The sequence below is a fragment of the Elephas maximus genome, chromosome 10 (assembly GCF_024166365.1).
Source record: "Elephas maximus indicus isolate mEleMax1 chromosome 10, mEleMax1 primary haplotype, whole genome shotgun sequence".
Classification (NCBI taxonomy): Eukaryota; Metazoa; Chordata; class Mammalia; order Proboscidea; family Elephantidae; genus Elephas; species Elephas maximus.
Window position 1 is genome coordinate 31,307,158 of NC_064828.1, and position 69,460 is coordinate 31,376,617.

At 45.4% G+C, this 69,460-nt stretch overlaps 5 protein-coding genes and 1 pseudogene across 10 annotated transcripts; 3 read left to right on the forward strand and 3 right to left on the reverse strand.

The window, feature by feature from the left end:
* Positions 1 to 6,426: 6,426 nt before the first annotated feature.
* Positions 6,427 to 7,922, reverse strand: LOC126084236 (60S ribosomal protein L5-like; annotated as a pseudogene).
* Positions 7,923 to 17,907: 9,985 nt separating this feature from the next.
* Positions 17,908 to 25,570, forward strand: METTL17 (methyltransferase like 17). Of its 2 annotated transcripts, none has more exons than XM_049898471.1 (15): positions 17,908 to 18,013; positions 18,157 to 18,310; positions 18,396 to 18,530; positions 19,737 to 19,818; positions 20,081 to 20,162; positions 20,500 to 20,573; positions 21,018 to 21,112; positions 21,487 to 21,557; positions 21,761 to 21,868; positions 22,127 to 22,195; positions 22,873 to 22,923; positions 23,152 to 23,247; positions 23,466 to 23,650; positions 23,725 to 24,379; positions 25,481 to 25,570. In XM_049898471.1, the coding sequence occupies exons 1-14, from the start codon at positions 17,933 to 17,935 to the stop codon at positions 23,828 to 23,830; spliced, it is 1,389 nt and encodes a 462-aa protein (XP_049754428.1). In that variant the 5' UTR covers positions 17,908 to 17,932; the 3' UTR covers positions 23,831 to 24,379; positions 25,481 to 25,570. The 2 variants fall into 2 exon arrangements, with proteins under 2 accessions (XP_049754428.1, XP_049754429.1); XM_049898472.1 differs by having other exon boundaries at positions 23,725 to 24,373; positions 25,481 to 25,568.
* SLC39A2 (solute carrier family 39 member 2) lies at positions 24,386 to 27,279 on the forward strand. 2 transcript variants are annotated; one of them, XM_049898473.1, is made up of 4 exons: positions 24,386 to 25,307; positions 25,481 to 25,611; positions 25,855 to 25,905; positions 26,348 to 27,279. In XM_049898473.1, exons 1-4 carry the CDS (start codon positions 25,193 to 25,195, stop codon positions 26,978 to 26,980), a joined length of 930 nt encoding a protein of 309 aa, XP_049754430.1. In that variant the 5' UTR covers positions 24,386 to 25,192; the 3' UTR covers positions 26,981 to 27,279. The 2 variants fall into 2 exon arrangements, with proteins under 2 accessions (XP_049754430.1, XP_049754431.1); XM_049898474.1 differs by having other exon boundaries at positions 25,860 to 25,905; positions 26,348 to 26,435.
* Positions 27,280 to 37,750: 10,471 nt separating this feature from the next.
* On the reverse strand, positions 37,751 to 46,645 carry NDRG2 (NDRG family member 2). Of its 4 annotated transcripts, none has more exons than XM_049898635.1 (16): positions 46,607 to 46,645; positions 44,988 to 45,043; positions 44,264 to 44,344; positions 43,044 to 43,149; positions 42,684 to 42,804; positions 42,437 to 42,499; positions 41,485 to 41,545; positions 41,208 to 41,294; positions 40,914 to 40,970; positions 40,635 to 40,738; positions 40,132 to 40,176; positions 39,784 to 39,835; positions 39,476 to 39,523; positions 39,193 to 39,228; positions 38,963 to 39,014; positions 37,751 to 38,720 (listed from the first exon to the last, which is right to left on the reverse strand). In XM_049898635.1, exons 3-16 carry the CDS (start codon positions 44,336 to 44,338, stop codon positions 38,554 to 38,556), a joined length of 1,074 nt encoding a protein of 357 aa, XP_049754592.1. In that variant the 5' UTR covers positions 44,339 to 44,344; positions 44,988 to 45,043; positions 46,607 to 46,645; the 3' UTR covers positions 37,751 to 38,553. The 4 variants fall into 4 exon arrangements, with proteins under 4 accessions (XP_049754592.1, XP_049754593.1, XP_049754590.1 ...); XM_049898636.1 differs by lacking the exon at positions 46,607 to 46,645 and adding an exon at positions 46,408 to 46,596; XM_049898633.1 differs by lacking the exon at positions 46,607 to 46,645 and adding an exon at positions 45,975 to 46,047.
* Positions 46,646 to 48,402: 1,757 nt separating this feature from the next.
* TPPP2 (tubulin polymerization promoting protein family member 2) lies at positions 48,403 to 52,693 on the forward strand. Its single transcript, XM_049897502.1, is given in 6 exon segments — positions 48,403 to 49,120; positions 50,479 to 50,613; positions 51,041 to 51,281; positions 51,563 to 51,590; positions 51,592 to 51,717; positions 52,493 to 52,693. Coding segments are annotated over 4 exon segments (528 nt in total). The 5' UTR covers positions 48,403 to 49,120; positions 50,479 to 50,613; positions 51,041 to 51,108.
* A 2,128-nt stretch (positions 52,694 to 54,821) lies between these two features.
* RNASE13 (ribonuclease A family member 13 (inactive)) lies at positions 54,822 to 57,962 on the reverse strand. Its single transcript, XM_049899229.1, has 2 exons — positions 57,927 to 57,962; positions 54,822 to 55,288 (listed from the first exon to the last, which is right to left on the reverse strand). Exon 2 carries the CDS (start codon positions 55,281 to 55,283, stop codon positions 54,822 to 54,824), a length of 462 nt encoding a protein of 153 aa, XP_049755186.1. The 5' UTR covers positions 55,284 to 55,288; positions 57,927 to 57,962.
* Between the last annotated feature and the right edge of the window lie 11,498 nt (positions 57,963 to 69,460).

Consider the following 69,460-nt stretch of genomic DNA (forward strand, 5'->3'; position numbering starts at 1 on the left):
CCAGTCCAATTAGGCTGACCTTCCTTGTATTGAGTGTTGTCTTTCCCCTCGCCCAAAGCAGTTCTTATCTACTGATTGATCAATAAAAAACCCTCTCCCTCCCTCCCTCCCTCCCCCCAGGGGGTTTTATTATGTCTGATGCTCATAGTACCTTCAGAGTTTGGATACAGCCATCTCTGCTGAGTTCAAAATTTAAATTCAGAATAATATTTGTACAAGAAAAAGAAGATGCTGCCTCCCACAACACATTTCATTTGTCTCCTGGTTTCAGCCATTACCACAGAGCTGAGCACATCTAATACATGAATTAAATAAAGAATTCCACTAATTCAGGAATGAAAAGTATTTCCATATCATAGATAAATGTCTTGTTAATTCCCATTATAAGCCTTTCTGTCCTCTCTCTTTTCTGTCTCTTTCTCTATCCTTTTCTCCTCACAATTCTTCTTTACTTTCCAGACAATATCCTAGGCAGTGGTTGTGCTACCATTCCCAGTGATCCTTAAAAACATGGACAGATCCTTCCAGAAAGTTCTTTCTTGAATCAGTCCCTGGTGCAATACATTAGAAATGGTGTTTCTGTAAGTCATGGAGAAGTTGATGATGAACATGAGTTTTTTCTTGGATTTTCTACAGCTCTCCTGAGTCTGGACTGGAAGCCACAGAACTACTTGTCAGATGTGGAGGCCCCTGACCCAGAACCACTATAAAGGGACAATTTAAAGACTTTTCTTTTCAGGGAGTCCCCATTCTTGTCCCCATGTCAATGTCCTGGACCCTCAGGAAAGATATGTGTATCCAATCCTTGCCTGATCTTCTAAGACATTGCCTATGCGTGTGAGTCCACACTGTGCCTCACCTCTAAAGATGCTCCTTTGTGAACATGACCATCCCATGCCAACATTCATACCTGCTCTGTGGTGTTATGTGGCCTGGAGGTCTCTGGCTCTACCCTGTCTAATATCTGTGGAAAGCTCTGAATGGTCCTGCCCCATCCAGAGTTTTAAAAAATCTGTGACCTTTCCACAGCCAACTTGCTCTCTTCAACATAGGTTTTGCCAAAGGAGACCAGATCCAATAAGTAAATCTCTGCCCTGTAGTAAGATGCTTTGTAATTGGCTTGATTACAATAGCAGCAGCAGTAGCAGTACTGGCCTTGGGTATAAATTAATTGGTCAGATCACAAAATAAGGAGACCTGTTGTGCTAGAGGACCACGTGACAATCCTTGGGCTTCTTCATGACCAAGACTTCTATGTATCATGATATAGCACTGACTTGAGCCTCTCTCCCTGCCTTAGGCCAAGAAACTGAGGCTTCTCACCTAGTATCTGACTCTTACCCACCTAAAATGTAAGTGGGCCCCCAGGGAATAAGGAGAAAATAAATGTGGTTGATTCTGTCTGATTTGCTTCTCAGTCTTCTTTCAAAAATTATTTATAAAATTTATATTAGAAAGTATCTTGCATTGTAAAAAGAAAGAAAAAAGAAAAGAAAGCAGTAAGAGACATGAAACCAAGAAAAAAAAGGGAAACCTTCTACACCAGCTGTCCTCCTAGTGGCCCAAATGGAAGAAAGGGAATGTACGTTGAGTCTCCCAGACAGCCATAGACCAGACATGGTCACTTCAGCAAACTCTCAGCACCTACTCCAGCCCAAAAGTGGAGCGAGGCCCTAGGAATACAGAGATAAAGTCAAGATGGCTCCAACTCCTGCAGGGGACCTAAGAATGATAGGATTCCAGACAGATCATTTCCCCACTTATGGACACTCAAAACAGAGTCTATTCTCTGCCTTTCCTATTCCAGAGCACAGACATTGTGCAAAGTCCCCACATAGGCCTGTGGATGGTCAGCCATGATGAAAGTTCATGAGATCTGATGATTTCCTTGGTCAAATTGTTTACCAGCAATCCTTTCACAAAACAGAGTGCATGCCCTTAATTTGGATTGTGGTATTTGGGGTCATGACATGATCTCAGCTGTATGAATAGAGTTCTCGAGATAAGGAGCTTTGGGATTTAGTCCAGATATTCAACAGCTGGCTGAGGAATCTTGGCAGACCATCCGAACATTCCTCTCTTCATCTGCAAAATTCATGACTTCAACTAAATGACCTTCTGACTTAAACACCCCACCATTCTCTCTGAGGAGTGATTTTGTGTGTGTGTGTGTGTGTGTAAATTTGCTTCACATTTATCTTAGTTATCTAGTGCTTCTATAACAGAAATACCACAAGTGGATAACTTTAATAAACAGAAGTTTATTTGCTCACAGTTTTGGAGGCTAGAAGTCTGAATTCAGAGCACCAACTCGAGGGGAAGTCTTTCTCTCTTTGTAGGCTCTGGAGGAAGGTCCTTGTCTCTTCAGCCTTTACTTCCTGGTTCCTTGAAGATCTCCATGTGTCTAGGCATCTATCTTACCCCATCTCTCTCTGCTCACTTGTTTAATCTCTTTTATATCTCAAAGAGAGTGATACAAGATACATCCTACACTAATCCTGCCTTGTTAGCAAAGACAACCCATTCCCAAACAGGCTTATAACCACAGGCATAGAGGTTAGGATTTACATCACCTATTTTCAATCCATAACAACATTTATGATTAAATGAAATAAAATAACTTCATATGCATAGTGCATTATTGGAAACGCTGGTGGTGTAGTGGTCAAGTGCTATAGCTGCTAACCAAGAGGTTGGCAGCTCGAATCCACCAGGCGCTCCTTGGAAACTCTATGGGGCAGTTCTATTCTGTCCTATAGGGTTGATATGAGTTGAAATCGACTCAACTGACAACAGGTTTTGGGCATTATTAATTTGTGTCCACATACGAAACTTAAATATATAAAGAGGGAGAGAGGAAGAGAGAGCAAGCACTATTGCACCCTAATCTTCAGGACTATCTTCGCATTTGGGCAAGATAAATGATTAGCACAAAAGGTTGAGGGGTGGGGCCCCCATGTGGTGCAAATGGTTAAGCACTCAACTACTAGCCCTAGCCGAAAGGTTGCTGGTTTGAACCCACCCAGAGGCTTCTCCAAAGAAAGGCCTGGCAACCTGCTTCCAAAAGGGTCACAGCCTTGTAAACCCTGTGGAGCAGATCTACTCTGCACTCATAGGGTCACCATGAATTAGAATCGACTCAATGACATCTAACAACAGAAGGTGGGAGTCACTTAAAAAAAAAAAAAGGATTGAGGGGTACTTTCAGGAGTAATAAGAGCTTCTGAGACCATCCGGGTTAGAGGACTCGTTAATAGCCTGGAGAGATCAGTCTGTCAGCAAGCATTAATTTAATAGTTTCACTCCTCAGATATCTGTAGAGAAGAAAGGCTTTTTCTTCCTGCTGTCGACTTCCTCTAGCCTAATAGAAAGCAAGGGGGCAAATCTCTTTAACTCTTAAGAAGACATAATAGGTGAGCAATGCTGAACCTCCTCACAGTCATTCTCCATTTACCTGACCTGTGGTTTTCCAAGAAGGCACAGAAATAAAGAAGGAAACCACTAACAATTTTAAACACTTATATCGTATCAGGCTTTTTTGTTTTTTAATTTAAGCTTCACAGCTATGCAGGCTCATAAGTACTATAATGCCTGTGCTCACAGGAATGACATAAGACCTCCCACGTGCTCGAGATTCAGGGTGACTAGCCATCATGTGTATTGTTTCTCTGTCTCTGGTATTTGCTAAACATACGTACTGCTGGTTCCTCCAAGAGGTATGGTCCCTTGTCTGACTTTCCATGTTAGTAAGTTACAGAGTTCTGATTTCAACCAAATCAGTTGTTTCACAAACCCACCCTAACAACATGAAGGCTAAGTTGACAGTTGTTCATAGCAAGATCTTGACATCTCATAGGTACAGTGTTGCATATAGCATTTATTCTGTTGGTGCTCTCAGGAGCGAAGATGTCGATGGGCTGGCAGACACTGATACCGTCATGTTGCGGTACTGGTGGGACCATTGGGCATTCTGGACTTGGGGTAATCAAGATGACATCTGTAGAAGTTCTGTGGCTGGAAGAAAACAGTCTGATCCTGATCTGACAGCAGAAGCAGCGGGAGGGTCCAAGTCAGAATCTTGTGGGGATCAGTCCCTTCCCCTCAGATACAATGTCTCCCTCCCTTCCTACTTCAGAAAGGTAGAGGTGCAATTTCTCTCCACTCTCCACTCACCTTCGTCTTACACCATCCCTGAAATTCCCTTGGTCACACCCTCTTCTGCCTGGCCCACCCCCTTCCTTTTCTTCTCTATGACTTCTCCTTCCTTTACTCTCCTCCCTCTGCCCTGGCCCGGCACATTCTTAATCATTTTCCTTGGGTCTAGATTTGTTAAAAGGAGCCCTGGTGACTCAGTGGTTAAGCACTCAGCTGCTAAATCAAAAGGTTGGCAGTTTGAACCCCCAAGAGAAAGACTTGGTGATCTGCATCTGTAAGAATTACAGCCTAGAAAACCCTCTGAGGCAGTTCTAGTCTGTCACATGGGGTCACTAGGAGTTGGAATCGACTCGTGGGCACCTAACTATAACAGATGTGTAAAAGGAAAAGGAACAGAGGTGGAGGGAGAGTCACTCAAGGGAAGGGCCACACCCACCTCCTTTTAGACATGGTATAAGAGACCCCTTCTTATCCCAAGGGACCTGTGATTCTCCTCTAACTGCTCCTCGGTAGTTGCCGTAACATACTTTTATAATGCGCTTTAGGAATTATAAAGCTTTTTTTTTTTCCTGATTCTCATTACAATCTTGAAAGTATTGAGGGCATTTTTGCAATCTCATTTTATAATCCCAACTGACTCTCAGGAATTTCCAAAGTCAGACAACTAACAAGTGAGAAGCAGCACAGAATAATGTGACCCCTCCAAATTGCCCGTAAAAATAAAGGGCCCCCGCAACACACATACCATGAGGACCTGCTTTAGGCTGCAGAGTAAGAAAGCATCTCGCCTCTCCTCTTCTCCCACCCACTCCACCTAATCTGTAATCACCCCACTCAGCCTTTGCTCACTCCGACCTTTCAGCTCTTCTTCCCAGGACCACAGAAGGATCACCACAGCTACCTCCACCCCTCCAGTGAGGGCCCTCACACACACAGACTTGATCCCATACTCCTCCCTTTACCTGAGTCAGGATGCTGCAGAGTTACAGTAGGGAATTCTGCAGCTGGAGAGGTGTCTGGTCTCTCCTTCCAGCCCTTCTGTGTTGTTCTAGTGCCCAGTTGTAGGGAGGGGCTGGGCGGGGTGGGGCTGAGGTCCTGCCTGACCTTTGGCATTTCTGTTGTGGAAATTGATTGCACATATAGGATCCCTATGAGTCGGAATGAACTCAATGGCAATGGTTTTGGTTTTTATGTTTTTTATTGTTTGACTTAAAGATGACTTTCAGAAGACCAGTTCTGGCTCCAAGTTTAAGGTTCAAAGATTATCTCAGGGTGGTAGTTTGGGAGGGTCATTTGTCCACTTAAATGAATTCAGAAAATCTGAATTCAACGAGAATTAAAAATACCGTTCCTCAAAAGGATGAGTATGTACCTCTAGGCAGAAAAGGAAAACCAGAGTCAAGGGAAAGAAACTGAATGTGTGAAAACTATTCTCTAAAGTTAGCTTCTGGAGAACGGCTGAATAACTTACTGAAATCCCTCCCAGAACTACCCTCTAGCCATACTGAACTATGGACAGCCACCTCTAGGCCTTGTCCTGACCCTGCTTGCAGCATACTTCCCCATTTGATCTTCTAGGAAACTTCTTTATTTATCCTTCCAGCTTTGGTTTGGTGTCATAACAAACCAAAACCAAACCGTTGCCACTGAGTCAATTCCGACTCATAGCAACCCTGTAGGACAAAGTAGACCTGTACTGTGAGGTTTCCAAGGCTGTAAACCTTTACGGAAGGAGACTGCCACATCTTTCTTCCGAGGAGCAGCTGGTGGTTCGAATTGCAGACTCTTCAGTTAGCAGCCAACCACTTTAACCACTGTGCCACCAGGGCTCTTTCATATCCTGCAGGAAACACCTGTCCTTTGCTATCCACACCCCAGATCTGCAATTAGGCCCCATCTTCCCTTTGTATTGTAATTATCTGATTATAAGTATGTTTCACTCCAGTAGATTGTCAGTCCCTCGAGTGCAGTATCTCCAGTATCCATATGTGTTGTCTCTGTCTAGAATGTTATCTGTGGAAGAGACTCTATTGACGTTCATAAAACAACAAAATTGGAATCAATGGAGCAAAGGGCGTGAACTGCCCTCTAAAACATTGGCACCACTTTACAATGCCATCTGCTTTGCATAGAGTATAAGTCTCACCGCAACATTGCTACTTTATTAGGAGAAATAGTGTCCTAATTTTTTTTTTTTTTTTTTTTTAGCTGCTTGGTCATTAAGTTTATTGTCTTTATCTGAAAAATCTTCGTTGAAAATTGTGGTTTGGTTTAGCTCTCAGCAGTCTGCTCCTGAGCTCTGGGATACTTGCCTTCTTCTGAGCTGCCTGATCTTTCTTCTGGGCAAGAGACATTTTGGGACAATTCCAGCCCTTCTTTTTAATATCTTTCTTAGGCTTCTTCTCATAAACTGGATTCTCTCATATAGCAGCATGTGCTTTCTTGTACATCTTCTCCATCATGTCTGGAGTTAAATTATTCGTTATGTATTGGCAGAACCCTTGTAAGCATCTTCACCTTCTTCCATTAGGTAATGCATATAATCTGCAATGTTCTGATCCATGATGTGTTTCCAATGTACTTCTGCACTGAATTCCTTGCTTTCTAAATAACTAGGGAATAGTTTGGCACTGTGAAGAATAGACAAGCCTCCATCCATGCTTCCTTCAGTGCCCAAAAAACTTTATTTCCAGTGGTAGTTCTGGCAAGGTCTACATCCAAATAGCTCCTGAAGACACCAGGTTGACCATCAATGCTTTCCACATTGTATTCATCTCCAGACACCTGCGCTTGGCCTTCATAGATCTTGTCCATGCCAAACCTATGGAGAAGCCTGAGTGCCAGCAGCAGGCCGATACAATATGTTGCAGCATAATTTGTCAGGCCAACCTTCACACCATGCTTTGGAAGTTTGTGAGCATAAACTCCGCAGGCTATCGTATTCCCTTCAATACAGGCATAAGCACAATCTGGCAAATGATGTCTCTGTTGGTTACACGAAGCATCATCCTGTATTGGGGTGTAACTGGACTGTTCCTGGTCTGCTTGGTGAGGCCATAGAGACATGAAATGGGTGAAAGCAAAACAAGAAGCTTTATTTTGTTGGCCAAGCAAAGGAGCACACCGGGACTTGTGTCGCCAAGATGGCTCCCTGAACAATGACCGAAACAGTATTTATTAGGGAAAGGGTCCTGGTGGAAAGGAGGAAGGTCGTTGATTGGTCTGGCCAGAAAAAGACATTTCTGGGGCGGTTCCCTCATGTGTGCTTGCTCAGTCCAAAATGGGAATTCGGGGGTCTCTCAAACCAGATCTTAGGTTCTGACCCCTCGCTCTGAAAGTTTTCCCCCAGTCTTGGGCTGCTAAAGTTTGGTTTCCTCCAGTGAGAAAAAAGTTCTGGGGTCACTCAGAGGACAGGGCTGATGGTTCTATGAATGTCAGGTGGGCCAAATTTGGTCTTAACTTATTCTTGGTCTGCAGACCCCAGTCTTTTACCTTTTTTATCTTGGGCAGGAAGTTGGCTGATAGCCTTAAAAACATCTGGAGAAACCAGTTAGAAGGGGAGGTGGCTCACACTACTCTACTCACAAGTTGGGAGTTGGTAATGGTGCCCAGAGGCTGGGATCTCAGGTTGTATTGTGCTTATTTTTATCCTGAACTACCAAGCATTTCCAAGCATAGTAGGCAGTTTTACCCTCTCACCTTGTTCTGAATTTAGCTTGGTATCTCTTGAAGTAGCCCTTGTTCTTGACAACTTTATCAAACCCCATCCTTTGGAACAAGGACAGGCCTTCATGGTTCACCACAGGCCCAGCAGCTCTACGGGGGAGAGAAGCTGTATCCTGATGTTATAACATGTATTTCTTTACTAGTTAAGTTGAAGTTTTCCAAAAGTTCATTTCACTAATTATAATCTTCCACTGTGAATTGTCTTACTAATTATTTTCTCACACCTCGCGAAGCTTACAGCCAGATTTCTTTCCCACCCTAAGCAAGGAGCCACAGGCCCAGCCTGTGCATATAGGACTTTTTTCCTAAACTATGCAGATCCGTAACAGTGAAGAAAGTTTACAACCTAAGTTTACTATAGGGCCTAAGGCAGTTAAGATTTTCCACATTTTAAAAGATCTCTGCCTTTTTTTTTTTTTAGTTTCCTAGTACTGCTGTAACAGAAATACCACTAGTGGATGGCTTTAAAGAACCGAAACTGATTTTGTCACACTTCAGGAGGCTAGAAGTCCAAATTTAGGGTGCCAGCTATAGGGGAAGTCTCTCTCTGCCAGCTCTGAGGGAAGATCCTAGTCTCTTTTAGCTTCTGTAGCCCCACCATTCCTCAGTTCCTTGTCCATCTTCATGTGGCATCTATCTTCCCTCGTTTATGCTTCCTTGTCTCTGTGTCTATGCTGCTCCTTATGCCTCAAAAGTGATTAGGTTTCAAATTCTGCATCCCACATTGGTGAGTGGTGTCTGGGGTCTTAAACGCTAGCAAGTGGCCATCTAAGATGCATCAATTGGTCTCAACCCACCTGGAGCAAAGGAGAATGAAGAACACCAAAGACACAAGGCAGTTATGAGCCCAAGAGACAGAAAGGGCCACATAAATCAGAGACTACATTGGCCTAAGACCAGAAGAACCAGACGGTACCTGGCTACAACCGATGTCTGCCCTGACAGGGAACACAACAGAGAATCCACGACAGAGCAGGAGAATAGTGAGATGCAGACCTCAAATTCTCATAAAAAGACCAGACTTAATGGTCTGACTGAGGCTAGAAGGACCCCAGAGGTAATGGTCCCCAGACCTCCTGTTAGCCCAAGACTGGTACCATCCCCAAAGCCAACTCTTCAGACAGGGATTAGACTGGACTGTAAGGCAGAAAATGATATTGGTAAGGAGTGAGCTTCCTGGCTCAGATAGACACATGAGACTATGTGGGCAGCTCCTGTCTGGAGGTGAGATGAGAAGGCAGAAGGGGACAGGAGCCGGCTGAATGGACACAGGAAATACAGGTGGAGAGCAGTGTGCTGTCTCATTAGGGGGAGAGTAACTAGGAGTACATGGCAAGATGTATATAAATTTTTATATGAGAGACTGACTTGATTTGTAAACTTGTACCTACAGCACACAAAAAAAAGAATTTCTACACACACACACACAAAGTGATTATGTTTCACAGTCTACACTGCTATTGCCTTATTGGCATAACAAAGAAAACTTCTTTTTCAAACAGAATTACATCCAAAAAAAGCCGCTGGCATTGAGTCTGACTCATAGCAACCCAATAGGACAGGGTAGAACTGCCCCATAGAGTTTCCGAGGAGTACCTGATGGATTCAAACTGCCAACCTTTTGGTTAGCAGCCGTAGCTCTTAACCACTAGGCCACCAGGTTTCCAAGATTGTTGTCAGTTGCCCTGGAGTCTATTCCAACTTATAGGAACCCCATGTATGCAGAGTAGAACTGCTTCACAGGGTTTTCTAGGGCGTGAACTTTCAGAAGCAGATCACCAGGCTTGTCTTGTGAAGCAGTTTCAGTGGGCTCCAACTGCCAACCTGTAGGCTAGCAGTTGAGAACTTAAGCCATTTGTGCCACCCAGGGACTTAGATCCGTAGGTGCAGGGGTTAGGATTCCAACACATATTTTGGGGAAACACAATTCAATCTATAACAGTCTCATAAGCCACTAACAGAAATGCAAAATAATAAACTCATTAAAGAATGCAGAGGGGCCTCTGTCATTTGGAATCCAGTACAACCCATAATTCTAAACTATTGCTTTCATGACTAGCATGGCTCAGGTCCCAAGGAAGCACTACTCCATATCTCTTGCTTTAGGTCATCAAAAAGCATCTGAGTAACATGACAGCTTGTAGGTTTTGTCTCTACCTATGCAGGAGACAGACACTGCTTCCAAGTACCGGAAGAATTTGAAAAGCAGAAGCATTTGAGTAAAAGAAAAGACTAACTTGTCAAATTTTTCCTATCAGATAGTATGACTGCGACAGATTTTTGTATTATGATGTATCATTGATGTCAAACATCTATTTTTCTTGCTTCTCTTCCTGTTCCAATGCACAGTCCAAACCAAACCAAACCCAGTGCCGTCGAGTCGATTCGGACTCATAGCGACCCTATAGGACAGAGTAGAACTGCCCCATAGAGTTTCCAAGGAGCGCCTGGCGGATTCGAACTGCCAACTTTTTGGTTACCAGCCGTAGCACTTAACCACTATGACACCAGGGTTTCCTCACAGTCCAAAGGTACTCATAAATTCACACAGTATTCCCAACTGTTGTACATGGCACCTGAGGTATATTTTTGCAATATTAAAGAATTTCCTTACTCTCAAACTTGTATAAATATATGTAGGTCTAGATAATATGCTTGAATTTGATACTAATTCTTCATATTATTCTATATAGCACCTACCTTGGTGATGCAGGTAATGCACTCTCCTGCTAACAGGAAGTTTGGTAATTCAAGTCCACCCGGAGACACCTCAGAAGAAAGTCCTAACAATCTACTACTGAGAACCCAGCTATTCAAAACACTATGGAGCCAGCTGTCATTTTGATACATGCCCGAACAGGAGAAGTTTTAAAAAGTTAAATAAGGCCAGTCTACCACTATCAATCATTACCTGACCAGGGACATGACAGAAGATTCTGGATAGAACAGGAGAGAAATGTAGTACAAAACTCAAATTCCTAAAAAAAGGCCAGGCCTACTGGACCAATAGAGACTAGAGGAACACCCAAGACTATCGCCCTAAGATACCCTTTAACTTGGAGCTGAAGCTATTTCCTTTCAACCAAATAATAGATTGGCTTATAAAATAAACATTATCACCTGTCAGTAGTGTATTCCCATAAACAATTAACTATATGAGACCAAAGAGTCAATATTTACCCAAAAGCAAAGATGAGAAGGCAAGGAGGGGAAGGGAAGCTAGATCAATGGAAACAGAACAAACAGAATGAAAATAATGAGAATGTAAAAATCATAACCAATGGCATGGAACAATGTGTATAAAAATTGTTAAAACCAAACCCATTGCCATCAAGTTGATTCTGACTTATAACGACCCTAGAGGACAAAGTAGAACTGCCCCATAGAGTTTCCGAGAAGCACCTGGTGGATTCAAACTGCTGACCTTTTGGTTAGCAGCCATAGCACTTAACCACTATACCACCAGGGTTTCCAAAACATATTAAAGGGGAATCTAATTTGCTGTGTGTTATGGATGGAATTGTGTCCTCCAAAAATGTGCGTCAACATGGCTAGGCCATGATTCCCAGTATTGTATGATTGTCCCCCATTTTGTCATCTGATATGATTTTCCTACGTGTTGTAAACCCTACCTCAATGATGTTAATGAGGCAGGATTAGAGGCAGTTACATTAATGAGGCAGGACTCAATTTACAAAATGAGGTTGCATCTTGAGTCAATCTCTTTTAAGATATAAAAGAGAGAGGCGAGTAGAGAGACGGGGGACCTTGTACCACCAAGAAATAAGAGCCGGGAGTGAGTGCATTCTTTGGATCTGGGGTTCCTGTGCTGAGAAGTTCCAAGATCAGGGGAAGACTGATGACAAAGGCCTTCCCCCAGGGCTGACATAGAGAGAAAGCCTTCCCTTGGAGCTGGCACCGAATTCAGACTTTTAGCTTCCTGGACTATGAGAGAATAAATCTCCGTTTGTTAAAGCCATCCACTTGCGATATTTCTGTTATAGCAGCACTAGATAACTATCATGGATTGAATTGTGTCCCCCAGAAAATGTGTGTATCAATCTGGCTGGCCCATGATTCCCAGTATTGTGTGATTGTCCACCATTTTGTCATCTGATGTGATTTTCCTATGTGTTGTAAATCCTGCCTCTATGATGCTAATGAGGGGGGATGGATGGCAGTTGTGTTGATGTGGCAGGACTCAATCTACTGGATTGGATTTTGTCTTGAGCCAATTTCTTTTGGGATATAAAAAAAGAGGCAAGTAGAGACATAGGGGGACCTCATACCACCAAGAAAGCGGTGCCAGGAGCAGAGCACTCTGTTCGCCCTTTGGACCAGAGGTTCATGCACAGAGAAGCTCCTAGTCAAGGGAAAGATTGATGACAAGGACCTTCCTCCAGAGCCAACAGAGAGAGAAAGACTTCCCCTGGACCTGACACCCTGAATTTAGACTTTTAGCCTACTTTACTGTGAGGAAATACATTTCTCTTTGTTAAAGCCATCCACTTGTGGTATTTCTGTTCTAGCAACAATAGATAACTAAGGCAATAACCAAGACGCTGTGTAGACTTTCACCTAAAGCATAATAAAATATTACTTTTAAAAACCCTATGGAGCATAATTCTACTCTGACACACATGGGGTTATCATGAGTCAGAATCGACTTGATGGCAACTCATTGGTTGGTTATGTATCAAGAAATTACTTTAAAAAGTGGTAAAAATTGCAGTTATAGCCTTTTATATGATAAAATCAAAAGAACCCATAATATTTATTGTGGTCATGTTAATGTACCACGTGTGACCCAATGAAAATGTTAGAATATGATAGTAAAATTCATTATTCATTTTCAAATCTAAGTGTTGGTTTAAGAATTTTATTGACACTATCCATTGCTATGGCCTTGAAAAAAAAACAAACTGGTTGCCATCAAGTCAATTCTGACTCAGAGCACCCCTATAGGACAGAGTAGAACTGCCCCACAGGGTTTCCAAGCAGTGGCTGGTGGATTAGCACTGCCAACCTTTTGGTTAGCAGCCGACCGCTTAGCCACTGTGCCACCAGCAGAGCCAAATTTATGCAAATTAGAATTAATACAGAAAACTAGTAACTACAATGATTCAAGAAAAGTTGCCTAATTTGGCATTTATTACTATTAAAAGAACATAAATTATGTGAAAATCTAGGCTGTCACAACATAACGATTTTGCTGAAATGAAAGCAAGAAAATAAATAAAGCCAGAAATATGGTATAAGGACATCCATTTAAACTCTTTCCTTGAGCCTCAAAATATTAGAGGCAGGCCTACTTGCCAACAGTGATCAGTAAGAGAGAAATGGCCCCTACCTCCATGGAGCTTATAGTCTAATGAAAAAGAGAGACATTGAACAAGTAATTTCAAGTTGGCCGTATACACAGTGTTTTATTCATCTAGCGCTGCTATAACAGAAGTACCACAAGTGTATGGCTTTAACAGAGAGAAGTTTATTCTCTCACAATGCAGTAGGCTAGAAGTCCGAATTCAGGGCACTGGCTCCAGGGGAAGGCTTTCTCTCTGTGTCGACTCTGGAGCAAGGTCCTTGTCATCCATCTTCCCTTGGTCTGGGAGCATTTCAGCACAGGAACCTCAGGTCCAAAGGACGGGATCTGCTCCTAGCGCTGCTTTCTTGGTGGTATGAGGTCTCCATGTCTTTCTGCTCGCTTCTCTCTTTTATATCTCAAAAAACACTATCTAACCTTGTAGACCTCATCAATATAACTGCTGCTAATCCATCTTATTACATCATAGTGATAGGATTTACAACACATAGGGAAATCACTTCAGAAGATAAAATGGTAGACAATCACACAAGGGAATCATGACCTAGCCAAGTTGACAGATATTTTGGTGGGACACAATTCAATCCTTGACACATGGCAAGATTATTTTTCAAGATTTTATGTTCTCCTCTGTCCCCCCTCCCCCCACCTTTTTCTTCCTTCCTTCCTTCCTTCCTTCCTTCCTTCCTTCCTTCCTTCCTTCCTTCCTTCCTTCCTCCCTCCCTCCCTCCCTCCCTCCCTCCCTCCCTCCCTCCCTTACTTCTTTCCTTCCTTCCTTTGTTTCCTCTCCTTCAATCAAGTAGCAGATTCTTTGTTTCCTTTCCTCAGAGTGGTTGCACATGAACAGCAGAAGTTGCCTACAAGAAAATTCCTTTCCTGGTGCCTGGGATTACAAGAAATTCCAATGCCGCAAAAGTGTCATGGAAACCTTGAACAATAGACATCTCGGTGGTAACCATTGTTGTCAGAACTCCGATGAGTGGAGTTGCTTCTCATACCTTAGCACACCCAACTTTATGTAATGAAGTTCACATGTACTATCCATAAGCCCTGGTGGTGCAGCTGTTAATCAAAAGGTTGGCTTTTCAAATCCTCCACCCACTCCTTGGAAACCCTATGCGGAAATTCTCTTCTATCCTATACAGTCACTTTGAGTTGGAATCAACTGATGGCAACGGGTTTGGTTTGGACTTTTTTATACCCATATTATAAAATGGAAAGTTCCAGGTACTTGGGAAGATAGAGGAACTGAACCTAGTGTAGTGGTGTTTTAGGCATCTTCTCTAAAAGTGCTATGGTAAAGGCTTGTTCATTCCCTCATTCAAGGAACGTTGAGTGCCTACAATATGCATGGCCCTGTTTTAAAAGTAGAGCACAAAACAGAAAAAGGAAAAAAAAAGTATATATCCCTTATGGAAAATACATCTGGTAAGAAGAGAAAGACAAAACAAAAAGTGTATAATAGCAAAATACATATATCACATGGTGACGTGGGCTCTTGAGAATAGTAAAGCAAGGACATCATGGAAAGGAATTCAGGGATTAGGAGTGAGGATAGCCAGGGAAGGCCTCTTTTATAAGGTGTCATTTGAAGAGGCCACCTTGAATACGTGAGTGAGAGAAGCATTCTAGGCAAAGAGAAGAGCAAGCACAAAGGCCTAAAGTGGGAACGTAATTGTAATGTTTCTGAGGAACAGGAAAGAAGCCAATATGCCTGGAGCTGTGAGGACCCAGAGAAAAAGGATTGCCATCCAGTTAATTCTGACTCATGGAGACCCCATGTGTTACAGAGTAGAACTGCTCCATAGGGCTTTCTCAGCTGTATCTTTACAGAAGCAAATCACCAGTTTTTCTTCCACAGCACCACTGGGTGAGTTTGAACCGCTAACCTTTAGGTTAGTAGTCCAGCACAAACTGTACCACTCAGGAACACCTAAAGGGATGATAAATAATGTCAAAAGGACTAGATCATATATGGCCTTGGAGACCACTATAAAGACTTTAGACTTCACCCCAGGTAAAGCTATTGAAAGGTTTTTTAGGTGGAGTGGTGACATGACTTCATTTATGTAAAAAGGATTACCCAGCTGCTCTGTGTAATGATTAGACACAGGTCTTCAATCTTGCTATTTTGCTGAACTTTTCCAAGCATGGAAACAAAGAATGGTCACTTTATCAACATCGTCAACACATATTGACCAAACATTTTCATCGTACAAAGAATTGTGCACACTACTTTAGCTACCTTAAGGACATCTTTGATCTGTGAGAGTGTGGTGTGGGGTTTTTGTTTTGTTTTTGTGAACAATACTTCGAATTAAGAACAAGGACACATAAATTTAGGTCTAAGTCAGCTTTTGAGATGTTGCATTACCGAAAGAAGGGAATAATCTCAACCCCTTCCTCCTACTTTAGGCCATTGTTGGAATAAAGGAAGCCACATCTATGTTGGCAGTTTGGCAAGAAAATTATGAGGGACATTTATAGGCACTACCAGGATCTCCTGTTTATTTCTGTCCAGTGCTCAGTCCTACTTGGCCCTAAATTACCCTGTTTCAAGTCTGCCTTGGTAATAAGACACAAACTTATAATAAAAATAATACCATGATATGTCTCTTCAAATTCCTAAAAATATATAACAATAATAGATTCATAGATAGTTGCTAGAGAGTCGACTGTGACTCATGGCCAACTTATGTACAAAAGAATGAGATGTTGCCCTGTCCTGTGTCATCCTCATGATCACCAACATGTTCAAATCCATCATCGCAGCTATTATGGCCAATCTATGTCACTGAGGGTCTCCCTCATCCTTCTTGGTCCTCTCCTTCATCAAATGTGATGTCCTCCTCTAGCAATTGGTCCCTCCTGATGATGTGCCCCAAGCAAGCAAGTTGGTCAATGTTCTGTTGTGATCCATAAGGTTTTTTCCATTGGCTAATTTTCTGAAGTAGATCACCAGGTCTTTCTTCTCAGTCTGTCTTAGTCTGGCAGCTCTGCTGAAATCTGTCCACCATGGGTGACCCTGCTGGTATTTGAAATACCAGCGGCATAGCTTCCAGCATCACAGCAGTACACGAGTCATCACAGTATGACAAAGTGGCAGAAGGGTGGTGGGATAACAATAATAGCATAAACTTACTGATCATTTGCTTTACACCAGACATTACCTCATTTAATCCTCACGTCAACAGCCCTGTGAGGTAGCAAGTATTATTATCTCACTGTTCTAAAATTCAAATTCAGACTGCCAGACTTCAGAAGCCAAGCACTTTATCACGATGTCCTGCCACCTCCCTAAGATGAAAATAACATAGTCAGTCTCATACTATAGCTGACCTCTAGTGACAAGGATTTTATTTTGCCCATGCTTAAGCCAGCAATTTGAAGTAAAAGCCAAGTACCTCAAGAGATGAGGCTAAGTGTAGCAATGGAAATCAAAATGGCGCAAGGGGGAAAAATACCAAAAGGAAAGGAAGGGAGGAGAACAGTAAGTGGGGCATTTGTCCAGCTGCATTAAGCAGCCCTTTAATTTTTTTTTTTTTTTACTGGGTATGTGTACTGGAGTATCTCCTTCCAGAGCATTCAGATTATAAAGAAAAGGCCTCCTTTATTAGAATCAAAACTTAATGACCTAAACGCAAGCCAGACATTTAACTCTTCAACTGATATAATTTCTCATATTTTATCCCGTAATTATTACATATGAATTCTTGCAGTTTTTGAGAAGGCGATGCTTCTACCCACTCTGTCACCAGATTTCTAACCCAAAAGATTATGGATGTACTTGAGTTGACTACTGTGTTTACTATAGGAATCAAGGGTCCACAGCAGTGAGTTCTTCTTAATATTACATGTTAGCACTGCATTTCAAGTACCAGCAATGTGCTGTATTACCCCAGTGCTGTATTAGACTCCCTAAATTTAAATCGATTGTAAGGATGGCTCAGGACCAGGCAGTGTTTTGTTCTGTTGTGCATAGGGTCGCTATGAGTTGGAACCGACTCGACGGCACCTAACAACAACAACAAATTTAAATCTAGCTGTCATCCAGCAAGCTTTGTGACCTTTGGCATAAGCCTACCTTCTTCAACTGTAAAATGGGGCTAACAACAGAACCTACCTCACAGGGACTAAATGAGATAATAATACACAAGTGCTTGTCAAAATATCTGGCACATAAATGGTCTCAGTAAGCGTTAGCTATGTAGCTAACAGGATTGATTGAATTTGAAGAGAAGCTAACAAAAGTAATGAACATGAAATCTATTAACAATTTGTTATCTTTGGTGACTGGTATTTAGTTTTTCTTTTCTCATCTTTCTGTTAATGTATTCTCACTTTTTCACACAGGGAAAAAAACCAAGACTCAGAGCGTTCTCCAGAGAAAAAAGAAAGGAACACAGGTAGTCAAGAGACCCAGGAAAATTCTTTCCAAACAGCAGGTTTCTAGCCCCAAAATGCCCAGCCCCCGCCCGGACGAGTCCCCACGCAGCCTGCAGTCCGCTACGTTTTCTGCTACTTGCGTCTGACCCGCCTCCTAAGTCCTGTCCACGCAAGGTTTCCGCCCCAAGGTGATTTACATGTCGATCGTTTATTGGCTACCAGCAAGCACTCACTCTTCTCATTGGCTGATACTGTCTTGGGCCAAAATTCCGCCCGCCGCAGCGATTTCGGACTAAGGGTCACAGACACCTGCATTTCCGTTTCCGGTTCGTCTCCGGATCTATGGCGACTATGAGTGGGCAGCGGTACCTGCTGAGATTAGGCAGATGGCGCTGCGGCGGGGGGGTAGCTCCCCAGTCCCGGGTGAGCGTCTAGCTTCCCTGCTCCCGGAGAAGCCCTAGGACCTTTAGAGAACGGATCTCCTCCGAGGAGGAGCGTTCTCCCGTAGCAAGCGCCCGCAACCTTCCCTTCCTCCCCGCCATCAGCTCTTCTTTCCCGGCCTGCAGGCACTCGCCGTCCTCGTGCCCGGCGCGTCCCAGGTGGATAACAAGTCCGATTTTCTGGGGAAGAAGCCCCATCGCCAGCACCCCGGCATCCTGCAGCTACAGCACGTGCGGCTGCCCCAGGCACTGGCTAATGCCGCGCAGTTACTGCTGCTGGGTAAGTAACGGGAAAGGGAGTCCGGAAAAGAAACGGGGACAGGCCCTGCCTGCGAGTGATTCCGCTTTTCATCTTTGGCTCATAGAGAGCTCGGTGTCCCATGTGGAGAAGCAGGTGCAAGCACTGACCAATTACCTGTGGAGCCGACATTTACCCGTAGAGCCCGAGGACTTGCAAAGACGAGCAGTGCTTCTTGAGAAAAAATTCCTGGAAAGCCCAGGTAGGGCATAAGAGTGGTTAAAGAGTAGGCCAAATTGGAATACCCGTAGGAGGTGAGGAGCAAGAAATAATTTTACCGTTTCTCAAATAAGTACTGCAGTTTCTTATTTGACTTTCTGACCACAGCAGTTATTACATTGATGCCTTACTAAGAGAAGGTAAATTATACAAGAGATTGCTTTGGGGGCTTGGGTAAGGGGCGGAGGGTGCTTCAGTGTCCAGTCAAAATCTAGATCTTTTTTTTTTTTTTTTCCCTGCAAGTTCACCAGATTAAGACCTTCTAAGTTTTTATTCAAATGAAATAGGGCACAGTGGTTAAGAGCTGCGGGGAGCTCAAACCAAAACCAAACCCACTGCCGTCGAGTCGATTCCGACTCATAGCAACCCTATAGGACAGAGTAGAACTGCCCCATAGAGTTTCTAAGGAGCGCCTGGGGCATTTGAACTTCTGACCTCTTGGTTAGCAGCTGTAGCACTTAACCACTACACCACCAGGGTTTCCTGCTACAGCTGCTAAAATCCGCCAGTCCCTTCTTGGAAACCATATGGGGCCATTCTCCTCTGTCCTGTAGGGTGGTTATGAGTTGGAATCGACTCAATGGGAACAGTTTTGGGCTTTTTTGGTTTGTGGCCCCTTGTCTGGTATTGAAACACTCTCCAGAGATAGGAGAATACGTGTAATTCATCAAGTTATTTTCATGATTGAGAGTTCCTTTGTATTACAGGCGTACCTTTTCTTAATCTTTATTCCCTGCGTTTCCCACAGTGCCTGACTTAGAGTGGACGCTCAGATATTTGCTTAATAGAACTGAGCTAAGCATGATCCTAAAACGATTTCCCAGCCCCTTTCCTCCATATAGGAACACTGGAGATGCCCATATCTTAAATTTCAGGGAAGTGAGAAAATCCACAAAACATTATCCACATCCTATTTCTTAAATCTTTACCACACTTGCTTTAATATAGAACAAAACCTGTGGGATAGGGTTGGTTAAGTTGGATAAACTACTGTTAGAGACAGAATATTATCCAATACACTACAGTTGTTCTTACTTAAGGGTTTTCTCTAGGTTTGACTTCTCCCATGAGCCTTGGCCGTGTGTAAGGGGTGGGTTGGAGGTGGGTATAGGCAGGCAGTATATTCAACTATTGGATCTGAGCCCTGTTCTCTCTAGGTTCTCACCTCCAGTCCTTGTTCTCACCCCAGACCCAACTCAGACAGAGGAGAAACTTCATGGAGCTGTGCTCAGTGCCCTGCGCAGAACTACCTACCATTGGCAAGAACTGAGGTAAGGGGGACTGGAAGGGCTGCAGAAGAAAGAACAGATTGACTTTAGAAGGAAAGTTGAGGAAGTATAATTACACAATCAATTTAGTATTTGAAAAAAGCTACCTGGACTGTAAGGTTCCCCAAAACCTGTCTCTATCAGGGAATGAAAGGGTTGAACCGGAAGAGACCTTTCCAAAGATCTCATTTCATGAAAAATCTAGAAAGTAACTGTAGGATAGAGGTTATTTTCCCAGTGAATGTGACTCTGATTTGTCTGGCAGATACAATGAGAAATTGAGTCTGGTGTATATGGCAGCAAGACTGGATGGTGGCTTTGCAGCAGTCTCTAGGGCATTCCATGAGGTAAAAGTCCCTTAACTTCCAACCTGAACCCTTTTACCATCATTTCCTTAATTTATTATCAGCTTGTTTATTATTTGGGCTAAGGATTCTTGGGGCTTTGCATGTGCCTTTTTTTTTTTTTTTAAAAAGAGGTGGTCTTTATCCTCTGAAAGGATTCTGTGATTCAAGAGAGGTTCGGAACCACTGTTTAGGAGCTTCCTATTCTACAAAGAATTTCTGCTGAATCTCAAAACATATTCACCTCTCACCTTTTCTGTTGTGATCCCCTAATTTATATCCATAAGGCCCTAAATAAGTATATACTTGCCCACCTGTGGGGCATTGTATATTTCATCAGATCCGGGCTCGAATTCCAGAGTTCCAGCCACGAACCTTGATGGACTTTGGCTCGGGTACTGGTTCTGTCACCTGGTGAGTAACCTTCTTCAGCTCTGTCAGTTCCTACTTCCCTGTCAGTTCTAGCTCTAGAGAATAGTACTGTACCACCCCAACATGAAGTGACTGGATAGTCAGAGAGAAACTAGGAAAGTTGGGAATTAGAATGTTTCTTCCATCAGATTAGGCATTGCAGAAGAAGGTATATTGGTTGGGGCCAGAATTTAAAGAAGAGTCAAGTAGAAAAAGGCCCACGTTTAGAAAGGTAAAAAAGGAAAGGAGATTAATAAACAGTATAGGTTTTACATTTCAGTCAAAAAATCTTTGCTTACAAAGAGTTTTTTTAATCTGCCCTCCCCCCTTTGTTTAAGGAGTTCTAAAAGAAAGAAAATAATATTGTTAGTCTTTGCAACTATTTTAGTCTCTTGTAGGGATGACACTTTGTCCTGAGAATTGGTGGTTTATATTTTGCCATCTTAGGGCTGCTCATAACACTTGGGGCCAGAGTCTACGTGAATATATGTGTGTGGACAGCTCAGCTGCCATGTTGGATTTGGCAGAAAGACTACTGAAAGGTGAGGAAAAGGTATAAGGAAGGGCTCTTCCAAAGTTGAGGTAGTTAAGATAGCAAAGGCATACTAGAAAGGGTGTTTTCTTGGGGAGTAGAGGAGAGGGCAAAAGGTTAAGTTGAGTCTGGTTTCCTTCCAGTGTTACTGTCAAGCAGAGGGTGGTAGAGGCCTTTGTGGTACTGTGAATAGGTTGGATGAGATTAACAGTATGGGAAACCCAAGATTCTCCCTGCCCTTTTTAATATTTGCTTACCCTGTTGTATCTCTCACCTAACGTTTTTACTTTTCCTCAGGGCCATGTTATCTGGATACTCTTAGCTTATACCTATGGTCAGTAACTTTTATACACTCATAGTTGCCTTCTCTCCTTTCTTCCACAGGCGGTTCAGAATCTGGGGAGCCTTATGTTCCAGGTGTCTTTTTTAGACAGTTTCTACCTGTCTCACCCAAGGTAAGTGGCAGTGTTTAGGGTATCCTAAGTGTGTTGTAAGTGTGGAATGTGGTGGGTGGAGAACTGTGGCTTCCGCTTTCTGACTGACCCAGCGTTGAGTGTTAGAAAATAAAGAAGTAGAAGAAATTTAGGGGACAGACTTTTGTTGTGCTCATGGATGGGGAGACCTCTGGGTCTGTCATGCTTTTTGTCTTGGTCCTCAGGTACAGTTCGATGTGGTGGTGTCAGCCTTTTCCCTAAGTGAGCTGCCCAGCAAGGCTGACCGCACTGAAGTAGTTCAAACCTTGTGGCGCAAGACTAGTCATTTTCTGGTGAGTTGAGGTCCTTTTTTCTCTTCAGTTCTCAAAGCAGCTTCATAAATTTCATGCCTTTCCTTCTTCCCACGGGAGCTAATCATCATTCTTGACCGTTTTTTTATCCTTCTCTCAGGGACTCCATTTGCGTCTCACATGTAGTGCCCATTCCCATTTAGGGCGCTCACTCCATTCGTGAATGCTCATTCAGAGCTGCTGGCATTGATGCTTTCATGTAATTCAGGGCTTCTGCTTATTTTCCCCATTCCTGAACAGATACTGATAGAGAATGGAACCAAAGCAGGGCACCGCCTTCTCATGGATGCCAGAGACCTGGTCCTTAAGGTAAGTTCCCTTCTTCATCCTCAACCCATTAGTCACCATTTACTGGCATTCCCCTGAAAACTGAAGAAGTGCTGCCTTGTATTGGTAAGGGTGACTCAGGAAACTTGGCATCATTATGATGTAGGGCAGTGGTTGGCAAACTAGAGCCTGCAGGTCAAATCTGGCCTACCACCTGTCTTTATATGGGCCGTGTTCTTCCATTTCTCTGTTATCTGTGAATGTTTTTGTACCGCAAACAGCAGAGTTGTGTAGTTGGGACAGAGACAGATTTTACCTTGTAGCCCACAGAGCCCAAGGTATATACTGTGTGGCCCTTTTAAAAAGTTTGCCAACACTTGATCTATGGCATTGCTAAACCAAGAACCTTGTTTCTGTGGGAGAGTATGAGCCAGTGTATAATCATAAATTTTCAGTTGTCCCAGAGTAGGATTGTTTTGAGAGAGGAGGTTGCTGACAAGGGAGGGTACCATACTGTGTGCCAAGTCCCTGCCTTTCTCCTGCTACAAAGAGACAGTTCTTTGTTTGGAGTGTTAGAGTAGCAGCCAGCTTAATTCTCAGGACATGGTTGATAATGTTCAGAATTGAATGTTAATGAAGTCCTCAATTAAGTGAGTGCAGAGATTGGATTATGACAATCGCCCCCTCAGGCCCAGCTTTGTTTGTTTCTTTGATTTCAGGGCAAAGAGAAGTCACCTCTGGACACTCGACCTGGTTTTGTCTTTGCCCCAGTGAGTATTCTACCTGTCCTAGCATGCAAAGATGTGAACTCAGGAAGTGAGAGAGTAAAACTGAGCCACTCTTCCACTATTTTGTGACTTTATCCAATTTCCTCCCGGGTTCCCCTAGCTCTCCTACCCTCTTCTCCTTAACTCTATAACTCCTAAATTCGCAATTTTATGGTCCTTTGGGTTTTTTATGGATCTTTTGTTTTACTGCTTACCTTTGTGTGTTTACAGTGTCCCCATGAACTTCCTTGTCCTCAATTGACAGCCTCTAAGCCCCTGGCGTGCAGCTTTTCCCAGGCTTACCATCCCATCCCCTTCAACTGGGTGGTACGTATACTGGGAATATTGGGGCAGGGAGAGAATAGCCTGGGAAAGCAGGAAGAAAAAGAATCAGATGGGAGGAGTTGGAGAATTTAGAGAATAGCCTGGAGATTTTAGGACCCACATGTGTATGAGTCATAGAATGAGAAAAAAGACTGCAGGGATAAGGGTAAGGAAGTTTTTTCCCATGGCTTTTTCCTCTAGTCTCTATATCCTTGTCTTAGAACAAGAAGCCAAAGGAGGAAAAGTTCTCTCTGGTGATCCTTGCCCGGGGCTCTCCAGAGGAGTCTCATCGATGGCCCCGTATCACTCAGCCTGTCCTTAAACGGCCACGTCACGTGCATTGTCACCTGTGCTGTCCAGATGGGCAGATGCAGCATGCTGTGATCACTGCCCACCGGCATGGCAGGTATGGGAGGTATGATCAAAATGAGTGGGAGATGGCAGGAACATGCGGCCCATGTTGACATTTCTTTTCCATAGGGATTTGTATCGCTGTGCCCGGGTCAGCTCCTGGGGAGATCTTTTACCGGTGATCACTCCGTCTGAGCTTCCTCCATCCCCTGCTCAAGACCCCCCTGAGGGCTGACAAGGATATGTAACAAGTATTTTCTTCTATCAAGCCTGCCAAGGCTGAAGCTTCCTGGTATCCAGGATGGTAGTGCTGCTACTACCATATGTCTGTATTCGTCTGAGGTTTTAATAATAAAAATAATTTTTCTTTGAAGAATGGAAATGAATCTTGTGATTCCCTAACGGGTATAGGAGTCCGTTAACCTGGCCCGCCCTTACTGAGGAGAATCCTGAGATTTGCAGTGCTAGGCTCCCACGCAAATTTTAAGCTCGTCCTCTCCTGTAAGAAGTCTGCTGCTTCTGTCAGGGACCAGGACTTCCCAGGGAAGGCCACCTGGGATAGTGGGGATAGCCACCCCCAGCTCCCTGAGAACTGGCTCAACAGGTCTTAGGGTTGTTACGCAGGCCACCTGAACAGGAGAACCAGCAGCTGCACAGTCTCGATTTTTTTCTAATTCCCCTTCCGTCTTCCCCAGGGCCCCGCGGCTACCCTGGAGTTTACCACATACGTCTGCCTCAAGTTGATCCCGTCAGGACCGAATATCCCGTCTCCACACTTGTATGCGTACGTTTCTCAGTTTCCCCATAGGCTTTGCAGCTTCAGGGCTAGAGCAACTTCCCCTGTCTCACAGCTCTCAGTCCCTCTCCTGCAGTTCAGGATACTAGGGCACAGTGGGAAGTTGTGATAGCATCAGTGTTCTAATACTAGAAATCTTCACTGTCCATTAAACATTTCCATGCCTGGAGCTATTTTTCTGGGGTTACAGGAAAGTGGAATTCCCTCACCTAGTCAGCACAGAGTAGTGCCTGTGCCACCTCAGCCCCACCTCCTCATTACCCCTAGGTGGCCCCAAATCCCCTCTGAAAGGGTACAGTTCAAGTATCAGCGTGGCCACCTATAAGGTTTGGGATGGGGTGGAGAGGGTATGGGAGGCTTAGATCAAATGTCCTGAGTGAAGCAAGACTGGATTGTCCCCAACACAAAACAGCCTAGACTCCCATTTTGGGCTAGACCAGCCCCAGGCATGAACTAAGACTGTTCGAGCCCTTGGATTAGTCACAGCATTGAAACAGAGGAGAAAGTACACAGCACTGCGTTGTGCCTGGCAGGGCGTCTGGAGTTTCTGGTTTTGAAGCTCAGGAAGGCGTGAGACAGGGGAGGGGCCTCCATGGAGGGGAGGGCAGGAAGCCAGAGCAGGGCCCTAGTCAGCTGTCAACACTGCGTAAACAGGCCAGCCAAACAGAAAGAATACCGAGAGTCTCCTGAAGCTCAGGGCTGAGTGGACTCCAGCCTTAACCACCTGAGATAGCACTCCTGCTCCAAAGATTATAACTCCATCTGTCATCCTGGGACCTCTGCTTGTCCTGCATCCCAGGGATGGAGCTGCTACTAGGAGTGAAAATAGGCTGTCTGTTTTCCCTGCTGTTGCTCACCCTGGTCTGTGGCCTTATTCCCATCTGCTTCAAATGGTTCCAGATTCATGCAGCCACAGGTATAGCCCCGCCGCATCTTTGTATCCATAACCTAAGTCTGGCCTCAACCCTATCCTGATGCCCTGCTCTGATTGTCTCACCATCCCCATGCTTGGAATCTGCAGTGTTCCTGTTCCTCCTCGACCACCTTTGTCTCATTGCCAATTGGATTGTAACTTCTGCTTTTTATTAGGTCGTCACCGCCGGGTCCTCAGCTTCCTGGGCTGTACTTCTGCGGGTGTTTTTCTGGGAGCTGGGCTCATGCACATGACCGCTGAAGCCCTGGAGGGAATTGAATCAGAGCTCCAGAGGTTCATGGTACAGGTGAGCAACAGAGATGCTGAGCTGCAGGGCTGTGGGCCCAGAGTGATGAATGGAACCAAGAGAAGAAAGCAGGGAGGTGATGGAGCCAAATGCATAGGTGGAACTGCCGGGCAGGTGACAGCTTTTGTGTTGTGGGGAATGACAAGGGAAATCAGTTTGGGCTTTAAGGGAGGCAGCAGGGTTGAAGGGAGAGAGCAGAAAGCTGAGCTGCTCCATCCATCTAATATGTTTTTTTCTCCCTAGAACAGAACAGAAAATGGGGGAAGTTCTTCTAATGCTGCCGATTCAGCTCAGGTGAGCATTCCCCAACGGCCCCTTCCTGAAGAGTGAAATGAACCAGCCACTCCTTTCATGCCCAGACCCTTCTGAGGGGCGTATGTGAGGAATACCAGGAATCCGTTCTGTTCCCCAGCTCAGACATTCTAGCAGGGAGAAGGAGCCACCCCAATCCTTTTGGGTTTATGAACTTTGCTCTACTCTTTCATTCTTTTCATGGATCCTTTGACATGCTTCATCTCATTTTCCGTATTTCTAACCCTGTGGATATTGTATCCCTTAGGCTCTTTGGCATTCTTTTTGTTGTATGTCCATATCTACTCCTGGCTTCATTTCCTTATGCTTTTTTATGTCTTGTTACCACATTTTCCAATCCTCTTCAATCTCCCGATCGCATGTCCCTCCAGGGCACTGTCTTCCCTGTCCTCTCCCATCTCATAGCCTCTCTTTCTGTCCCTAGGAGGAGTATCCCTACGGAGAGCTCGTCATCTCCCTGGGCTTCTTCCTGGTCTTCCTTCTGGAGTCGCTGGCATTGCAGTGCTGCCCTGGGGCTACTGGACAATCAGCAATGCAGAAGGAGGAATGGCGTGGTGCTCATGGCCTTGAACTCCACAGCCATGGACATCTACCCTTACCCTCACGGGGTCCTCTTCGAGCCCTCATCCTCTTGCTGTCACTGTCTTTTCACTCTGTGTTTGAGGGTCTAGCTGTGGGACTCCAGCCAACAGTGGCAGCTACCCTGCAGCTCTGTCTTGCTGTCCTGGCTCACAAGGGGCTCGTAGTGTTTGGTGTCGGACTGCGGCTGGTACAGGTAGGCACTGGACCACGATGGACCATGTTCTCCATAATGGCATTAGCTCTCATGTCCCCCCTGGGCCTCACTCTAGGGCTGGCTGTGGCTGGAGGGGACCCTGAAAAGGGGTGGGGCTTAGCCCAGGCAGTGTTAGAGGGAGTAGCAGCTGGCACCTTCCTGTATGTCACCTTCCTAGAAATTCTGCCCCGGGAATTAGCTGCTCCTGAGGCCCCTCTGGCCAAGTGGGGCTGTGTAGCTGCTGGCTTCGCCTTCATGGCCTTTATTGCCTTGTGGGCATGAGAGATTCCTGACTTTCCTGATGGACTTATCTAGGATGATACCTCCTGAATGGCTTTGGCCCTCAGCTATTTCTCCAGTGAGACTAAGTGGCATTTACTAGGCATCATCCTAATAGACTACATCCCAGCTTTTCCTTACATGAGATCCCATTTCTCACCCAGGATTGAGAAAGGGATGTTTAGGTTGAGTGCCTATAAGTCAGAGAATATAATATATATAAAGTCTGTCACTCCAGATTTGACTCTTGTCCCATTTATGCCACTTTGGTAATAAAAGGTCCATTTTACCCTTCCCCTTCAGCCATGCTGTACTTCACTTCTCCTGGTTGCCTACAAGCTGCCAGGTCCAGAGTGGGGTGTGGGAAGGGCAAGTATTGGGTGTGGTATTTTCTTCTGGAATCAGGACCCCTAGCCATTCTACCATAGCTACAGGCCGTGCATTGTTGAAATTCCAACAACCCTCCCACCTTAGTCACAGGTGTTGAGAAACCAAGTCAGAGTTCCCAGCACTTAGAGTGAAAGTAGATTTTAAAAATAGGAAGCATGAGATTTAAATCTTTTTCCTACACTAACTATGCCCACTGCACTGTCAGTACCTATTGTCACACCCCAACACACGCCCAAAGGCCCAACAGAATCTCGAGATCAGGCTAAATGGAGGCTATTTCCATCTGGTTCCTATTTTTCACACTGAGCCCTTTGTGGCCTCAGGGACATTAGTGCTCTTCTCTGAGCCTCTGTCTCCTTCCAGCTGCCTCGTGCTGGGGGATTAAGAAGCAGTGTGTTTGGAGAGGGAGAGAGGCGCCAGATAAATAAATGCCAAGGGTGATTAGTTGCCTCAATCACAACTTTCTACCCGCCCTGCCCCAACCCTGCCACTGTGCCTCTGGCCTCTCCCCACTGCAGCACTTGTCTTTCAATGTGAGTAACCCTTAAAATGTGTTGGTTCTCTTAAGAACTGTTAAGGGTAAATATGACAGCAGATTATCTAGAATTGAGGAGTAGGATGACCGTTGCCTAGCCTCTGACCCATGAGATGGAGCAGTATCTCAGACTTGGTGGGGAGACAGGAGAAGGAGAAATTGTGCCCTGTGAACTCATTCACCCTCACCAGTTTGCCCCTTCTAATATTGTCAGTGTGGAAGCCCAAGATTCCTTAGCGTGGACAAGGTCTCCCGAGCTTCATTCTTGTCTCAGCCTACATCTCCCTTCCATCCTGTTCCCCTCCCCACAATGTAAGAGATAAAGGCCTCCTCACAAGCCCAGCCTACACAGCCAGGGATGAGTGAGAAGGTAAGTTTCAGGCCAAAAAAAAAAAAAAAGAAAAGTGTCTAACCAGGAAATAATTCCCTTGAAGGACCATCTATTCTGTTTTCCCGTCACCATTAAATGTAGTGACATGTAATACACTCAGAACAGTGCCTAGTATGTAGTAATAATATCATTTCCACATTGAATACCTGCTGTGCCAGGCACTGTGCTATTGCTTTCACATACATTATCTCACCTTCACAACTCCACTAGGTAGATATTATCCCCATAGTAAGTCTGGGGAAATTGGCATTCAGAAATGTTAAATAACTTGATCATATAGCTAGCTTGGCTTCAAACCCACATTTCTCCGATTGTAAGACAAACTGGGTATATACATTCTCTTCTTCCTTACCTTTGCCTTACCATCCCTCCCATTTTCCCATTTTATATGTTAGGGTCCTAGTAGGAAGCAGATAGCAGATAATTGAGGGACATTCAATAAAGGGAGTGTTGAGTAAGTTGTGGGCAGGGTTTGGAGAAAGCAACAAATGATGGTGCAATACTCTGTGACTGGATAATAAAAATGCTGTTACCATCCCTAGGCTGAAGAGAAGGGAGCAGTTACCAGAAACTAGATAAGGATATGGATGGATAAGAGCTGTGGCCTTTGGGAAAAAGTTTACACACAGAAACATCTTTTGATGATTACTAGGGGCGGGAGGGGGAGGGAGGGAAAAGCACTAGAGAGTAGACACGTGTTAGCTTTGGTGAAGGGAAATGCAGTACACGATAAGGGGGAGGTCAGCACAGCATGACCAAGGCAAGGGAAGGGAAGACACTGAGAGGTATGTAAGAACGAAATGCAACAATGGCAAGTATTATAACATATGCAATCCTATAACAAACAGTAATTGAGTGAATACATACGTAGATATGTATGCTGAATAGGTGTGGGAGGGCCTATGGGCATATACCCGCATACATATATAAGTTTGGCTGTAGGTATTTCTACATACATATTTCTGCTGCATGTATATTCATGTATATAATGGAGTACACAAGGGTTACAGTCATAGAAACATCCTAGACATAACCACACACCTAGAGAGAATGTGTTACTAGGATTGAAGGCTAAGTACCATAGTCTCGGGGGACATCTAAGTCAATTGGCATAACATAGTTCATAAAGACAATATTCTACATCCCACCACTGGTGTCTTAAAAGCTTGCAAACGGCCATCTAAGGTCCAATTATCGGTCTCTTTCCATCCTGAGCGAAGGAGAGTGAAGAAAACCAAAGACTCAAGGAAACAATTAGTTCAAAGGACTAATGAACCACAGGACCTCCACTAGCCTGAGATCAGAAGAATGAGATGGTGCCCGGCTACCACTACTGACCACTCTGACCAGTATCACAATAGAAGATCCCAGTTCAAGTGGGAAAACGTAGAACAAAATTCAGACCCATAAAAACGACCAGATTTACTGGTCCGAGAGAGACGGGAGGAACCCCCAAGACTATGGCCCTTAGATATACCTCTAACACGGAACTGAAGCCATTCCCAGAGATCACCTTTCAGCCAAATTTTAAATGGGCCTATAAAATAAACAACACTGGTGAGGAAAGTGCCCCTTAGAACAGTCTTCTATATGAGACCAAAAGGGCAACATCTGCCCAAAAGCAAAGATGAGAAGGTAGGAAGGGGCAGGAAAACCAGACAAATAGTAATGCGGAACTCAGGGTGGTAATGGGGAGATTACTGGCACATTTCAGGGATTGCAACCAGTGTCACGGAACAATTTGTTTATAAACTATTGAATGGGAAACTAATTTGCTCTGTAAACCTTCACCTAAAGCACTGGTTTTTTTAAAGCACAATAAAAATTTAAAACAGGTATTCAAACACATGCAAATACTTGTACACAAATGCTCATAGCAGTGCTATACATACTAGCCAAAAGGTGTAAACAACCCAACTATCCATCAACTGGTGAATGGATAAACAAAATGTGGTATATCCATATAATGGAATTCTATTCCACCATATACAGAAATGCAGTACTGATACATGTTACAACGTAGATCAACCTTGAAAACATTATGCTAAGTGAAAAGCTAATTACAAAAGACCACATAGTATATGATTGCATGTATATGGAATATACAAAACCAAACCCTCTGCCAATGAGTCAATTCTGACTCATAGCATTCTGTCCCCACAGGACAGAGTAGAATTGACCCATAGTGTTTCCAAGGAGCTGCTGGTAGATTCAAACTGTCGACCTTTTGGTTAGCCACCAAGCTCTTAACCACTGCGCCACCTGGGCTCCATGAAATGTACAGAATAGGCAAATCTATAGAGACAGTGGGTTAGTGGTTGCTTAAGGTTGGGGGAATATCTGGGGCGATAGCTAATGGGTACAGGTTTTATTTATGAAGTGATAAAAATGTTCTAAAATTGTAGTGATAGTTTCACATATCCATGAATAAAAAAACATTGAACAATTTAAATGGGTGAATTGTATGCTGTGTAAATTATATCTCAATAAAACTTCTATTTAAAAATAAAAACTGGCCTTTGGTAGAGGGAAGCAGCCAATCTGCAGGAACCTGACAAGGAGGACCCAGGAAAATAACCTCACTCTCCTACTCATGGATCTACTGCCAATGTCTCTTATTGGCCAAACCTGAACAGAAGCCAGAGAACAAAAATGTCTGCTGGTACTCGACGACACTGGGTTTTTTTTACACTGCAGACAGGTCAGCCTCACAGGGCACAGGGCAGAACAGAGAGTTGTAGAGAGGCAAACAAGACACAGTCCATCCTCTGCTGCTTTCAACTTAAGTGATCTTCTTGCTGGGACTTTGGAAGGGATGAATTGGAAAGGACATGATTATATGGAAGCTGGAGAGCTTATCTAGTACAAAGCATTTGTATGACTGTTAAAAGGAGACTTAAGAAAGAATACATGAGACTGTCAGGGCTCTTCAGTATGATTCTGGGTCACTGATTGTGTCAGCATTGGAGGTAAATGACATGGAGGTTGGGATATTTCAAACATGGATGAGTCATGCACTTTTTGCCTTCTTCTGGCCCAGGAGCCCTTGCATTTGCTTTTAGCCTTCTCTCCTTTCAACCGTAAGTACTTTCCTTCCCAGTATCATTTCCTTTTGCCTTCCCAGGATTCTTACCAACCAGGACCAGAACTACCTTTAGTTTGAACCATATTGTACCAAAAGCTGGAGTAGGCTAGAGAATGGCTTTGTGGAGATAATAAAAATGCAGAGAAACTCAGGATCAGGAAAAGGAAACGATTTTCTGATCATTTTCAAAAGATGTGACAACACAGCAAGGACACAGAGAAGGCTATAAGGGAGCAGAGGATGAATGTGATTTCTGAAGGGGATTGAAACAAGGAAGGCTGAAATAAGAACTGGCACAAAAACCAAAGGTTGAAGGGAGAGCTGAGATAGTTGGGTGTGGTGATTAGAAGCCAACTCAGGAGTGAGCCTGGACTCAGGGAGAGATAAGTTGTAAAAGAAGGCAGTTTGATGAAAGCTGAGAAAGAAAAAATAGGACAGAGGATATGCAGAATGGGAGAAAGGATAGAAAGGGAAGCTAGTTGAAATACGAGAGAATTTATGTGGAACAATTTTCAAGTCTCCTTAATCCCAGTCCCCCTTTCCCATCCCTCATTCTCTTCTCCCGCACAAACACTTTTTATATACTGAAACAGGAAAAAAATCAGACTAAGACCTCCAGCTGCCCTCCTCCCCAGTGCCAGCTTTCCATTTGTGCCACCTAGAAATTGTTCCCTCAGGCCCAAAGTCCATCGAATGAGAAAAAGACAGTCTTTTTAATAAACGGTGCTGGCAAAACTGGATGTCCATCTGCAAAAAAAAAAAAAAAGGAACGATACTTCACACCATACACAAAAACTAATTCAAAATGGATCAAAGATCTAAATATAAAACCAAAAACTATAAAGATCATAGAAGAAAAAATAGAATCAATGCTAGAGGCCCTAATACACAGCATTAACAGGATACAAATCATAACAACACACAAACTCCAGAAGATAAGCTAGATAACTGGGATCTTTTAAAAATTAAACACGCTCATCAAAAGACTTCACCAAAACAGTGAAAAGAGAACCTACAGACTGGAAGAAAATTTTTTGGCTATGACAAATCTGACAAAGGTCTAATCTCTAAAATCTACAGGAAAATCCAACAGCTCTACAAAAAAAAAAAAAAAAACCAATTAAAAAATGGGCCAAGGAAATGAACAGACACTTCACCAAAGAAGACATTCAAGTAGCTAACAGACGCATGAGGAAATGCTCATGATCACTAGCCATTAGGGAAATGCAAATCAAAACCACAATGAGATACCACCTCACCCCAGCATTACTGGCACAAATCAAAAAAATAGAAAATAACAAATGTTGGAGAAGCTGTGGGAAGATTGGAACTCTTATGTTCTGCTGATGGGAATGCAAAATGATACAACCATTTTGGAAAACAATATGACACTTCCTTGGAAAGCTTGATGTAGAAATACTGTATGATCCAGCAATCCCACTCCTAGGAATATATCCTAGAAAAAATAAGAACCGCCACATAAATAGACATATGCACACCCATGTTCCCTGCAGCATTGTTCACAATAGCAAAAAGTTGGAAACAACTTAGATGCCCATCAACAGATGAATGGATAAACAAACTATGGTACATACACACAATGGAGTACTACACGATGATAAAGAACAATAATGAATCTGTGAAGCATCTCACAACATGGATGAATCTGGAGGGCATTATGCTGAGTGAAATAAGGCAATCACAAAAGGACAAATGTTGTATGAGACCACTACTATAAAAATTCATGAAAATGTTTACACACAAAAAGAAACAATCTTTGATGGTTACTAGGGAGGTGAGGGGTAGGGATGGAAAAATACTAAATAGACAACAGATAAGTGACATCTTTGGTGAAGAGTAAGACAGTACACAATACTGGGGAAGCCAGCACAATTTGTCCGAGGCAAGGTCATGGAAGCTCCATAGACACACCCAAATTGAGGAACCAAGTTACTGGGCTGAGGGCTGTGGGGACCATGGTCTCAGGGAACATCTAGCTTAATTGGCATAACAGTTTATAAAGCAAATGTTCTACATTCTACTTTGGTGAGTAGCGTCTGAGTCTTAAAAGCTTATGAGCACACAACTAAGATATTCCACTGGTCTCAACCCATTGGGAGCAAGGGAGAATGAAGAAAACCAAAGACACAAGACCAAGATTAGTCCAAAAGGATAATGGACCACAACTATCACAGCTTTCACCAGAATGAGTCCAGCACAACTAGATGGTGCCCGGTTGCCACTGACTGCTCTGACAGGAATCACAATAGAGGGTCTTGGATAGAGCTGGAGAAAAATGTAGAACAAAATTCTCATTAAAAAAAAAAAAAAGACCAGACTTACTGGCCTGACAGAGACTGAAGAAACCCCAAGAGTATGGCCCCAGATACCATTTTAGCTCAGTAATGAAGTCGCTCCTGAGGTTCACCCTTCAGCCAAAGATTAGATAGGCCCATAAAACAAAACAAGACTAAAGGGGCACATCATTCCAGGGGCAAGAACTAGAAGGCAGGAGGGGACAGGAAAGCTGGTAATAGGGAACCCAAGGTCAAGAAGGGACAATGTTGACATGTCATGGGGCTGTTAACCAATGTTACAAAACAACGTGTGTACTAATCATTTAATGAGAAGCTAGTTCTGTAAACCTTCATCTAAAGTACAATAATCAAAAAAAGAAATTTTTCTCTGAAGTAAACCTTTCGGAATCCCTCCACCTTTCCTTTGCTTACAAGCTGAGGGTTTGATCTGGATATTGCAGTGGTAGGATGACAATTCGTGAAGAAATGGGATGGAATGGTGGAGGATAGAATCAAAGACAAACCAGAGTTTAGGGAATATCCCAGAGCACGGTGGGAAATGAGCCAGAGAGCAACACCTGAGGACAAGATAGAGGCAGGAAGAAAATCAAGGTGCTCCAGACTAACTCTTGTGAGAGAATTCCTGCCACTTCGCCCATCTCCTAAAGGGAAATTTTGGAGTGTCTTGCCGCCCTCACTGAAGGAAAAAGTCCCTTGCTCCTGGCTGAGGTCTGAGAGAGTACAAGGAAAGGCTGCCAGAATTTGAGTGGGCACGTATGTGTGAGTGTGACAACCAACCAGACACGAGCTCATTCCCCCCCTGTCTGGGTCAGGCACCCGTTGCCATTAGCAAAGCTGAAGCAAAAAGTGTACAGACAGGTAATGTGCCCTGTCATGAATTGAATTACGTCCCCCAAAAAATGTGTATATCAATTTGGTGGGCCATGATTTCCAGTATTGTGCCATTGTCCTCCACTTTGTGATTGTAACTTTATGTTAAAGAGAATTAGGGTGGGATTGTAACAACCTTACCCAAGCACATTCTTGATCCACTGTAAAGGGAGTTTCCCTGGGGTGTGGCCTACACCACCTTTTATCTTTCAGAGGTAAAAAGGAAAGGGACGCCAGCAGAAAGTTGGGGACCTCATAACACCAAAAAAGCAGCTCTGGGAGCAGAGCACATCCTTTGGAGCCAGGGTCCCTGTGCCTGAGGAGCAACTCGAGCAGGGGAATACTGAGGACAAGGACCTTCCTCCAGAGCCGACAGACAGAGAAAGCCTTCCCCTGGAGATGACACCCTGAATTTGGACTTGTAACCTGCTAGGCTGTGAGAGAATAAATTTCTCTTCATTAAGGCCATGCACTTGTGGTATTTCTGTTATAGCAGCGCTAGATGACTAAGACATACCCCCAGGCCCAGGTGTACAGATGCTTAAACATGCCAGGTGTAGAATTTTTTTTTATTTTAAGTTTGTTCTCAGTTACTAGCTTTAGATTTGTTGAATGTTAAATACAGAATGCATTCTACTTTTACTACATATGCAATTTTGAGAAAACTCTGACGTTAGTGAGGAGAGAGGCTGCAAACAAATTACATAGAGAGTTACAGCTGCTAACCAAAAGGTTGACAGTTCGAATCCGCCAACTGTTCCTTGGAAACTCTACGGGGCAGTTCTATTCCGTCCTATAGGGTCACCATGAATTGGAATTGACTTGACAGCAACAGGTTTTTTTTTGGTTTGGACACCAGGCCTCTTGTCAGAATTGACTCACTTCCCAGTTAGTTCTAAGATAGCTCTAGAAAGGTGGTGTCTCCCACTCCTGCACTTCCCCTAACCATTAGAAATAAACCAACTGCCGTGGAATCAATTCCAATTCCCGGCAACCTCGTGCATGTCAGAGTACAACTGTGCACCCTAGGGTTTCCGATGGCCTTTCTTCTGCGGTACCTCTGGATAGACTCGAATCTCCAACCTTCCTGTTAGTAGGCAAGCATGTTAACCATGTGCACCACCCAGGGACTCCTAACCATGAGAGGAGTCCTCTCTAATGTTTAACATCGATCCCTCCTGCTGCAGTTCCACTTTTTTGCATGTACCTTCAGAGAATCGCCCTTTAAAATCTCTTCACGCAATCTAGAGTTTTTGAGCTGAACCACAGATTCTTCTCACTGCATTCTTCTAGTTTAATTCTCCAACCCATTTAGTCCTCTTTAGGACTTTTGTCCCTAAAGTCTGGGAAGCACCTACATTCCTTAAGAATGAGGAGAAGAGAGAAACAGGAGTCCTAAGTCTTAAGCAGAGACAAAAAATAGTTTGTGGTTCAGCTTCTATAAAGTCAACCACAAACTCCCTCCTCGGAGCCTCTGAGCTCTGATCCTGAGAAAGGGAAGGGGCTGCTGGCCATGACATTGTGACTTCGCCATACAGCTACTGCACAGAACCACAAAAAACAGGCTGTAGAACAGGACAAACAGGGAATTAGGAACTGGAGAAAGTTCCTCCATGGCAACCACAGGGAGGCACTGTGTCCCCATGGGCTAGAGTGTCTAGGACCAACAAAGGGAGGTCAGTCAAGGACAGTAAGCCCCCTCACCCTTCCTCCCAGCAGAGGGCATCGCTCTCTCTCTGTCTTGGCTTTCTTATGCAGAGAAATCTATAGGGGAGATAGATACTAACACCACACGCACATATGTAATGCGCTCCCATTTCTGAAGATTACCTTGCTCTCTCTTTAGGCAAATGTGCAGACAAGACGTGCCTTCCCTCTCATAATGCACAACAGCTGTTATTGCCTGTAAATATTGTAGCTCTTTGCCTTTTCTAAGTTTTTCCTAGGGGCTAGTTGACCCCAATGATTCCAATTACGCCTTGTTTTCCTTACTGTGGTATTTAAGCACTCTTTGCTGTGTGCCCTGTATGTGGCCACTCTGGTTTAGGCAACCATCCAATAGCTCCACAACCCTGTGGTCACCCATCACCCTGCACCCATTATGACTCCAGCCTAAAAAAAAAAAACAAAAACAAAACCCACTGCCTTGGAGTCGATTCCGACTCTTAGTGACCCTATAGGACAGAGTACAACTGCCTCAAAGGGTTTCCAAGGAGCAGCTTTCAATTGGTGACCTTTTTGGTTAGCAGCTGAATGTTTAACCACTGCGCCACTAGGCTTCCTGGCCTATTACATTTAAAATAGTCTTGGTCCTATGGGATAGAGTGGTGAAATGCTCAAGACTCAAGAATGTATTCCATGCCCCACTTCTGTACCAGTCAGTGTGTCAGCTCTAGACATCAAGCTGCCTGTGGGGTTTCTATAAAGCAATCTGGCAAATGACCTTAGTAATATTCCATCCACAGTACCCTTGCCAATGATGCTACGAAGTGCCTTCTCATTTTTACTGTTGGGCTTCAAGAGCCCAAGGATCAGCCTGCAAAGTTGCAACATACCTGAAGTCCTCTGGATGGTAATTGTTCATATTTTTTTAAAAACTTCTCAAGAGAACCACAAAGTCTAATGTGCTCCAGATCTCTTGGATCCCCTGGGGGAGCAGGAATTCCCAAGAGGAAATCCTTTTTGCTGTGACCCTCCCTCCTGAAAGTCTTTAGCATGGAGTGAACTAGGAGCAGCCCAACCCTATAGTAACTGCATGAGCCCTGATCCATGGATTATGCTGAATCTATCTAAACAGAGTTTAGGTGACCCCTAGGAAGGATCCTGCAAGGTGGGCCGCAAGATGTTGTTTGGCACTTTAGTTGCTTGTCTATATTTCCTTCTCTAAAATCATGATGTTGGTGGCATCTCTGAAATCCTGTGGCATTTCTCAGAGATCCATAATCGATAAGGAACTCATCTAAGTGGCCCCTCTCTCCTGAGCTTGAAAATGTTGGCTATCAGACCCAAGAACAATACCTTTCTATTGGAACAGGGGTCAGTGACTTACATGATCACATTTTACAACGTGTCTATGCTACATCAGCCTTCTCTCGTGGCTTATGTCATTTTGAGAAGCGAGTGGGAGAAGTGGGCAGAGAGGGAAAGAGGCATGATGCAGGCATACCCAGACAAAGAATAACGGTGCTCAGATTCCTCTAGTTTATTGTTACAGCGGGAGTTGTGGGAGACAGGAGGGCACCCTCCACACATTTCCGTGTGGTCAGAGCCCCAGGGCAACCCTTCCCACCCCTATGCCAAGCCCCAAGCAGGCCGGCCCAAGCTTGACTCCTTCCCCCATCCCATGCTAGATGTACACTGACAGCTACCAAAGTTAGTGCAGCCAAATGGCCCCAGGCCCCCTTGTATTGCCCTAGCTCCAGTCCTTCCCCATACTCATTCTTTACCCACTACCTCCTATTCCAACTTCCTTTTCATACACTGGATGTTCCTATCACATCCTGAGGGCCACTAATCCACCAGCAAGCCTCCCCCTGAGACACATTCATTTGGGCCCATAATGAGAAGCCGTAACAGCTTTGGTGAATAGAGCCTCAGACCCAAGCTCCCTCCCCCTTGCAAATATGAGATAAGTAGGAAGAGTCTGTTGGAGGCACCATGGACAATAACAGCCTCTTATCCCTCACCTAAGGACACCTAGAACAGGGAGCGGGGATGAGTGCCCTCTCCACCCTATACCAAAATGGGGGGAGGTAGAGTAATTTAGGGGTCCGGGTCTGTAACAGATATTAGGGCATCTCTCCCAGGACCTGGAGGGAATCACAGGTTAGAGGTCAAGGTTAGGGTAGCAATCAAAGATCAAGGTTGTCTCCACATGTGATCTGCCCATCTTCCCTTGCTCACTCTGGCCCAGTGCCCTGATGCACCTCCCAGGTTAGCGCTAAGGGAGGTGAGGGCTGGGTCCCACACCAGGGCAGCAAGAGCCATTCAACAGGAGACCTCCATGGTGTGGCCCGGAAGCCCTGAAGGGAGAGTCCCAGACTCGCTGCTCTGGGACAGGGTTCGAGAACGGGAGCGGTTGCCATCAGTGGATGCTGCACTGGTCAGGGAGGCAGTGCGAGACCGGGAGAGGCGAGTCATACAGGAAGAGGCCACTGTGGAGAAAGAAGGATAACCAGGCAGTCAGAAAGGAGATGGGGAAGGAGGCTGGCAACTCAGAGTAGGGTGCATGGGTAGAGATGAGGGTTCTAACTAGGGCCAGGGGGACAATAAGCTTGACTTGGCAGATGGTGATGAGTCCAGGAATCAGTCTAAAATGGTCCAACCCCTTGGTTCCCATCCCTCCTCTTGTGCAGCAATCCCTTGTCCTCATGATGGCCTCTGACCCCATACTCACTGTAGCCCATGCCTTGCAGGAAGTACTTGAAGGCTTCAGTCAGCTTGCCTGGCTGTGGAAATATGATGAGAGGGATTCAGTGGGGTGAGGTTAGAAGCTAAGCTGGAGGCCAAGGTCATGGCACATGTGGGCATGAGGTATAAGGCAAAAGGAAGAGTTCAGTGCCACTAATATCCTATCCCACCTCCCCACTGCCCCCCCCCAATCCCATGGAAGGCAGGGATACTCACCTGAGTCAACTGGGGCTGACCTCCGGAGTCAGCCATCTGTTCAGAAGAGAGACACCCAGAAAGAATGACACACATGTAAAGAAATGAACCACACACAGGGTAGGACAAGGTCTCTCTTCCCTAGCTTCCTCACTCCAGCCCCTTGGTTTTTGATTTTTTTTTTTTTTTTTATCCCATTTGTTCCCATGCAGGGCTCTAGAAGCCTAGAAGCTGAATGTAGAAAGAATATAAGGGTGAGGACCTGGGGCAGGAGTCAAGCTGGGCACTGAGTAGGATTACTGACCTTGAGGAAAGAGGTCTGGGTGGGGTCCAGTTTTGAGTTACATTCCACCTAGAGTAAGTAGGGAGCTGAATGAACGAGGTCATACTCCCTCTGGCCCCTCCCCTCCAGTCCCTTTCCTACCAGCCCCCTACCATTCCCTGCTCCCCACTGCTCTGCACCCCCCTCCCCCCCGCCAGTAATCAAACTCTTCATTACCCAAAGTTACTCTTCTTGTTCCAAACGGAGCTTGGCCCCTGGCAAGATACCCCTCTGACCACCACACTAGGGATTCCAGCCCTCCCTCACCCACCCCAAACTTCCCTACTGACCACTGCATCTTCATGAGGTGCTTGGTCTCCTACCACCAGCATCACAGGGCACCTGAGGGCACAGTGTCGGGGAGGAGGCGGTGAACCCCTGGCACTCACTTACCTACCTCTTCCCAAAACAGCAGCTGGAAAAATGTCTGGCTCCAAAGAGGAAACAGTCTTCTGAAACCTACTGACCTCACCAAGAAGATTTAAAGGGGGGAGGCCTAGGGGTGATGATATGCTAAATAGGATTAGGTGGGAGATGACAAGGAAATTCCCTGGCAAGAGACCCTCTTTCTTGTAAGGGTATAAATACCTAGGGAAGATTCAGGGAATGGGGCATAGTTTTATCTCTTAAAGTCTTACTTGAGGGTGATATCACTTCCACGCTCAAAGTTCAGATCTCGGCGGCTAGAGAGGGGTTAAAAGAGGAGTGGAAATTTTAGGCAGGCAATGCTACGCATCGAGATGCAAACTATCTTCCCCATGAAAGTCTCTTCCTCCCAAAAATAGTGGTCCAATATTAGTGATTAAAAGTGGGAACCAAAAAAAAAAAAAGTGGGAACCAAAGGGGAAGGTGGCAAGCAGGCCCCAAGCACGACCCGGGTAGTGCCCCAGATCCTGATCAAAGGGCACTGAAGGGGCTGGAGGAGTAGAAAGACAGGAGATCATCTTACTTCTGAGAATCCAAAAGTCTAAAGGAGGTAAATGAGGTCTACCCTGGAGCTGCCCCAGCTGCACACTAAATTCTACCCTCCTTGTACATCGCGTGCTTCCCAGATTTTCCTCTCTTCCTCTGTGCCTCCCTGTGGCCCCAGTCACCGGTTCTACAGCGCTATCATGTGCGCCCACACACACTGCCCACTCACTTGTTGTAGCTGTTCCAGTACAGTTCAATGTTCTCCAGGTTGGGTGCATGCGTAACAATATTTCTATACTTTTGTACCAACTCGGAATTTCCAGACAGATCTTCCTGAAGCAGAGAAGAGGGAGGAAAATTAGGGATCGGAAGAGAAACCCAGAGATACCAGATGAGAGGAGGCAAGCCTTCTTCCTTGTTCAGATCCTGTCCCACCTAGGGCAGTCACTCCAAGCATTCAAGTCCCTCCTGGTCCCCTCTACTCCCTCCAGCTTCCACAACTACTTACCTGGCTGAAGAGATGTCCAAGGATCATCTCCGGAATGGAAGAGGTGAGGCCAGTTAGCTGTGAGGAAAGGGGCAGATGAGATATGACTCAGGGCATTATGGGAAGAAGAAACCCAGGCAGAGTGACCAGCCTCGTCTTGGTGGGTCCAATGACACAGCCTCACTTCTCTGCCCCATCACCACCTCCTTTTCTTCCTTTAAGTTCAGAGGCTATTCAGGTATGTTGATGAAGCTTAGGTGGACCCATACAAGAGGAATCCCCACCCTGGATCTCAGCACACAAGTCCCTCCAAACCTTGTGGGCTGCCCAGTCCATCCAACCCTTGGCATTGGGATCAATGTTGATGAGGACAAGGCCCTCAACTGTGTCTGGGTGGTTAAGCTGCGGGCAGGAGGGGAAACAGAGACAGGGCATGAGCTCCACTCCGTCTAGGACTCCCCTAGGGCCTACCTCCCCTCCCTCACACTTGCTTCCCCTCCCCAAACACACAGTAGTAAACGATACTGTCCTTATCAGTCTGCCACAGGCCCTGAACCCTCCTTTCCCTCTTCTGGGAGTTTTTATTTCTTACAGCATATCGCGACAGGACGTAGGCTCCAGCTCCAACACCAATTCCAATTATGGTAGAGAAACTGTGAGAGGGAAATGCATGCCTAATGGGCCCTGATGTCCAAGACCCGCTACAGTCCAGCCTCACCAAACTTCTCACCCTCCTTCCCAAGGCTGTGGGCACAAAGGATAGAAAGTGACCTTCCTTTGGGGAATGGTGAAAAAGGAAGATTCCAAGGAGCTAAAGACTGGCATTGGTAATCAATGTAGATCCCTGGAGTCTATCCTCAGCTCCCTCTTTGAGAGCTAGTATCTGGAAAAGAAACACCCATCCACCCACCCAACACAAGACACACTGTTTTCCTACATAGCTCTTTGCCATTCTCATTTTTCAGGAGCTAGTTCAACTTGTTTTGTTTTAGTTCCTGGTTCCTCTAGAGGAATGGGAAAAAGGGAACTTTAAGCAAGACGTGAAAGAGGACACAGCTTTAGTGAACAACAGGGAGAATGGGAGAAATGGCAAAGAGGTGAACCAGAACGGCACAGGGCTGTGGTTCCTAGGAAAAAAGCCAAGTCAAAAGTAGGACCCAAGAGTCACTAACACACACACACACACACCGGGCTCCCAGTTCCCCCAGGTGTGTGGGGGAAAGGGGAAGGATGAGACAGGTCTACCTGGTTCCTCAGGGATTGTATTACCCCATCCTCTTCCTCCTTTGCTTCCTGATCAGAGAAGCCCCTCCTTAGCCTGAAGCAAGGCCAAGCACTAAGGCTACTCTGCTGACTCCAGCCAATTTTCTAAACCTACTCCCTCTCCTCTCAGCAGCATTCAAGGTGGGAGCAGAGAGGAGGAAGGCTATATCTAGGCCAGAGACGAGAACTAGCCCAGGAACTATGGTGGGTTCAGGAGTTCCAAGGGTCTCCTTGTGTGGGAAAGGGGAAGTCTGGTTTGGAGGGGTCCCCAGGCTTCTCACTTTAAGTACTGCAGGATACAAGGGATCATGTCTGCAAGCTGATCCAGGGACGGGTACTGATATCTGGGGAAGATGAGAATGTTAAGAAAGATACCAACCTGTCCCCACTTCCCCCCACCTCAAAACACCCCACTCATCTTCTCCCCAGTCACCACTGCCCTCCATGCTTCCCTTCTCTCCCGGCTCAACCTTCCCCACACCGGCCCTGTGCCCCAGGCTGGTCACAGGATAAGGACCTAATTCTTACCCCAAAGGGAACACCGGAGCCCCTTCTTCCATTCCAGGGGCATCCACATGAACCCGCACAAAGTTCTGAATGATTTCCTGCATATCCCCAAACTGAAACAGGGGCTGGAAGCAGGTCTTATCTAAAGAGAACCCACATCACCCCAACAGGAGAGTCAGACAGGGAAAAGTGTCCCCTGGGTCAGAACCTACCCTTTTTCTGTCATGCCGCAGTCAGGCAAGGAGAGAGCTTCTCCTTGCTAAGCCAAATGGCTGCCTTCCTGCCCATACTGACCCCTCACCCTCACACTGGGTTCTTACCCTTCCCCTTCCCCCCAGCCTCTTCAGAGAAAGGAGTGGGAGGGGGAGTGAAGGTCCTTACAGTTGAGTCCCACATCATGGTAGGTGAGTATCGCTGGACGCTTGGGTTTGGGGGTGCCGTAGACAGTAAAAGTGACGGAGCCGTAAGGGGTCTCCACTGAGTGAGTCTGCAGGAAAACAGGTCACCATCAGGTAGGAGGAAAGCCTGGTAGTGCAGTGGTTAAGAGCTTGGCTGCTAACCCCCTCCTGAGAATTTGCACTTCTAACAAGTTCCCTGCAGAAAATTTGCATTTCTACCCCAGATATCCTGAATCAGAATCTAGGGTTTAACAAGACCCCCAGCTGATTCTTGGTGGTGTAGTGGTTAAGAGCTACAGCTGCTAACCAAAAGGTCAGCAGTTTGAATCCATAAGGTGCTCCTTGGAAACCATATGGGGCAGTTCTACTCTGTCCTATAGGGTCGCTCTGAGTCGGAATAGCCTCGACAGCAATGGATTTTTTTGGTTCAGCCGCTGATTCTTATGTATAACTTCCTGGGAATACTTGTTAAAAACGCAAATTCTCAACAGGGATACAAACAGGACCCAACCAGGTTCAGAGCCCTGCAAAAGTCATGGAGTTCGGGGGCTTGGGGGAGAGAAAGAGGAAAGGAAACAGTTAAAAATAGGGTCATCAAGAATTTAGTTTAGCAAAATATGACCATGGAATGAGTTTGTGGGTGCAAAACAGTAATGAAAGAGTGGAGAGAACCGGGAACTCTGAAAAGGAAAAGAAAGGAACAAGAGGGGAGAGATGGGGAAGGGAAAGGACTGGAATAGAAGGAAAGGAAGCAAAGAGAAGAGAAAGAGCCACGTAGGGGCCCTCTCTGGACTGGCGGAGAGGAGAGAACCCCTCTTCCCACCCTGGGACCACTCCAAGCTGTTACCTGTCCCTGGTCCAGGAGGATTCGGGCAGCTAACTCAGCCTCCTGGAGAGACACACACAGATAGACACACGCAGAAACACACAACCACAGAGAGTCACAGATGGAGAGACAGACAAAGAGAGACCAAAGACAGAAAGAGATTGACAAAAAGAGACATGGAAAGGATGAAGGTTAGTGTAGTGACAGGAAAGGGCCTGGACTCCCAATTGCAGTGGATGGGGAGAGAGACATAGGTAGAGCTGGAGAAAGTAGCGGAGTGGGTTAGAATGAGGTCAGTGGACGTGGGAAGGCAGGAGATAAAGGAGATGCTTGGCGGTCTGGAATTAGGCATGAAGAGTCGAAGGGTCTCTACTAACCTTGGCAGCCTTGGGCACCTGTCCTGGCAATAGCGGCTTCTCCTCTGTGATCTGCACCTCCTGCAGCTCCGCCATGGTGGCCTGGCAGGTTGAGACAACAAGAAGACTGGCGAAGGCTGCCTTCACCCCCACCACCCTCACGCCTCTCAGCACAATGCAGGGTGCAGAGGGGCCCAGGAGGCACCCTACTGCACACACGCAAACATTCCTGCCTCCAGCTCCATTTCCAGGCCGAGTGGAAGAGGGGCTGTGGAAAAGGAGTCTGGACACCACTTCTCTCCAGACTGGCCACCCCCACTGCTGCCCCCTCAATACCCTCATCCTGCATAGAAATACCAGGGTGGGGCAACCACACAGCTCAGGTTTCCCAGGCTATATTTAGGGGCCACCCCACACTACCAGTTAGATAGGGGGTAAAACTCATGGCTCAGGGACTGAGTATTCCAAAGATACCAAAGGACAGGGTATTGACTGTCACCTTCAGCTAAAGCCCCAGGGTCAGCAGCTCAAAGGGGAAGGGGCCAAAAAAGGCCAGAATATATGACCAAGGGTGGGAGGCATCTCTGTCCAGCCTACCCTGCCTCTCTTCCTCTCAAGGCACTCCCCCCTAACTGTGAATAAACAAGCAGACATTCCACATTAGCGGGGCTGGTGAGGAGCAGAACACCTGTGCAGACCCTCAGAGGGAGAAGACAGAAGCCCAGGGGTGGGGTCACTTACTGACCTCCTATTGGCTGGATGCAGTGCGGTTAGGGGTCAGGGTTCTTCTGGCTCTGGGGTCTGTGAAAACAGCAATAAGGTAAATGACATGGAAGCCAGAGCCTGGGTCTTTTAGGGACAGAGCGCCTCAGCCCTAACCCAGACTCCCGGGGTCACTAACCCTCCCCCGGGTCACTAACCCTCCCCAATCTCTGCCACAGGGGTCCAGAGAACACTCATCCCTAAGCTTCAACGAGAATCAATACAGGCCAGAGGGGCCTGCAGGCAGAGAGCAGGTTTATCAGTCCCGGCTGGGGGTGGAGAGAAGGAAGTGCTGATGTGGAGGGAAGAGCGTGGCTTGTCAGAACCTCTGGATTCCCAACTCTGTCGCCACCAGTGTGACCTTGGCCCAGTCAGTAACGACTCTTGCCTCAGTTTCCTATCTGCAAACTAGAAGGGGGGGCGAGGAGATCCCCAGGATTTTTGACAGTTCTCGGGTGAGATGAGGTAGCAAAGCATGGCTGTTTCCCTCCACCATTTAATAACAAACAAAAAAGCCTCGTGTCGCTTCAGTCCTCCACCTAATCTAGTCTCCGTGTAGGTTCTGCAAGTGGAGAAACGGGGACGGGAAGGGGGAGAACAGTCCCACAAGCTCCTTCCAACCTCCCCCGACGGCCCGCGGTGGCCGAGCGCCAGCTGGGAAGGGATGGGTGGAAGGGATGGGACCAAACGGGCCGGTATGAATCTGCACACGCTGCCAGTCTGCGTGGGGACCGACCGACAGCCTCGCGCGCCTGGCGCCGAGTGACCTGGACGCTCGACCCAGCCTCGCGCCCGCCCCAAACACGCTCCACGGCTCCCCGAGCCTCCGCCTTTGTGCGCAGCGGCCGAGCGCAGGCTCCCTGCTGGCCCCTGCCCCCGAGCCGTCAGCCCGGGCTATCAGGATCAAAGGGCCCCCGGGCCGGGCCGGCGCCGCGCAGGCCCCACGGCCCCTCGCTGCCCCTCCCCCTACCTGCTGCCGCCGCGGCCGCTTCCACCTTCACTTGCCTTTGACTCTCCGGCCCGCCCCGGCTCGGACTCCCCATAGACCCGCCCCCGGCCCGCCCCGGCCCGCCCACCCGCCCACAGCTCCCGGCAGACCCGCCCCGGACCCCTGTAAACACGCCCCCCTTTACTCCGCCTCGGGCGGCCTGCGGCTCCGGGTGGGGCGGTGCTGGGGCGCGAGGGAACTCAGGAAAGCTTGCAGCCTGCGCTCGCGCTTCCCCACAACATCCGCCCCAAGGGGACGGTGGGCGCTGTGCAGGAATCCCTCAGCCCTGCGGAGAATCCCCCCACGCCCACCCCTCAACACAGCCCCAGCCGTGACCTGGATCTGCCTGTCTCACTCTAGCTCTTTCCCTCGCCCCCAGACTCAGGGGTAGAGGCGGAGAGGTGGGGAGACAAACCCAGGCTGCTAACACCCAAAGATTTCGACTCCGCCCGCCCGGAAACAGAGAACTTGGTTAAGGAAAGAGGAGGTGGACGGGAATCTCGGCAGAGGAGGCGGGGGTCTCGCCCGCTGGGAGGGGCAGGTGTGCCAGCGGCGGGTGCAGGGGCGTCGACGATGCGGGTGCTCCGACTCCGGGGCGCCCAGGGTCCTGGTACCTCCTCTCTGCTGCGTCTCGACGCCTGCTCTGAGAGAAGTTGGAAAACAAGGCGGGGGGGCGAGGAGCGCGGGGGGCCGCTATAAATAGAGGGAGATCTCAGGCAGGGTGGGGGGGGGAGGATGGCCAACGGGGACTCCCGGGTCAAGGCCCCAAGGGGGGGTGGAGGAGGGGCCGGGGACCCCCAAGGACTCTGACTCCTGGGTAAACAGGCGCAGGGGCGGGGTTAGCCATGAGGGGGTGGAGTGGGGGTTTGGGGAGGACGCAGTGTCCCGGGCTGGGACCCAAGAGACCCTGTGGCTTTGGCGCTAACCCCTCCCAATCCGGCGCAGAGAAGGAGGGCGAGACCAGCTTGGCCTGGCTGAATTGCAATGCCCAGACGATCGTGTCTTAGGGACCGCCGTGTCTCTCCGTGCCTGCCTGGGTGGTTTGCCATCCCAGTCTCCTCACTGGCCCTGTGCCCCTCAGAGAAAGACCACCTGGAATGGGATGGCTGAGGTGGCTACGGGCATTCAAAGTTGTCTTAGGCAAAAGGAAATCAGATTGAATTCCTTCCCACCTGCCCCCTTCTGCCTCCGCGCTCCCCCCAGCGACAGGATCCCAGCCCCCCTCCCCCCCCGTCCCTCTTCAGCCTGGTTCCTAAGTTGCCATTTTGGGGGCTGGGCATCTAGCCAGTTCGGAACAATGGCCAATGGAACTGGGGCTGCCAACTGCAACGCCTGCACAGACTGCCCCCCCAAGACCCCCAAATTGCCCTCCCCCCCTGCCTGGGAACCGCCACCCGCAACACTCCCCCCGTCCAAGGAACATCAATGCCCCTTTCATCCCCACTTGGCAGAGTCTATTGGAAAGAAGGAGGGGCCAAGAGGGAGGCGGTGACCCAGAGTAGGAGAACTGGTCAGATCAAACTCAGCCTTCAACTCCCCCAAATCTGAAGGGCCTCTTACATTCCTCAATTTTCCTCTATTGCTTTCCCCCACTTCCTCCATAACTATTTCCCTTATAAACTGGCACAGAAGCGGGCGTCTTGGCTCCTCTAGCTCCTTCATGCCTCTGGATCCCTGTTTAACACTCTCCTGGACAGGGAAAAGCCTGCTGGAATTAGGAACGTAGTAAAGATCCATAGGAAAAGAGAGAGATTTCAAAAGCTCTAGTGGAACTGGGGAAGAAAGAGAGTCTAGAGAACTTTTGCCTGCAGCTTTCTCTGAAGTGTCTGAAGTAGTCTTACTTGGAGTGGTGGAGGGAGGGAGACCTGGAGGTTCCAGCATCTAAATTAGTCTCTGGGTCAGGATGACTCAGGGGGAACCTGATAAGGGGCCTGAGCAGGGGCCTGGGGCAGGGAGGAGGTGGGAAATTTCCACTGGGATCTGTTTGCTTCCTAGGCCTAAGGGCCCCGGGCCTCTGAAGGCAGAAGTGAGGCTGGTTCTGTCTAAGATATGGTTCCTCCTTCTCAGGGGAGCTCCTGGCCCTGGTCCTGGTCCTGGCCCTGGTGTAAATGGCCCAACTTCCCATGGGCCAGAAGCAGAGTCAAACTATACCTTCAATTAAGCAGCACTGTTAAGTACCTGCTGTGTGCAAGTCACTGTGTAGATGATATGAGGAATTTAAGGAAGTGTTAAAGTCTAGCCATACCCTCTCTGGAAATTATGAATCACACTGTTGAGGGGAGGTATAAACACAGAGAAAATGAAGAAAAATGATGTATATATATATATATATATAAAAGATCAATCGTTTAGACAATAAGTCTTACTATAGCAGTAGTTTCTCACCCTTTTCAAGTAGGAGATCAGTGATTTCTCTGCCTATGTGATGGCATTAGTATTTCCTGACTGAGAAAACACCTAAAGACAAATGATGAATTCAGCCATACTTTGAAACAAGTTTGTACAGTACTCTGAGAATCACAACTGTATATATAGTAAGAGCTACTTGTGCAAGACATGTTCTTTACTCAGTTGATGATTAATGCTCTGTGTACATATGGATTCCAGGACCCCATCAATAATTCAGAAACCTTCCCCTAGGAGGCCTCAGACCACAGGTTGGGAACCATTATCTGACTATAATTCAGAGGAGGAAAGGGCTCTGTTCATAGAGTGAATCACCCTATGAGGAGTGCACCCATGGAATATTTGAGTAGAGGAAGGGGCTTTCTATCCAGGCTGAGAGAGAGCATGAGGGAAAGTATGAAGGTAGAAATACACAAATTACTGTGAAGAACTGAATACTGGCTAAAAAAAAAAATACTACTATGTGTAAAATGCTTCCCGTGTATCATCCCCCAATTCTGTAAAAGTATTTTCCCTGTTGTACAGATGAGGAAACTGAAGCTCCGAGATATTTAGTGACTTTCCCAAGACCACTCAGCTAGCAAATGACAAAAGATTCAAATCCCCACCCAGATCCATTCCACTCCAAGAACTATGCTCTTTCCACTACCAGGTAGCCTCTCAAGAGTATGATGATTATGCCATTATGGCCCACGGAGAGCTGAAGAATAATTTGGTGAGAGGTGGGTGATATTTGGTAAGGTAGATTTGGGCTAAATTGTGTAGGTCCTTGAATGCCAGGCGAAAAGTTTTGGCAATGAAGAGCCATAGAACATTCCCAAGCAGGAGTAATGCGTAGAAAAAAACAGTTTTGTGAAAATTAATCTGCTTATGCAGTGGGTGGGGGTAAAGTATTAGACTTGAGGAAGAAGCCATTTAGAAGCTAGGGTAGTCATCCAGACATGAGATGACAAGGACTTGAAAAAGGGTGGAAGCAATAGGAGTGGAAAGAAAACAATGCATTTGTAAGACAAGGTAAAAAACATTTAATAAGAATTGGTGACTGATTAGATAGGATGAGAGTCACCAACCTAGTTACTTCATTTTAGTATCCCTGAAGTTCGTCCATCTATAGGACCTCTGGCCAGAGAAAAGCCCAAAGAAAGAAACCCCTAAAAAATACCCTTGATGTGCATAGAAACCTATCTAGAAGAGTTCAGTCTGAGACTCATCCTGGCCCCTGTCACCCTGACCTACCCAGATTTGCAACACTCCAAGGTCCGTGCTCTACTTACTGGCTAGTGGAAAAAGCATTGTCCTTGGAGTAGAATGGATCTGGGTGGGAATTTGAATCTTAGATATGCCATTGTCAATGTTGGAAGCTGTCATGAATTGAATCCTTTCCTCCAAAAATATGTGTCAACTTGGTTAGGCCACGATTCCCAGTATTGTGTGGTTGTCCTCCATTTTGTGATTGATGTAATTTTCCTATGTGTTGTGAATCCTAATCTCTGCCTATGGTTAACGAGGCAGGCGAGATTAGATTATGTTAAAGAGGATTAGGGTGGAGGATAACATCCTTACTCAGGACACAAACCTGATCCAATGTAAAGGGAGTTTCCCTGGGATGTGGCCTGCATCAGGTTTTATTTTACAAGGAATAAAGAGAAAGGGAAGTAAGCAGAGAGTTGGGGACCTTATACTAGCAAGAAAGCAGTGCTGGGAACAGAGCCCATACTTTGGCTCTGCTCCTGAGAAGCTCCTTGACCAGGGGAAGATTGATGACAAGGATCTTCCTCCAGAGCCAGCAGAGAGAAAATTTTCCCCTGGAGAAGACGCCCTGAATTTGGACTTTTAGTCTACTAGACTGCGAGAGAATAAACTTCCATTTGTTGAAACCATCCACTTGTGGTATTTCTGTTATAGCAGCACTAGATGACTAAGACAGAAGCCATTTAATGATCCTGTTGAGGTTGATCTGCCAAAGCCAGTGGAATTCTCCATGTTGGTCGCTATCCCTGGGCCTGGAGACTAGGAAAGAGGGCAATGTTGGACTCATGGCCATCTGTTTGCATTAACCCCTTCCCTGGGCTCTCCTCAGCTTTTGTTTTGGACCAGATCATAAGGAATCGAACCAGGGCCCAGAGCACTGGTAAACTGGGCTGGAATGATGAGGGAAGTTTGACCATCTAGAAATGTCCTAAGGTTTACCAGCTTGTTCAGTGCAGCAAGTAAGGTAAGGAGACCAAAAGCCCCCTCCCCCAAAGATGAGGGGTGTAGCTGGGACAAGAAGTGATGTTACATAAACACTGCCAAGGTCTTAGAAGCTTGCCTCTCCTCCCCTTTCTGTCTTCCCTTTGCCAGTCTCCCCACCCAGCTGACTCCCACATATTTGTACACACACGCATACAAAGGCTGGGAAGGGTCAGGCATCATCAAGGCACTCTTAAGTACACAAAAGTGGTGGGGAAGAGGGACAGGTGGTGATGAGTTTTCAGTTTGTAGCATCCAGACACTAATAACCCTACTATTGGGAAGCGGAAACTGATGCTATAGCTGGGGTAGGTAGGATGGGGAGTGAGGGAGAAGAGGGTAGAGAGAACAGGGAGGGGGAGGTCTATTCCCTTCGCTGATTCTGATTTTATCTTAACCCTCATCCTCAGTCCTCTCTTCCCCTCCTCCCTTACCCCCTAGCCTACCCCTTACTGTCCTCCCCTGCCTCCAGTTGACCATGGCATCAGAAGCAGGGAAAACATTCCAGCGGTTTGTTCTCTTTGGAGACTCATCAACCAGTGGTACAGAAATGAACAACAAGAATTTCTCCAAGCTATGGAAAGACTGTGGCATCATGGATGGCAAGATGGTCACCTCTACTGATGTGGACATCGGGTTTAGCAAAGTCAAGTAAAGGACCAATGAAGCACAGGCATGAAAGGGAAGTAAGGAGGCGGGAGGCAGGGAGGAGAGAATGAGCAAGGTAGTGGAACATGGAAGGGTTCATGTGCGGAACATTGGTAGTAGGCCTGCTGAGCACACACTGGATACCTGGCGCTGTACTATTTCCTGTCCTCTAGAAACCCAGTGATAGGACTGAAGAAGCCAAATCTAACTAAGGGAAGGATTGGACCTTGGAAGGTAAATAGGTTCATGTTCCAGAGTTCTTAAACTTTTGTCTGCCTGCCCAGGGCCAAGAATGCTTGAACCATCGCATTCTGCACAGTTGCAGTTGACAATGAAGGAGCTGGGCCAGAAGTGGTTCAAAGGGAAGAACCCAGATGAAACCCTGGACAACATTTATAAATTCATGGAGGGCAAGGATCCAAGCACTACTGGCATTATTGTGAGTAAAATTCTTCTTCCCTAACCCTTAGCCCTACTTCCCTAAATCCCTGCTGCCCCAGTCTTCCCTCTCACCCTTAAATGTCCCTAACCCTGCCAACAGCATAACTATAGGGAGACAGGACAAAAAGCCTCTTGAACACCGTTGGTGTTGGGACAGACTAGAAATCATCTAGTCATTTCAGAGGTGAGGAACCTGTGGTCCAAAAAGGAGAAATGACTTACCCAAGGTCCATAGCTATTTTAATAGAATTTAGACTCATTCCCAAAGCTCTAGTATCTGAGTTCAAGCAACTAGGGCTTGGTGGCTTTGCGGACACACAGAATGCAGGACTTAATGTTTGATCTCCACTCCTTTTTCTGTTCTTAGAACAAGATCTAATCTCTGACCTCCTGGCTCCCTCACCCTCTATTCTACTAAAAGCTCTTTATGTTCCAGGTTTCAAATAGGGCCTTCCCAGTAAGAGGGACCTTGCATATTGGGTCTGGGGTTGAAGTCCTTTGTCAGTAGCCTCATCAAAATAACTCTTCTGGAAACAGAAAAATCTACCCTCCCTCCTCCCACATACCCCACACATTCCCATAAACCAGACTCCCTCTCCCTCATGAGTGGATGGCTCTTGCCCCAGCTGCATCTGGGCACTAAGAAAGCAGCACTACGCCAGAAGCAGAGCAAGAGCACAGAGTACCAGCAGTATCTAAGCCTGTCTTTAGGAAAATGGTGTGTGATAGTGGAGGGGAGGGAAGAGGGCACAAACCAATCCCCCGATTTGCAGAAAGCAATAACGGTAGACAGGGTGGACCAGCTGACAGATGCCAGCAAATACACTGGCTTCCACAGGGAATGCTTTGATGAGAGTGGCAAAGGCAAGGGCCTTGCAGAATGGGAAGAGGTGACTGAAACTCAGGCTATGTTGAGTGCCTACAAGGCTGCTGGCACCTATGATAAGAACAAGTAGAAAGGAGCCTCATCTTAGCCTGCCAGTTCCTGACCCTCTGTCTTCAACACAAGAGAGCATGGGAAACAATAAACATCTGTGTGTGCAGCAGCTAAGGACTCCTGTCTCCCTTTAGCATGTGGAATAGATGGGCCCATTGGTATAGAAAGAGGGAGAAGAGAGAAGCCTCAGCATTTCCAGCCACCTCCCTTCTCAGCTTTGTACCTCCCAGCCATAAATTAGCATTTCCCTCAACAGTTACTTCTAAGAATGGGACTGGGGGATATATTCAGAGATAAGACATGAGCCAGTTGTAGAGACAGAAGTATTTGCTACTTGTGTTCACACATTGCTGGTACCCACCCCTTCTACCTACCAAAAAACAAAAAAAAAAAACAAACCCAGTGCCATCGAGTCAATTCCAACTCATAGCGACCCTATAGGACAGAGTAGACCTGTCCCATAGAGTTTCCAAGGAATGCCTGGTGAATTTGAACTGCTGACACTTTGGTTAGCAGCGGTAGCACTTAATCACTACACCATCAGTGTTTCCCTACCTACCAAAAGGGAAATTCCTGATTTGACATATTGTTGTTAGGTGCCCTTCAGTCAGCCCTGACTCATAGCTACCCTATGGATAACAGAATGAAATGTTGCCCAGTCCTGTGGTATCTTCATGATTGTTGCTGTGTTTGAATCCATTGCTTTAGCTATTGTATCAGTCCATCTCATTGAGGGTTTCCCTCCTTTTACTGCCTTCTACTTTACCAATCATAATGTCCTTTTATGTGATTGGTCTTTCCTGATAATGTGTCCAAGATAAGCAAGCCAAAGTCTTACCATACCACCTACTGGACCTTTGCCTGTCCCTCCACCTTCCTTATTTGTTGCAATCCAGGTTTTGTTGAAGGAATAAGTAGAAATCAACTAGAGGGAGTCAAGGATCTACTCAGTCTGACTCCTATTATGATTTTACCCTAGAGCTAGGGAGAAGGGAGAATCTGCTTTCAGCATCCAGCCCAGAACTGAGTTTTACCCCACTGCACATTCATCATGGTATACACAGAGCAGAAGACCTTACTGACTGCTAAGGGTAGCCCTGGAAGATGGCCAAAGGTGGTGGCCTCCATGCCTCCAAGAGTAGTGGTCCTGGTTCATTGAGAAAAAAAAATTAAATCAGAACTGAGTTAGATGTGTATTTTTTAGCTTTTTATTTTGAGATGGTTATATATTTACAGGGAGTTGCAAAAATAGTACAGAGAGGTCCCATGTACCCTTCATTCCATTTCTCCCAATGATTATATCTTGCATAACTCAGATGTGCTTTTAAAACTTTATGTGACTACGGCTAGGCTCACCTCGTCCCCTGTCTTGTCAGTCACAGAATCTAAGTTTAGGGAATATTGAGAGGAGCTACTGGAAGGAAAAGAAAAGTAGGAAACTTTAGGGGATTGGGCTAGAGACCATAACTTGAAATTCCAGTGAGCCAAAGTGAGAAGAATGGAAGGAAAAGAGGTTAGAAAAAGGAAGACAGGGAGACTAAGAATGTTGGGGAAAGGCATGCTGGACTCCATAGTAGGGAGGGAGGCAGGACAGGTTACATAAAAGGGAGAATCAACTGGGAACTGAGGGGAGTTCTGGGGAAATGAGGCTAAAATATGTCTCAGGGAGGTTCCTATAGCTAGAAGTTCCCACTGTGTAGGTAAGTGAGAGGGAAAGTTACAGGGATGTGGGGGAAGACTGAGAAAAGAAGGTTGATAAGGATGTGGAGGTGAGATGCAGAAGCTGGGTGCTTGTTGCCATGGTGTGAGTTGAGGCCCTGGGCCTCCATCCAGGATTCAGGGTCTGGCCCAGGGGATGGACAGTCATTGCCAATTGGACAGAGTCAGCTCATTGGTGGTAAAACTGTCCCTGGAAGAAGGAGAATTGGGGGCAAAGAGGTGCTATAAACAAGTTGGAAAGAGCCTAGTGGACAGTATGACTTTGGATGGTGGCCAAAACTTTGAACATTTTCCCTGCCTATCTAGTCTCTTGGGAGAAAAGGACACTGCCTGTCTAGGAAGTCAGGAAGGAAGACTTGTGCCAGGGATCAGTGTTTTGGGAATAGGAAAAGGCTAGCTGTTAGAGGCAGAGATGGGGGGTGGTTCAGAATTAAAGCTCCCCTTCCCTAGAAGAGGCCAATGATATCTACTGGATCAGCATCATACTTGCGGGAACAGAGCAGGTAGAGCTTTTGGTTGGTTAGGGTGGTATTGTAGTAGCAGCTGGTAGGCGGCTGTTTGTCCGACAGTTTGCAGATCGTGAGGGGGAAGGAGTCCTTAGTTAATGTGCAGTAGTGGTTGTAGTTCTCACAGAAGTTCTCACTATGCTTGCAGTACTTCCGGATGGATTTAAAGGGGACATGTACCAAGTAATGGATCTTTGGACAATCCCAGTTTTGCATTCTGCCTCTCACATAGCTCATAATGCCATTACAGTAGCCCTGGAACTTGCTTGAGTACTCAACCCGGGGGAAGTCTATGAATAAGTGGTTGAAGTTCTTGATGGCACTCCACAGGTTGATACCCAGGACCAGAGCTGGTCCTAGAACAAGCTGGAGGAAAAGTAGCCGGGCCACAGCTGGTGCCATTCCTCCTGCTGACAAAATTAAGGTGATTAGAGGCAGGGATAGGCCTGTCTGTCCCTTCCCAGAGCCTCCAGCATCCCCAGCCTTCCCTTTGTTCCTTTCCCTATACTCTTGAGAGCTGGAAGGTACCTCGGAGATCATCCAGCCTAGGTCATCATGACCCAGAGAGAGAAGACACTTGCCCAAGGCCACCCAGCTGGTCAGCTACTTTCAGCCATTTCCCCTCCTCCCTTGGTGCACCTCAGGGACTCAGCCTCACCCAGTCTGTAACACTTGCAGAATCAGAGATCCACTGGTTCTTGGATGAGAGACTCTTTCCAACAATCCCTGGCCCCCCAGCCACTCCTTGTGGTAAAAAATACAGAGTGGATAGGAGAAATAGGGCAAGCTGGTGATTCCCTGACTGCTCAGGAGGAAGGACAGGAGCTGAAAGACCAACAGGGTTTGGGTAGGAGGGCTGAGGTCTTTACCAGAGGCCAAGGACAGCCCAGAGATAAGAAGAGGCTAGAAAGATTTCTGGATAAAGACCAGTCTGGGAGGAGAGAGTATCCCCTGAGATTGAGGAGCCCCTGTGTGCTGAGGAGGCTGAATGAGTGGTATCATCAGAACACTTAGTTCCAACTTCTTTGCCAGAAGTCCCCAAGTTCTTAGGCTTTCTTTGATGTTTTTTCTGGTCCGTAGGCCCTGCTCCCACTGAAAGGTGAGACAGAAAGCACTGACATGTTTCTGAGGAACGAAGTGCTTCTTACTCCCATCCCTCAGAGAACAGAGGGCCCATCACTCTCTCATCCCACTCACAGGAGCCCAGGAGACCATGTACGCAGAGGCTTCCCACAAGAGTGCTGGGCTTAGAATCAAAGACCTCTGTGTAGATTCCCCTGGAGAAGGTAGGCTTCACTGCAGTCCACCAATACGTCTCAAGGTAACCTCAAGCCCTGTAAGAGCACTCCTGGAAATCTATGCATGCTGACTCTGCAGTCGTAAACGTGGCAGATTGGGTTAGACACTGTAGCCTGGACTTCAGAAAGTCTGGGCCATCTGAGCCTGTCTTGACAGATTCTTGGCATTAGTTGGTCCTTGGGGAGTTTGTCATGCTGGGAAAAGGGTCTGACTCTCTTTTTCAGCCACATCTTCCCCTTCATCAGAGCCAAAAGGCTAGCTCCCTGAGACCTGACAGCCATCGTCTTTTACTTCTACAGGCTTCTCAGCCTTGTCCTCCTGTAGGTTGTTTTCCAGGTGTTAGGCTTCCTCTTAGGAGAGCCTTATCACCCTCACCCTGGAGAGTGGGAGAGAGGAGTCAGAAACCAAAACTGTGCGTGCTCCAAGGCCCACCATATGGCTCAAGAAGGGAAAGAAATGGGGCCACAGAGAGACTTAATATGTTCCTCACTTCTTTTTTTTTTTTTCTTCACTTCACAGGCCCCTGACATCACGAACTAGAGTCTAGAATTAAACCTAGCCTCCCCACAACTCCTTTCTCTTCCTATGTCTTCTATCTCAGTTTCCTCAGTTATCTATATGAGAAACCTGAGAGTGACTCCTCCCTCTTCCTAACTCCACATGTTGGGAGTCAGTATCGCATGCTGGTTAAGATCAAGGCTTTTGTATAAAACAGACCAGGAATTGAATCCTGGCTCTGCTGCTTGCATGATGTACCGTCAATCTAAGTTTACTAAACAACTAAAAGCTCCAATTTCTTCTTCTGTTAAATGGGGATAATATTTTATTGTTCATGGCAACTTCATGGCAGAGGCATCTTAAATAGGAAGAATTCATTAAGCTCGTATGTAATGAGCTTTGAGTTCAGTGCCTGGCACACAGTGAGTACTCAATATCAGCATGAGCTCAACAGTCATGAAACTCTGATAATCTTACTTAAAAATTTTCCGAAATCAGTCTCTTCCATTCCTATCTCTTCCCCCATTCAGGCTGTCCTGTCTCCTGGACATCACGTACTCTCCAACTCCAATAAATCCCCACTCAAATAGATCTTTTACACAACAGGTCAGAGTAAAAATGTAGTCCCCTCTTTTGCAATACCTTTTTGTTTCTTATAGGATATAATCCAAACTACATCTCATAGGACATAACACCTTTCATGATCTGGCCCCTGTTCATCTCTCCAATTGTCTCTCAATCCCTGCCTGCTTCCCACATTGAGCACCACCCTGCCTCCATGACCTTGCTATTGCTGTCTCCTTTGCTTGGAAAGCTTGCTCCTCCACTCCTTTTGCCTCCGTTACTTCCACCGAGCTAGCTCATATGAAGACAGCCCAGAGTTTTCCTGTTTAAGAAGCCTCTGCTTGGACGACTTTCCCAGTAAAGTGTGCACAGCCAACCAAGAGAGAGTAAGGCCCACATAGACAGGTGGCTCATCTATACCCTTCAGCCTGGTCTACAAGCCAACACCAAGTGGGAGCCCATGTGGAGGGTGGTCCCTGAATATGGCTGACTCAAGTTTTTGCTTTCAGAAAGCCTACCACGTTGTGGTCCCGACCTCAAATCATGGCACTTCTTCCCTACTGCCTCAAGGCTGCAGCTCCCCTAAGAAGAGAAGGGGACTTTTCATGCCTCTTGGTCTCCCTCTTTCTTCATTTCCCCTCCGCTTGCCACCATTCTTCACTCCCCCTACCCACCACCACTCACATTGAAGAGGAGCAAGTTCAGGACTTGGTATTGGATGACCTACTGAGCTTCTGTTTCCCCTACTGTAAAATGGGAAAATACCTTCCTGAACTCTTGAGGCTGCAATAAAATGAGACAGTGAGCATGAATATGCTTTTTAACCATTAAATAATATATAAATGGATAACCAGATATGGTCTCCTAGGTTCTATACCAACACAGTTTTTCCCCCCATTTTTTTCCCAACTGATTTTTGATACCTGCAAAGCCCCTTTTATTTCCCCAAACAAACTTAGAGGCCCCCATCACTGATCTCCCAATCTAGAGCTCCCTCGTAAAAATGGTGTGGGGGCAGCATCTGACCTCCTCTAATTTTACAAGGAGGAAAGAAAATCAAGATCAACAGCCCAAGGCTGACTCCTATGAGACAGAGGTCAGACATGCCTCCTCTCTCCACCATCTTTACCAATTCTGACACCAACTGTTCCTTCCATGGCATTCTCTACTTCTCCGCTGAGTTCAATAATTCGTTGCAATGGCTACACAGAATTCACAGACCATACTCACGATTATGGGGTTTATTAGGGAAGTAACAGGTTATAATTCAGGTTCAGGAATGCTCAGGATAGAGTTTTTCCATCAGGACAGCCTTTTCTCACTTGTGCATTAGGCACACCTCTCTCTGACCCCTCAGACTCTGCTCTGCTCGGGCAAGTGTTACAAAGTTCTTTGAGCTCTGCCCGTAAGTGCCCAGAGGCACCCAAGTATACCAGTGAGCCTCACACATAGGTGGTCAACCGTAGCTCTGTGAGTCAGCAAACCTAGCTCCACCAAGTGCCCGGAGGCACCCTACTCCTCCAGCAAGGCTCCTGCCCAAAGGCACTCAGCTTTCTTGCTCCATGGGCCAGAAAGCCCACTGCACCCACCTATTGCTGGTCTCACCTACTGGTCTCATCTGCTGGTCTCTCCTGCCAACATTTCTCTAGCACCGCTTCTTGCTGTCTTCAGCATTACAGTTATCACTCTCTCCCTCTCTCTCTCTCTCTCTCTGTCTTCTGGTTCCAGGAACTTCTCAAAGCAGGGATTCTGGGTCCAAAGGATGTGCTCTGCCCCTGGCTCTTCTTCCTTAGTGATGGTGAGATTCTCCTGCTTTTAAGCCTAGCAGGATGGCAAAACTGACCAGTCCCCTTGGTGGCCTACAATTACCTTATTTGCTCTGTCCCACCCAATCACTTGAGTGGGAGCTACAAGACTATGGTGGAAAAGGCCACAAAAAAGCAGTCCATCACAACACATCCCTCTAAGTCCTCACTTAAAATTCATCTCTATGAAGCTTTCTATGATTAGCCATGCCTCATGTTAATTACTTAAAAAAATAGTCGTTAGAAACTATCTCAAAAACACTATGGCAGGGAGGTGGAGCCAAGATGGCAGAATAGACAGATGCTTCCAGCAAGCCCTCTTACAACAAAGACCTGAAAAAACAAGTGAAACGAGTATATTTATGACAAGCTAGGAGCCCTGAACATCAAAGGCAAGCTTGAAAACAAACTGAGGGGCAGGGGGCAGAAGAGACGGTTCAGAAGTGGAGAGGAATTACCGGACCTGAAACACGGGGAGCCCTCAGGCACCATTCAAGGGAGTGGCAGCGGCAGGCTGGTACTAGCATTGAGCCGCAGCTTCCTCAGGGAGTAGCAGCCAGCCACACAGCCTACTCACACCTCTGGAACCAGAGAAGAAGGGTGCTCTCGGCAAAAGCTAAGTACTTGCATATATTTTACTGCCTCCACCCCACCAGCTCCCAAGCTGACTTCAGCGGCTGATTTCCCTGGGCCTGAGATAGGCCCTGTTGAGCGCCTAGAGCCATCCTCCTGGCCTTGGAGAAGGAATAAATTTGCAATTGGGGGAAAAGATACTTTGCCAGCTCCACTAACCAGGGGAGCTCAGGACAGAAGTGGCTCCTGTCCAGGCATAAATGGTCCATGGACTTTGAGTACATTTCCCCTCTGCATGGACATGTGTGGGCTTATTCTAGGAGAATAGGCCCTTGTTGGCAGACTCCAACCGTTACAGCTGTGTGGTAGAGAGGTGGGTGTTTGATGCTTGACACCGCTTTGCCTATTAAGCAGGATCCTCCCCTACCCACATCAGGGGCCTAAAGACTGGTGACTCCACTCTGGTCACCCAGCCACCTGTGACAAGGGTCCAAGGAATACTGGTACCTCCCAATCTTTACAACCAAAAACATTGGGTGCCCATGGTCCATCTGCAGGACCCACCCACCTGTACTCTAGGGAATAGGGACACGCTTTCTTCAGAGACACCTGGGGGATGACTCTCAGTCCCCTGCCTTGTTCAATGCGTGACCCCCCCCCCCCGCCGCTGCAATCTGATACCGGTACCTACACCAGTCACCCCTGCCCCTCTAAGACTGTAAGACAGAACCTGTACCACACACTTGATGATCAGCTACCTGGACACCTGAGCTGAATTCATACAAGTAAAGTGAACGGAATCCTAGACTGATATACCTGACAACAGCTCTATCCATCTGGGGACAGGATGTCAGAGCTCCAAAGGCAAAAATAAGTGAGCTAACTCACTCAAGCTACCCATTTGGGCATATTGAAACAAAACAAAGCAAAAAGCTATGACACAGTAAGCAAACATAAAATAGACTAATACAATAACTTATAGATGGCTCGGAGACAAGAGTCAATATCAAGTCACATAAAGAAATAGACCATGATCGCCTCAACAAGCACTCAAAAAAAAAAAAAAAATCAAGTGATCTTCTAGTGAAAGTACCTTCCTGGAATTACTAGAGGCAGAATACGAAAGATTAATATACAGAACCCTTCAAGGCATCGGGAAGGAAATGAGGCAATATGCAGAACAAGCCAAGGAACACACAGATAAAGCAATTGAAGAAATTAAACAGATTATTCAGGAACATAATGAAAAATTTAATAAGCTGGAAAAATCCATAGACAGGCAGCAATCAGAAATTCAGAAGATTAACAAAAAAAATTACAGAAGTAGACAACTCAATAGAAAATCACAGGAGCAAAATTGAGCAAGCAGAAGCTAGAATTTCTGAACTCGAACATAAATCATTTGGCACTAATATATTTGAAGAAAAATCAGATAAAAGAATTTTTTTTAAATGAAGAAACCTTAAGAATCATGTGGGACTCTATCAAGAGAAATAACATACAAGTGATTGAAGTACCAGAACAGGGAGGGATAACAGAAAATACAGAGAGAATTGCTGAAGGTTTTGTTGACAGAAAACTTCCCTGATATCGTGAAAGATGAAAAGATATCTATTCAAGATGTTCATCAAACTCCACGTAAGGTAGATTTTAAAAGAAGTCACCAAGACATATTATAATCACACTTGCCAAAACCAAAGATAAAGAGAGAATTTTAAGAGCAGCTAGGGATAAATGAAAAGTCACCTACAAAGGAGAGTCAATAAGAATAAGCTCAGACTACTTGGCAGAAACCATGCAGGCAAGAAGGCAATGGAATGACTTATATAAAAAATTGAAGGAAAAAAATTGCCAGCCAAGAATCTTATATCTAGTAAAACTATCTCTCAAATATGAAGGTGAAATTAGGACATTTCCAGATAAACAGAAGTTTAGGGAATTCATAAAAACCAAACCAAAACTACAAGAAATACTGAAGGGAGTTCTTTGGTTAGAAAATCAATAATATCAGGTATCAACTCAACACTAGAACACTGGGCAGAGCAATCAGAAATCAACCCAGACAGCAAAATCACAAAAATAAATTGAGATAAAAAAAGTTCAAAGCAGGGAAACAGTGATGTTATTATGTAAAAGAAGACAATATTAAAATAATAAAGAGAAACTAAGAAATGTAGTCATAGATCGTCCATATGGAGAGGAAGACAAGGCGATACAAAGAAATAAAAGTTAGATTTAAATTTAGAAAAATAGGGGTAAATAATAAGGTAACCACAAAGGAAACAAACTATCCTACACATCAAAATAAAATACAAGAAATAAATAGACACTCAGCAGAAACGAAATCAACAACAACAAATATGAGGAAAGGAAAATATATAAGGATAATCTACTCAACACATAAAATTAAGTGGGAAAAAGAAACTGTGAACAACACACAAAAAAAGACATCAAAATGATAGCACTAAATTCATAAAAAAATACCTATCCATAATTATGCTGAATGTAAATGGACTAAATGCACCAATAAAGAGACAGAGAGTGGCAGAATGGATTAAAAAACACAATGCATCTATATGCTGCCCACAAGAAACACACCTTAGACTTAGAGACATGAACAAACTAAAATTCAAAGGATGGAAAAAAATATATCAAGCAAACAACAATCAAAAAAGAGCAGGAGTGGCAATATTAATTTCTGACAAAATAGACTTTAAAGTTAAATCCATCCAAAAGGATAAGGAAGGACACTATGTAATGATTAAGGGGACAATATACCAAGAAGATATAGCCATATTAAATATTTATGCACCCAGTGAAAGGGCTGCAAGATACATAAAACAAACTACCAGCACTGAAAAGTGAGATAGACAGCTCCACAATGATAGTAGGAGACTTCAACACACCACTTTTGGTGAAGGACAGGTCATCCAGAAAGAAGCTCAATAAAGACACAGAAGATCTAAATGCCATAATCAACCAACTTGACCTCATAGACGTATACAGAACACTCCACCCAACAGCAGCCAAGTGTACTTTCTTTTCTAGTGCACATGGAACATTCTCTAGAATAGACCACATATTAGGTCATAAAGCAAGCCTTAGCAAAATCCAAAACTTTGAAATATTACAAAGCATCTTCTCTGACCATAAGGCCATAAAAGTGGAAATCAATAACAGAAAAAGCACGGAAAAGAAATCAAACACTTGGAAACTGAACAATACCCTGCTCAAATAAGGCTGGAGTATAGAAGACATTAAGGATGGAATAAAGAAATTTGTAGAATCCAATGAGAAAGAAAACACTTTCTATCAGAATCTTTGGGACACAGCAAAAGCAGTGCTCACAGGTCAATTTATATCAATAAATGCACACATCCAAAAAGAAGAAAGGGCCAAAAATCAAAGAATTATCCCTACAACTTGAGATAGAAAGAGAGCAACAAAAGAAACCCTCAGGCACCAGAAGAAAACAAATAATAAAAATTGGTGCAGAACTAAATGAAATAGAAAACAGAAAAACAATTGAAAGAATTAACAAGACCAAAAGCTGGTTCTTTGAAAACAATCAACAAAATTGATAAACCATTGGCCAAACTGACAAAAGAAAAGCAGGAGAGGAAGCAAATAACCCAAATAAGAAATGAGATGAGCAATATTACAACAGATCCAACTGAAATTAAAAGAATCATATCAGATTACTATGAAAAATTGTACCCTAACAGTTTTGAAAACCTAGAAGAAATGGATGAATTCCTAGAAACACACTACCTACCTAAACTAACACAAACAGAGGTAGAACAACTAAATAGACCCATAACAAAAAAAGAGATTGAAACGGTAATCAAAAAACTCCCAACAAAAAAAAGCCCTGGCCCTGATGGCTTCACTGCAGAGTTCTACCAAACTTTCAAAGACTCAACACCACTACTACTAAAGGTATTTCAGAGCATAGAAAAAGACAGAATACTCCCAAACTCATTCTATGAAGCCACCATATCCCTGATACCAAAACCAGGTAAAGACACTACAAGAAAAGAAAATTACACATCTATATCCCTCATGAACTTAGACGCAAAGATTCTCAACAAAATTCTAGCCAGTGGAATTCAACAATATATCAAAAAAATAGTTCACCATGACCAAGTAGGATTCATACCAGGTATGCAGGGATGGTTCAGCCTTAGAAGGACAATTAATGTAGAATCACATGATTTTGTCAATTGATGCAGAAAAGGCATTTGACAAAGTTCAACACCCATTCATGATAAAAACTCTCAGCAAAATAGGAATAGAAGGAAATTTCCTCAGCATAATAAAGGGCATTTATACAAAGCCAACAGCCAACATCATCCTAAATGTAGAGAGCCTGAAAGCATTCCTCTTGAGATTAGGAACTAGACAAGGATGCCCTTTATCACAGCTCTTATTCAACATTGTGCTGGAGTTCCTAGTCAGAGCGATTAGGCTAGATAAAGAAATAAAGGGCACCCAGACTGGCAAGGAAGAAGTAAAAGTATCTTTATTTGCAGATGACATGATCTTATACACAGAAAACCCTAAGGAATCCTCAAGGAGAGTTCAGCAGAGGATCAGGATACAAGATAAACATACAAAAATCAGTTGGATTCCTCTACGCCAACAAAAAGAACATCAAAGAGGAAACCACCAAACAAATACCATTTACTGTAGCCCCCAAGAAAATAAAATACTTAGGAATAAATCTTACCAGAGATGTAAAAGACTTATACAAAGAAAGCTACAAAACACTTCTGCAAGAAACCAAAAGAGACCTACATAAATGGAAAAACATACCTTGCTCGTAGATAGGAAGACTTAACATAGTAAAAATGTCTGTTCTACCAAAAGCAATCTATGCATTTAATGCAATTCCAATCCAAATTCCAACAACATTTTTTAATGAGATGGAGAAACAAATCACCAACTTCATATGGAAGGGAAAGAGGCCCCAGATAAGTAAAAAAAAAAAGAAGAACAAAGTGGGAGGTCTCCCTCTACCTGATTTTAGAACCTACTATACCACCACAGTAGTCAAAACAGCCTGATGCTGGCACAACAACAGATACATAGACCAATCGAACAGAATTGAGAATCCAGACATAAATCCATCCACATATGAGCATATGATGTTTGACAAAGGCCCCAAAGCAGTTAAATGGGGAAAAGATGGTCTTTTTAACAAATGGTGCTGGCATAACTGGATATCCATCTGCAAAAAAATGAAACAAGACCCATATCTCACACCATGCAGAAAAACGAGCTCAAAATCGATCAAAGACCTGTATATAAAATCTAAAACGATAAAGATCATGGAAGAAAAAATAGGGACAATGTTAGGAGCCCTAATACATGGCATAAACAGTATACAAAGCATTACTAACAATGCAGAAGAAAAACTAGATAACTGGGAACTCCTAAAAATGAAACACCTATGCTCATCCAAAGACTTCACCAAAAGAGTAAAAGACTACCTACAGACTGGGAAAAAGTTTTTAGCTATGACATTTCCAATCAGTGCCTGATATCTAAAATCTACATGATACTGCAAAAACTCAACTGCAAAAAGACAGATAACCCAATTAAAAAATGGGCAAAAGATATGAACAGACACTTCACTAAAGAAGACATTCATTCAGGTAGCTAACAGATACATGAGGAGATGCTCACAATCATTAGCCATTAGAGAAATGCAAATCAAAACTAAAATGAGATTCCATCTCACTCCAACAAGGCTGGCATTAATCCAAAAAACACAAAATAATAAATGTTGGAGAGGTTGTTGAGAGATTGGAACACTTATACACTGCTGGTGGAAATTTAAAATGGTATAACCACTTTGGAAATCCATCTGGTGCTTCCTTAAAAAGCTAGAAATAGAATTACCATAGTAATCCCACTCCTTGGAATATATCCTAGAGAAATAAGAGCCTTTACACAAACAGATATATGCACACCCATGTTCATTGCAGCACTGTTTACAATAGCAAAAAGATGGAAGCACCAAGATGCCCATCAACAGATGAATGGATAAATAAATTATGGTATATTCACACAATGGAATAGTATGCATCGATAAAGAACAGTGAGGAATCTGTGAAACATTTCATAACATGGAGGAATCTGTAAGCTATCATACTGAGTGAAATTAGTCAGTTGCAAAAGGACAAATATTGTATAAGACCACTATTATAAGAACTAGAGAAATAGTTTAGAGAAGGAAATATTCTCTGATGGTTACGAGGTGGGGGGAGGGAGAGGGGTACTCACTAATTAAATAGTAGATAAGAACTACTTTAGGTGAAGGGAAAGACAACACACAATACAGGAGAGGTCAGCACAACTGGACTAAACCAAAAGCAAAGAAGTTTCCTAAATAAACTGAAAGCTTCGAAGGCCAACATAGCAGGGGCAAGGGTTTGGGGATCATGGTTTCAGGGGACATCTAAGTCAATTGGCATAATAAGATCTATTAAGAAAACATTCTGCATCCCACTTTGGAGAGTCGCATCTGGGGTCTGAAATGCTAGCAAGATGCGTCAATTGGCCTCAACCCACCCGGACCAAAGGAGAATAAAGAACACCAAGGACACAAGCTAATTACAAGCCCAAGAGACAGAAAGGGCCACATAAACCAGAGGCTACATCAGCCTGAGCCCAGAAGAACTAGATGGTGCCTGGCTACAACCGATGACTGCCCAGACAGGGAATACAACAGAGAATCCCCGAGGGAGCAGGAGAGCAGTGGGATGCAGGCCCCAAATTCTCGTAAAAAGACCAGATTTAATGGTCTGACTGAGACTAGAAGGACCCCTGTGGTCAAGGCTCCCAGACCTTCTGTTGGCCAAGGACAGGAACCATTCCCAAAGCCAACTCTTCAGACAGGGATTGGACTGGACAATGGGATGGAGAGGGATGCTGGTGAGGAGTGAGCTTCTTGGATCAGGTGGACACTTGAGACTATATTGGCATCTCCTGCCTGGAGGAGAGATGAGAGGCTAGAGGAGGTTAGAAGCTGGCGAAATGGACAGGAAAAGAGAGAGTGGAGGGAGGGAGCAGGCTGTCTCATTAGGGGGAGAGCAACTGGGAGTATGTAGCAAGGTGTATATAAGTTTTTGTGTGAGAGACTGACTTGATTTGTAAACTTTCACTTGAAGCACACACACAAAAAAATTCTATGGCAAATGTTGTGGGAAAATATAAACGCAAATATGCGTTGAGACCACCACCCATTAAGACAGTTCCAGTCCAGATTAAATTTATGAAATTCATTAAGAAAGACACATGTAACAGATGTTACAAAGGCGTGAGCACAGGGCCCGGAAAAGCGCTGAGTGTGGACTGAGTGATGGGCCTTCTGGTTCTAAACTGCAATCTTGGTGGTCTGGTCTTTAAGAGATTATCGTATGGGTGCTGATTCGTAGGATTGCTTCATCCACTCTGACATCTTTGTCATGGTTTCATCTGTTCCCCAAACTTGATATTTGTGGGACCAGCACCCCATTGCATTGAAATTTATGTATACAAGAATCACCCTAGAGATATAGAAACTAAGTTTTAGAGAGGTACAGTAGCTTGCTCAAGTTCATGTATCTAACTCAGTTGTTCTCACCTGGGGGCAATTTTGTGCCCCCGGGCGTCTGGTAATGTCTGAAGACATTTCTGGTTGTTCCAACTGGGAGGGTGTACTACTGGCATCTCATTGGGTAGATGCTAGTGATGCTGCTATACATCCTACATAAGGCACACAACAATCACCCACAACAAAGAGTTATCTGGACCGTAAGGTAAATAGTGCTGAGGTTGACAAACTCTCATCTAATTAATGATAGAATCAGTTTTCCTCACAAGGACAACTGTAAAAATGGTGTGGAGGTGTCATCTGACCTTCTCTAACCTCACAAAGGGAAAGAAGAATCAAGATCAACAGCCCAAGGCTGATTTCTATGAGGCTGAGGTCAGACATACCGCCCCTCCAAACTTTTTACCAATTCTGACACCAACTGTCCCTCCCGTGGCACACTCTCCTCCTCTACAAGGTTCAGTAATTCATTGCAATGGCCACACAGAACTTACAGGCCATACTCACAGTTATGGGGTTTATTAGGGAAGTAACAGGTTACAGTTCAGGTTCAGGAACACTCAGGACACAGTTCTTCAACCAGGATAGCCTCTTCTCAGCCGTGCCAAAGGCTGGTCTCTCTCTGGCCCTCAGCCCCTCAGGTTGGCCTTCGCTCTGCTCAGGCAAGTGTTACAAAGCTCTGGTAGCTCTGCCAATAAGTGCCGAGAGACACCCCACTCTGCCAGCAAGCCGCAGCCAGAAGGTGCTCAGGTCTAGCTCCCTGGGTTGGCAAACTTAGCTCCACCAAGTGCCCGGAGGCACCCTACTCTGCCAGCAAGACTTTTGCTGGAAGGGACTTAGTTTTCTCACACCATGGGCTGGGAAGCCCGTTGAGCCGTCTCCTACAGGTCTCCTGGTTCTGCTGTCACTGTTTCTTTGTCACTGCTTCTTGCTGATTCTGGTGTTACAGGTCTCCCTCTCTGTCCTGGTTCTGCTACCTCTGCTACCTCTCTGTCTTCTGTGTTACAGCTTCCTTCTCTCTTGCTCTCTCCGTCTCACTTGAGAACTAGCGGGATGATAAAACTGACCAATCCTCTCATTAGGGTTCCATACATCTTATTTCCATGGTCCCACTTCCACAAGGGTGCCATGAACCTTATTTGCATTATTAGGAAGCTATCCAATCCCCTTGGTGGGCCACAAGCACCTCATTTGCATAGTCCTCTCCATTCATTGGAAACCCTGGTGACATAGTGGTTAAGAGCTACGGCTGCTAACCAAAAGGTCAGCAGTTTAAATCCACCAGGCACTCCTTGGAAACTCTATGAAGCAGTTCTGCTCTGTCCTATAGGGTTGCTACAAGTCAGAATCAATTTGACGGCAGTGAGTTTGGCTTGGTTTTTGACCTAGTCATTTGGTGGGAGTTACAAAGACTATGACCAGAAGGACCATATTAAGTAACCCACTGCACCACAGGCCACCCCCAGCTCTTCTAGCCACTGGCTTTTTCACACTTGAAGGATTAACTTCCCTCTCCCAATCATTTTACAAATCCCAGTCATTAACAATTAATTAGTCCTTCAGTAAGGCAAAGAGTCCTCAGGGTGAGGTTACTCAGGTACCAGCCATTCAGGTCTGCTGCAGGTGTCCACCTGATTTGCTCAGGTTCTCCAAAAGTTCGTCTCACCTTCACCCTTCCTGGCCTCCGATAAAATTTAGCCAAGAGAAGATTATTCCCTTGCTCTGAGCCTCACGATCTAGCAGCATAGAAAACCTTTAAGGAACTTTACGTTGGGCCACCATAGTTCAGTCCAGCAGTGCCTTCCCCTTAGTCCACTCTTTCACACTTATGGCTTCTACAATTACAGTTTTTATAATCACAATTAGCCTTGTTAACAATCAACACTCACAACTGAATCATATAATCCTCTCAGTGTCTTACCCCTCTCTTCCCCAGACCCATCAGGAAAAGAGGAATCTATTCAGTGTGGATTCTCCCTTCCCCCGCTCATTTTGAGTGTAAGCACACCCATGAAAGCATGTAAGTCAGCCACTTCATACCTTTATCTTTCCCATTTTAAATAGCCAATGTTTAAATTCCTTCTCCTTATCAAACCAGTACTCTGAGGAGACAAGCATGTTCCTTGGTCTTGAAGAATCTTCTATTCCGGTTGGAACTTTCAGTATCTGCATCCATAAGCAAAGTCCGGTACGGAGCAAGACATTAAATTACAGCGATCTATACCAGCTCACGGTATCAA

Bases quoted from the DNA above. Each gene is read 5' to 3' on its own strand.
- METTL17 (XM_049898471.1), top strand. From the start codon at position 17,933: ATGGCGACTATGAGTGGGCAGCGGTACCTGCTGAGATTAGGCAGATGG. The intron at 21,869-22,126 runs GTGAGTTGAGGT...ATTCCTGAACAG, and splicing joins GCAAGACTAGTCATTTTCTG to ATACTGATAGAGAATGGAAC. The intron at 23,248-23,465 runs GTACGTATACTG...TCCTTGTCTTAG, and splicing joins CCATCCCCTTCAACTGGGTG to AACAAGAAGCCAAAGGAGGA.
- RNASE13 (XM_049899229.1), bottom strand. From the start codon at position 55,283: ATGGCACCAGCTGTGGCCCGGCTACTTTTCCTCCAGCTTGTTCTAGGA.
- NDRG2 (XM_049898635.1), bottom strand. From the start codon at position 44,338: ATGGCGGAGCTGCAGGAGGTGCAGATCACAGAGGAGAAGCCGCTATTG. The intron at 42,805-43,043 runs GTAAGGACCTTC...GGTTCTCTTTAG, and splicing joins CCATGATGTGGGACTCAACT to ATAAGACCTGCTTCCAGCCC. The intron at 39,015-39,192 runs GTGAGTATCCCT...ATATTTCCACAG, and splicing joins GTCAGCCCCAGTTGACTCAG to CCAGGCAAGCTGACTGAAGC.
- SLC39A2 (XM_049898473.1), top strand. From the start codon at position 25,193: ATGGAGCTGCTACTAGGAGTGAAAATAGGCTGTCTGTTTTCCCTGCTG. The intron at 25,308-25,480 runs GTATAGCCCCGC...GCTTTTTATTAG, and splicing joins CCAGATTCATGCAGCCACAG to GTCGTCACCGCCGGGTCCTC. The intron at 25,612-25,854 runs GTGAGCAACAGA...TTTTCTCCCTAG, and splicing joins TCCAGAGGTTCATGGTACAG to AACAGAACAGAAAATGGGGG.